Raw genomic sequence first — 72,089 nt, 5'->3', positions numbered from 1 at the left:
AGGCTCAAGCTCAACAACAACATAAGTCCAAGCCAAAGCCAAAGAGATGTTTTGAGTGTGGACAAGAAGGCCACTTTGCTCATGAGTGCCAAACTCCACCACCACAACACTTGCCCAAGCATGCTAGACCTTTTGCCTTCAATGCTCACTACATGCTTAGAAAGGATTCTAGTGGAAAGATGAAAGTGATGTTCTTAGGACCTCCCAACAAAAATAGGCCTAAGAAAATTTGGGTTGCAAAGTCACTTATTGAGAAGGTGAAGGGCCCTCAACAAGTTTGGGTTCCTAAAGCTTGATCTCTTGTGTGTAGGTGAACTACAAGACTGGTGGAAGTCATTGGGTTATTGATAGTGGTTGCACAAAACATATAACCAGTGATCCTAGTATGTTCACCTCACTAGATGAAGAAGTAGATGGACAAGAAAGAATCATATTTGGAGATAACTCAAAGGGCAAGGTCAAAGGATTGGGCAAAGTGGCTATATCAAATTATCATTCCATCTCCAATGTGCTATATGTTGCTTCATTGAGTTTCAACTTGCTATCCGTTGGACAATTGTGTGATCTTGGCTTCCAATGCTTGTTTACCGAGAAGGAGATTGTTGTATCCAAGAAGGATGATGATCATGTGATATTTAAAGGATTTAGATACAACAACCTATATCTAGTGGACTTCACCTCCGAAGATGTAAACTTGAAGACATGCCTATTCACCAAAACAACACTTGGGTGGCTATGGCATAGAAGACTTGCTCATGTTGGGATGAGCTCACTCAAGAAGCTAATGAAGAATGATTTGGTGAGAGAGTTGAAGGATGTGAAGTTTGAGAAGGACAAGCTTTGTAGTGCATGTCAAGCCGGCAAGCAAGTTGCAAATACCCATCCAACAAAAGCTTTCATGTCAACCGCAAGAGTGCTAAAACTCCTTCATATGGATTTATTTGGACCAACAACATACAAGAGTTTGGGAGAAAATCTTTATTGTCTTGTGATTGTTGATGACTATTCAAGGTATACATGGGTATTCTTCCTTCATGACAAATCCGAAGTTGCATCTTGTTTTAAGAAGTTTGCCAAGAGAGCACAAAATGAATTTGAAGTGAAGCTTAAGAAGATAAGAAGTGATAATGGGAAGGAATTTGACAACACAAACATAGAAGCCTATTGTGATGAAGTTGGGATCAAGCATGAGGTCTCCGCAACATATACTCCTCAACAAAATGGTGTAGTTGAGAGGAAGAACCGGACATTGATCACTCTTGCAAGAGCAATGCTTGATGAGTACAACACCCCCAAAGCTCTATGGGCAGAAGCTATCAACACCGCTTGCTATGCATCAAACCACCTATTCCCTCAAAAGTTCCTTGGCAAGACACCTTATGAGTTGCTCAATGGGAAGAAGCCGGACGTCTCCTTCTTTAGGGTGTTTGGTTGCAAATGCTACATCTACAAGAAGTGGCAACACCTAGGGAAGTTTCAAAGACATTGTGATATTGGTTTTCTTGTTGGTTACTCATCAAAGTCCAAAGCATATTGAAATGACCTGATTTCCGCGATGGGAAATCCATAGAGCCAAAGTGTAATAAGACCGTTGTAGATCATATTACCCATATTTCTAGTTGAATACCACATCCATACAACGATAATTTCAGAGTACAAATAGTGCGGAATTACATAATTTATTACATGGCCGCATTGGCGGGATCAAAAGTAGCATTCATTCAGAACAGCTTGAAGATAAGATCGCCAAACTCGAGCGTAGGCATGAACCCCTCAACCGTCAAACTCCTCGGAGCTATACTCCTCAGCAGAACCTGTGTGCCAAAATTTATCAGCACAATTTGTACTGGCCACTCCCACCCTATGAGCATTGCTTTGTGGAAATTGGATGCAAGTTGGATATAATCAAAAGGAACCTATAAGGCTGGAGTTTCCTATGTTTTAGCATATCAAGTATATAATAATAGTTGGTCAAGTTTTAACACCATTCCCACACACATTCCACCCCATTCCCTTTCTAGAGCTATGTTTCAATCCTGGGATTGATATACCACCATCCACACCAATCACCATACCATCGCTCAGTCAACAGGCCAACTCCCTCTTGGCACTGTCTCAAGGCCCATAGCCCCTGGCTATGACCGTCACTCTCTCACAGGGGAAAGAAGAGAAGGCCTCCTCTCATTATCTAGTTTAAGCGAAACCTAGAAAAGGTCCATAGCCAACAAGTCGGCACATGTATCGATCGATCAACCATACACTCTGCAAAGGTTTTACATAACCACAAGATCCGCCTTCCTCACTGACCGTCGTCAACTGGGCTGATTCCAGCCGCTTGCTAGCCTAGGATAATGCCACTCTACCATTCAGCCCTGGTACACCCCAAGTCTAGTCTGGGGTGGCTGAAACTGTGAGTCATGAGCCGGGTCCACAAGGTCTCCATGAAGTCTCGGAAGGGTGTGGGGAAAATCCTCTGCGCCCCGTACCTCCCTACACTGTCTGCTATCAACCTAGCAGTAGTGGCAATATCCTACCAAGTAGTCCGGCCATCCCGCACCATATAGGGCGAGTGGTATGTAAGGCTTCCCGGTGAATCTGAGTACTAGTAAGTCCTTAGGGATGACCAAACCATAATGCCTTCATCAGGGTTTCCATTTACCGTGCCACCATAGCACCTCCACCTCGGGCTCCTCCCATCATAGGTTCACACCTAGGACCACCTTATATACCATTTACCCACCATAGGTATCCATTCCAGGGGTGCCCAGGTAGCACCCCATGGCAAGACTTGCCCCAGGCTCATCGTATACTCCAACTTAGTCGACACAACCCTCACCCTCCACACACCCAAGTCACACACGCAACACTCTCCCCATAGTCCAGATAACACCAGTTTCCACCACACATTTAGTGCAGTATAAGTAATGTAATATAGCAGTAAGTGTGTGTCTAGCCTAATAGCAGGGTATGCAGGGGTAAGGTTGCGTCAAGGTAAAGGCCATCAAGTAAGCATACTACCATGCAAGTCCTATCATAATATGATTATAGCAGTAAAGTAAAGCAATAACAGTTCCATGCGTAATAGGTGCTACGAGATTGGGTGGGATGTGGCACCTTTAGTGAAGTCATCTCAGTACTCCTCACGGTACTCTCGGTCCTCGTCTGTCAGGTTCTCCTCCGAGTCTGCAAACGATCACATTATAGTCGCGTTAGCGACATCTATAGAATAGCACAAAAAACAATGAAAATTCAAAAGAGCCAAATGCATTCATACATGGGTTCATTGCGTAGAGCTTGATTTTAGATGAATTTTGGTCCTGATCTTGTATTTTTCTGAGTTCGTATGAATTAGTTATGAATTTCTGAAGTTCCAATCATTTCTAAAAATGGAAAAGGATGAATTAATCCTGGGCTGACACATGTCACACTATGACTGGTCCACGTGGCATGCTGACGCAAGCATGACATTAGCATGGCGTCATCATCTCGGATCTAAGCTGACTGGTGGGGTCCCGCATGGCGGTGTCACTGGCATGTGGCCCCGGTCAACGGGCAACGTGACCGGTCAACGGTCAATACAGGCCGGGCCCAAACTGGGCCAGTTGGGCCTAGATATGGGCTGGGCTTTGGCCTGCCACATGGTTGATCGATCGGTGAAGCTGCTCGGGACATGGTCGGTGTGGTCGTGGTCGGCGCTGCTCGACGGAGCTGCTCGGGATGTGGTCGGTGTGGTCATGGTTGGCGAGGGGGAAAATCCCCATCTCTTCCCTGACGGGGCTCCTACCCGGCGGTGAGGTCACTGGCAAGCCCCTGTGGCGGTGCTAGCGTCCGATTAGAGTAGGCAATAGCTTCCCCATGCCATGGCGACTGTGTCGGTGGGGTCGGGGTGACGGCTAGGGCTGCCTAGGGTTCTAGCCACGGTGAACGGCGGCATGGGTTCATCGGCGTGCATGGACAGGGCTGCAGTGGTAGCGAGAGCCCAGTTGGAGGAGCGTGTGAACTCCTCGGTGCTTCTACAGCCATGGTGGGCGTGTTGAAGGAGCTCCTGGTGCTCCTAGTGGTTCCAGCCACGGTGGTAGGGGCAAAACAGAGGCGGTGGTGCTCCGACGAGGTGCGGTGCGGCTACGCAGGGCTCCTGTGGGCTTCTACCTCGGCTAAGGTGAGCGCGGTGTGACTCTCGTCATGGCGGAACCAATTGAGGTGTCAACGCCACCTTTACTGCAACGTAAAAGATGTGGTGGTCTCGCCATGGTTGTGCTCTCGGCCATGGTGAGCATGTCCGTGCATGTGCGCTCCTGCTCTGACATACAACGTCATGGCTGGGGTCCTCCTTTTGGCTGTTGGCAGCACGCACGGTGCGTCCTGGGTCTTGGCAAGTGTGGCCATGGCGGTCTCCCAAACTAACTAGTTGGGCTAGGCCGGAGCTCGAGGTTTCATCAAGGTTTCGATCATGGCGGTGCATGTTCCATTTGGCTAAGGAGGTGGTCTCAGCAAGATGGCTCACCGTAGGGTTCATGGTGGTAGAATGGCGGTGTAGTGGCGAGGCGAGGCCGTGATGAGGCGATGCAGTGCCATGCCGAGCAGCTACGTCGCTGTAGCTGATCGGGGCGTCGCTCCTAGGTCTCGGCAAGGTCCTCCCCGCAGCGGCTTCCTTCTCCTCCTTGCTTCTCCCTCCTCCCTCTCTCTCGGCTTGACGCTATGTGGTGATGTGCCACCAGTGGCGGCGGCGAACGGGCTGAGGGTTAGGGCTCACAAACATTGGCTTTTATAGCCAAGCTCCAAGGGCTCCAATGGCGGATGGTGATCGGGCGGTGGTGATACGTGCGGCACATCCGACGGCTCGCATGCGATAGCATAAGCGTAACACAAGGGGGAACAAGGTCATGCAATTTGCGTGACCCTAGGCCCGCACTTGCTCCACGGTCGGCTCCAGGTCGCGTAGTGGAGGGAGCGTGGGGAAGACAACAACGCTATAGCTGGGTGGCTAACAGAGGGGTCAGGTCGTCAGGCGCTTGTCGTGATGTGGCTATGTGCGGCGCGTGTTAGCTGACGAGTGGGCTCGGCTTGTCAGCGGCTGTGCGCGTGCGGGCGGCGATGCTGGGCCAGCTTCGTGGGCTACGCGCGTGAAAGGGTAGGCGAGGCTAGTTCGCAAGGCTGAGCAGGCCTGGGCTGCTGCTGCTCCCTCTTCTCTCCTTTCTCTTTTATTTGTTGCCAATTTGGTTAGGGTTTATCATAAATATTAAGTAAGTTAGTTAAACATCACATAAGGCAAAAGAATCCAAATCACCAGTGGGATTAAGGATGCATGATTTATTTATTTAGGAATTTAATTACACATGTGGCATAAAACCAAACTATGCTTATGATTTTAACCTAGTTGGGTCACATCCAATCCAAAACTAGGGTTGGGCTTCTACATGTGTCACTCAACATCACATAGGGCTAGAACAAAAATTTTGTAGTTGTGATTTTTGGTGTGTCGAGTTTTGGGTTGTTACAGTCCTACCCCCTTAACAGAATCTCATCCCCGAGATTAAAGCGTAATGTACTCTTCGAAGAGGTAAGGGTATCGTAGCTGGAGGTCAGACTCTTTCTCCCATGTTGCTTCTCTCTCAGTGTGGTTGCTCCATTGGATCTTGCACATAGGAATAGTTTTGCTTCGGGTCTCCTTGGTGTCTCTCCCCAGAATTCTGATAGGATGTTCTTTATACTCGAGTGTGTCTTGAATGTCAAGTGTATCTATTGGAACTACTTCTTCGGGCATTCTCAAACACTTGCGTAGCTGTGAGACATGGAATACGGGATGTACACCCACCAATTCCTCAGGTAGCTCAAGTTTGTAAGCGAGTTTTCCAATCCTCTTGCAAATCTTGTATGGGCCAACAAATCTAGGGGCAAGCTTTCCTTTCACATGGAATCTGACAGTTCCACGTAGCGGGGATACCTTGAGATAGACAAAATCTCCCACATTGAACTCAAGTTCTCTTCTTCTTTTGTTAGCGTAGCTCTTGTATCGACCTTGGGCAATTCTCAAATTCTCCTTCACTTGAGCAACTCCTTCTTCGGCATCTTGAATCTTAGCGGAGTCAAAGAATGATCTTTCTCCTGGTTGGGACCACATCAAAGGTGTCTTACAAGGTCTGCCATACAAAGCTTCAAATGGCGACATCTTGATACTGGCTTGGTAGCTGTTGTTGTAAGAGAACTCCGCATAGGGTAGGCATTTCTCCCAATCAGAGCCATAATTCAGCACACTAGCGCGAAGCATGTCTTCTAAAATCTGATTTACTCATTTAGTTTGTCCATCTATCTGTGGGTGATAAGTGGTACTGAAATCAAGTTTGGTCCTAATAGACTTGTGTAGGGCTTCCTAGAATTGGGACACAAACTGAGGACCACGATCAGATACAATACTAGAGGGAGCTCCATGCAGTCTGAGAATATGCTCAACATATAGATCTGCTAATTTTTTGGCATTGGTCTTGGTCTTAACTGGTACAAAGTGAGCAATCTTGGTCAAACGATCAACAATCACCCAGATGGAATCATTGCCTTTCTGTGATCGGGGCAATCCAACTATGAAATCCATGGATATGCTCTCCCATTTCCACTCAAGAACGTCAAGAGGCTTTAGCAAACCTGTAGGCCTTTGATGTTCAGCCTTGACTCTATTACAAGTGTCACATCATGCCACATGTCCCGCAATGTCTGTCTTCATGCCTTTCCACCAAAAGTGTTTCTTCAAGTCTTGATACATCTTTGAACCTCCAGGGTGAATACAGTACTTAGAATCATGGGCTTTGGATAGAATTTCCTCTCGTAGTGCTGGATCGGAAGGGACACATATTCTATCCTTGAACCAGATGGTTCCTTGTTCATCTTCTTGGTGGTTGGTCTTGTAGCCTAGTTTCATCAGACCATGGAGATATTCGATCTCTTCACAACTTTTCTGAGCTTGATGGATACGATCTGTGAGATCATACTGTATGTGGAGCTCATTCAACAAGTCATGCGGTAGTATCTCAAGTTGGAAATCATCAATCTCTTCCTTGAGCTCAGGTGGTACGGATTTAGTGATCAAAGTGTGACAGTAACTCTTGCGACTGAGAGCATCTGTGACTACATTAGCTTTTCCCGGATGATAGTGAATTTCCATGTCATAGTCCTTGATCAACTCTAGCCATCGGTGTTGCCTCATATTTAGATCTTCCTGAGTGAAAAAGTACTTCAAGCTCTTGTGATCCGTATAGATATCACACTTGTTGCCTATCAAGTAGTGTCTCCAGATCTTCAAGGCATGCACAACTGCTGCTAACTCAAGATCATGAGTTGGGTAATGGTTCTCGTGTTCTTTCAACTATCGGGAAGCATATGCAATCACTCTTCCACCTTGCATCAATACACAACCAAGTCCTTGACGGGATGCATCACAATAGACCACGAAATCTTTGCTGATATCAGGCAATGCTAGCATAGGAGTTGTGGTAAGTTTCTGTTTCAATTCTAGGAAGCTTTGTTCGCACTCGGGCGTCTATTCAAACTCCTTAGTCTTCTTCAGAAGGTTGGTCATTGGACGGGCTATCTTGGAGAAGTTATCGATGAATCGGCGATAATATCCGACCAATCCCAAGAAACTTCTAATTTCTGTCACATTACGGGGTTGATCCCACTCTTTCACAGCTTCAATCTTGGCTGGGTCAACTACAACACCTTCAGCTGATAGTACATGGCCTAGGAAGGCAACTTCCTATAGCCAAAATTCGCATTTGCTAAACTTTGCGTAGAGCTGATGTTGTGCTAATTTCTCAAGCACAGTTCTCAGATGATGTTCATGTTCTTCGGCGGTGGGTGAATAAAAAAGAATGTCATCAATGAATACTACCACGAACTTATCCAGATCATCCATGAAAACCTTATTCACCATGTTCATGAAGTATGCGTGAGCATTCGTGAGTCCAAAGGACACCACGGTGAACTCAAACTGCCCATACCTAGTCACGAAAGTTGTCTTCGGGATGTCACTCTCTCAAATCTTCATCTGATGATAGCTAGATCTGAGATCAATCTTGGAAAAATACTTGGCACCTCAAAGCTGATCAAGCAGATCATCGATTCTTGGCAGAGGGTACTTGTTATTGATGGTGACTGCGTTCAAGTTCCGGTAATCAATGCACATTCTCATTGAGCCATCCTTCTTTTTAACAAACAGGACAGGGGATCCCCAGGGTGAAGCACTGGGTCTGATATACCCTTTTGATATGAGCTCATCAAGCTATTTCTTGAGCTCGGCCAGTTCATCAACTAACATGTGATAGGGTCTCTTGGCAATGGGTCCTATTCTCGGCAAAAGATCAATGATGAACTCTACATCACGATCTGGTGGCATACCCGGTAATTCTTCAGGGAATACATTGGGATAGTCTCTGACCACAGGCACATCATGAACTATCTTCTCCTCTTTCTGTGATTCTGAACTGGCTTTAAGGGCACACAGGATAGAAGTAGACTTTTTGGACTGAGGTTCACATCTAATAACTTGGCCTGATGGGTGGGTCACTTGGACGTATCTAGGTGAACATGATATGATACCTCGGTGAATGGTTAGCCAATCCATACCTAAGATGGCATCTAGGTTTGTGGAAGGTAATAGGGTTAGGTCTGCTTTAAAGATAAGACCTTCAATGGTAAGACTCACTCTCTTACAGATGTGGGTGCATTTTAGGTCTCCTAAAGGTGAGCTGGTGATGATAGGCTTTCCACGTGGGGTTACAGGCATGTCATGCTCTCGTGCAAATTTGGATGATATGTATGAATAGGTTGCTCCAGAGTCAAATAGAACTGATGCAATATTGCCATTAACTAGAAACATACCGTACACAACGTCAGGGGCAGCTTGTGCTTCCTCGGCGTCCAGATGATTGAGACATCCTTGGGTAGTAGATCCTTTGATCTGAGACTTCTTAGCAGCTGAGTTCTATGGGCACTCAGCGGCTTTGTGACCTGGTTGGCCACAAGCGAAGCAGGTGAAAGGCGTACCGCCTGTAGGGGTTGGCGCGGGTGCCTTCCAGTTTCCAGTGCTTGGTGCAGAGCGGTTCTGTGCTGGGCGTTCATTCGCTGAGTGGGGACGATTGAAACGGTCCTGAGTGTTGCGGTCCTAAGCATAACGGTCCCAGGTGCAACGATCCTGAGCAGGGCAGGAGTATTTGGTGGTGTAGCCTCCACTACCCCTACTCGATCCAGGGTTGTCATCCTTGTTGTGGCGAGAGCGTTCCCTGGGTGGTGCATCTCTGCGGAACCTCTTGAGATCATGTCCACGGAAGGACTCCTCAGGCTTACGCTTCCTCTCCCTGTACTCCTCTCTAGCTCCAGCACGGTCTTTCTCAATCTGGATGCAGCGATCCACCAGAGCACGCAACATGTTACTCTCAATACCGCCAAACTTTAGCTTGATGTGCGGGTGAAGTCCCTTGCGGTAATAGTACAGCTTCTCCTTCTCTGAGTTCACAACATAAGAAGGTGCATAGCACAGAAGGTTGGTGAAATGAGTAGTGTACTCAATCACCCTGTCCTTTCCCATCTTGATGTTGCAGAACTCCTCAGCTTTGGCCTCCATGATACCCTTGGGAATGTGATACTTAGTGAATGCTTCAGCGAACTCATCCCATGAGATGTTGGCAGGGTCCTCATGGGAGTCACTAAAACTGTCCCACCAGGCGTGTGCTACACCTATGAGCTGGTGTGTGGCAGCTCCAACAAACTCATTGTTGGTGAAGGTAGTGAGGTCAAGCTTCTTCTCCATCTCCTTGAGCCAGTCATCGGCTACAAGCAGGTCAGGGTCGGTGCCATCATAGGTAGGTGGCCTTAGCTTCAGAAATCCCTCCAACTTCCTTTGGAAGTCATTCTGTTGACCTCCCTGGCGACGGTTTGCTCCGTTAACCAGAGCTGCAAGAAGCTGAGTCTGTTGTGCCATCACTTCTACCAGGTTCGGTGGTGGTGGTGGCGGAAGGTTCTCCTCAGGCGGCGGGGTATTCTCTAGGTTGAAGGGTATCCCTCCACATCCATGGCCATGGCCATGGCCACGGTTGTTGCCACCACGCCCTCCATTTGGTTCGACTGGTTCGGGGGTGGGCGCACATCCACGGTTCATTAGGCGATCAGATCGGCGATTCGGCATCTACAACACGGATCATGGGAATTTTAGTGTTTGTGCCATAAGTGCTTATAATTTAGTATGATTACATGCTTTTGATGATTTAAAGAAAATCATTTATACTATCCAACACTCATTACAAGGAAGCAATAAGATCCATAAGATGCAATAAGATCCAAAACATTCATTACATGGGTTTTATTACATAACATCATCTCTAGTGGCTACACTTGGAGACTCACGAAGATCGTACTACGCATAGTGTATCATATTACATCTCATAAGGGGTACATCATGGGGTACAACTTATGGAAGCCACTGACATGACTCATGACCACGCAGGGTCATCTACTCTAACTCATACACCGCAGCTGGGATACGACTGTTCTTGATCTCGATCTCCTCGTCAGACTTGTGAAGTCGGGACACGTACTTTAAGGCCTCGGCGAGCTCCTCAGTAGGCTTGGCTCCAGGTAGGGTAGGGCAGGCGTCTAGGTTGAGGCGAGTCGGGGCTAACTCAAACTCCTCTATCCTAGGCTTCGTCTTGCTGCGAATCTCCTTGGGTAGCTGATCCCACATACCCTTCATCTCCCTGAGGCGCTTCTTGTCAGACTTCTGCCAAGCCTGCCATGTCCTCTCACACTTGTCCTTTAGGTACTCGTTCTGCCAGAGTGCCTCGATCAGGTGACCCTGGTTGTGAATGGCCTTCTTCCTGAACTCCTCTAGATCCTGAGTCATGGTCTTGTTCCAAGATTGGATTTTCATCATATCAATCCCCTTGGACCTCTCTCTATCTCCTCTACGGTTGAACTCGGTCTTCTTGTCGTCCAAATCTCTTTGCAACTCCAAGACCTTGCTGTCGAGGTAGCAGTTCCTGTTGCCTAGGTCGGCGGCTTTGTCCTGTAAGTCTGCGACCTTGGTTCTGTGGACTTCTTCACGATGGTTGAGCTCGTCCTGTAGCTTGGCAACTGTCTCTAGTAGACTAGCTCGCTCCTGTGCTCCCTGCGAGTCTTGCTCCTGGTACTCCCACTGAAGGGCCTGGTCCTGACGTCTCCTCTGCTCCAGCTGGGTCATGTACCTGTCCTGCTCCAGTAGGTGGATAGCTGAGACGCGAAGGCATCTATTCTCCTCGGCAAGGATAACTCTGTCAACTGCGAAACTCTGCTCACTAGGGGTAAGGCTGAGGTCGAGGGCCTGGGGAAGTAGACAGAACTCTATCATCTTCAGGTGCTCGTAGTGGTCCCTCATCACTCTGCGAAGTGCCTTGTGTGAGATAGCTTGCAGTCCCTCCTCAACTGTGTCCTCTATAGTCAACTAGGTGAAAGCTGGGACAGAAGGTAAGGTAGTGCTAGCTAGAAACTCGACTAAGGTGACAATCGGTCCTTCGATTCCTCCTTCTTGAGCTGGCTTCCTGGTGCAGGTGACCTTGACAAGCTCGTCGGGGACTTCTAACATGACGAGAACTCGGCAGAGGGTCTGTGAAAACCCCCCGAGCTCACGTAGGTCGAAGTTAAGCTTGGCGTGGTCTAGAGGTAGTGGTCCTAGAGGTGGCCAGTCGACGTTTGTTGCCATCTGCATGTTTTAAGGAATAGGTGTTAGCAGGTCAATAATAGATAAGCCTTGCATAAAAGTAAATGCAGGGTCGGTATATAACCGAAAGAAGGGCTGTTCACGTCCTATTCTATCGTCCATTTCTAAGGGTTTCGTCCTATGGTCAAGTATGGCTCTGATACCAACTAAAACGACCTAATTTCCGCGATGGGAAATCCACAGAGCCAAAGTGTAATAAGACCATTGTAGATCATATTACCCATATTTCCAGTTGAATACCACATCCATACAACGATAATTTCAGAGCACAAATAGTGCGGAATTACATAATTTATTACATCGCCGCATTGGCGGGATCAAAAGTAGCATTCATTCAGAACAGCTTGAAGATAAGATCGCCAAACTCGAGCGTAGGCACGAACCCCTCAACCGTCAAACTCCTCGGAGCTATACTCCTCAGCAGAATCTGTGTGCCAAAATTTATCAGTACGATTTGTACTGGCCACTCCCACCCTATGAGCATTGCTTTGTGGAAATTGGATGCAAGTTGGATATAATCAAAATGAACCTATAAGGCTAGATTTTCCTATGTTTTAGCATATCAAGTGTATAATAATAGTTGGTCAAGTTTTAACACCATTCCCACACACATTCCACCCCATTCCCTTTCTAGAGCTAGGTTTTGATCTTGGGATCGATATACCACCATCCACACCAATCACCATACCAGCGCTTAGTCGACAGGCCAACTCCCTCTCGGCACTGTCTCAAGGCCCGTAGCCCCTGGCTACGACCATCACTCTCTCACGAGGGAAAGAAGAGAAGGTCTCCTCTCATTATCTAGTTTAAGCGAAACCCAGGAAAGGTCCATAGCCGACAAGTCGGCACATGTATCGATCAATCAACCATACACTCTGCAGAGGTTTTACATAACCACAAGATTCGCCTTCCTCGCTGACCATCGTCAACTAGGCTGATTCCGGCCGCTTGCTAGCCTAGGATAATGCCACTCTACCATTTAGCCCTGGTACACCCCAAGTCTAGTCTGGGGTGGCTAAAACTATGAGTCATGAGCTGGGTCCACAAGGTCTCCATGAAGTCTCAGAAGGGTGTGGGGAAAATCCTCTACGCCCCGTACCTCCCTACACTGTCCGCTATCAACCTAGCAGTAGTGGCAATATCCTACCAAGTAGTCCGGCCGTCCCGCACCATATAGGGCGAGTGGTACGTAAGGCTTCCCGGTGAATTTGAGTACTAGTAAGTCCTTAGGGATGACCAAGCCAGAATGCCTTCATCAGGGTTTCCATTTACCGTGCCACCATAGCACCTCCACCCTGGGCTCCTCCCATCACAGGTTCACACCCAGGACTAACTTATATACCATTTACCTAAAATAGGTATCCATTCCAGGGGTGCCCAGGTAGCACCCCATGGCAAGACTTGCCCCAGGCTCATCGTATACTCCAACTTGATCGACACAACCCTCACCCTCCACACACCCAAGTCACACACACAACACTCTCTCCATAGTCTAGATAACACCAGTTTCCACCACGCATTTAGTGCAGTATAAGCAATGTAATATAGCAGTATGCATGTGTCTAGCCTAATAGCAGGGTATGCAGGGGTAAGGTTGCGTCAAGGTAAAGGCCATCAAGTAAGCATACTACCATGCAAGTCCTATCATAATATGATTATAGCAGTAAAGTAATGCAATAGCAGTTCCATGCGTAATAGGTGCTACGAGATTGGGTGGGATGTGGCACCTTCAGTGAAGTCATCTCCGTACTCCTCATGGTACTCTCAGTCCTCGTCTGTCAGGTTCTCCTCTGAGTCTGCAAACGATTGCATTATAGTCGCGTTAGCGACGTCTATAGAATAGCACAAAAAGCAATAAAAATTCAAAAGTGCCAAATGCACTCATGCATGGGTTCATTGCGTACAGCTTGATTTTAGATGAATTTTGGTCCTAGTCTTGTATTTTTCTGAGTTCGTATGAATTAGTTATGAATTTCCGAAGTTTCAATCATTTCTAAAAATGGAAAAGGCTGAATTAATCCTGGGCTGACACGTGTCACACTATGACTGGTCCATGTGGCATGCTGATGCCAGCATGACATCAGCATGGCGTCATCATCTCAGTTCCGAGCTGACTGGTGGGGTCCCGCATGGCGGTGTCACTGGCATGTGGCCCCGGTCAACGGGCAACGTGACCGATCAATGGTCAATACAGGCTGGGCCCAAATTGGGCCAGTTGGGCCTGGATACGGGCTGGGCTTTGGCCCGCCACATGGCGTGCGCTGGTGCAGCCACGTTGTCTTATTGGGCCACTAACGGGCCGTGGTCCATGGGCATAGGTGAGGCGCGGTTCATGGTGAACCCGCCTGCATTGGTCCATAGACCGCAGAGCCGGTCTATGAAGGACTTAGTCCACTTACTCCTTCCTAGGGTTTGGTTCACGTGCATGACGTGGTCGTGGTCGGAGCTGCTCGGTGGAGCTGCTCGGGACGTGGTCGGCATGGTCGTGGTCGACGAGGTCGTGGTCGGAGCTGCTCGGCGAAGCTGCTCGGGACGTGGTCTGCGTGGTCGTGGTCGGCGAGGTCGTGGTCGGAGCTGCTCAGCAAAGCTGCTCAGGACGTGGTCGGTGTGGTCATGGTCGGCGTTGCTCGGCGGAGCTGCTCGGGACATGGTCGGTGTGGTCGTGGTTGGTGAGGGGGAAAATCCCCATCTCTTCCCCGACGGGGCTCCTGCCCGGCGGTGAGGTCACCGGCAAGCCCCCGCGGTGGTGCTAGCGTCCGATTAGAGTAGGCAATAGCTTCCCCATGCCATGGTGACTGTGCCAGTGGGGTCGGGGCGACGACTAGGGCTGCCTAGGGTTCTGGCCACGGTGAACGGTGGCATGGGTTCATCGGTGTGCATGGACAGGGCTGCAGTGGTAGTGAGAGCCTAGTTGGAGGAGCGTGTGAACTCCTCGGTGCTTCTACGGCCATGGTGGGCATGTTGAAGGAGCTCCTAGTGCTCCCAGTGGTTCCAGCCACAGTGGTAAGGGCAAAACAGAGGCGGTGGTGCTCCGACGAGGTGCGGTGCGGCTACATAGGGCTCCTGTGGGCTTCTACCTCAGCTAAGGTGAGCGCGGTGTGACTCTCGTCATGGTGGAACCAATCGAGGTGTCAACGTCACCTTTACCACAACGTAAAAGATGTGGTGGTCTCGCCATGGTTGTGCTCTCGGCCATGGTGAGTGTGTCCGTGCATGTGCGCTCCTGCTCTGACGTACAACGTCATGGCTGGGGTCCTCCTTTTGGCTATTGGCAGCGCGCACGGCGTGTCCTGGGTCTCAGCAAGCGTGGCCATAGCGGTCTCCCTAACTAACCAGTTGGGCTAGGCCAGAGCTCGAGGCTTTAGCAAGGTTTCGATCATGGCGGTGCATGTTCCATTTGGCTAAGGAGGTGGTCTTAGCAAGATGGCTCACCGTAGGGTTTGTGGCGGTAGAATGGCGGTGCAATGGCGAGGCGAGGCCGTGATGAGGCGATGCAGTGCCGTGACGAGCAGCTATGTTGCTGTAGCTGATCGGGGCGGTGCTCCTATGTCTCAGCGAGGTCCTCCCCGCAGTGGCTTCCTTCTCCTTGCTTCTCCCTCCTCCCTCTCTCTTGGCTTGACGCTGTGTTGTGCTGTGCCACCAGTGGTGGTGGCGAACGGGTTGAGGGTTAGGGCTCATGGACGTTGGCTTTTATAGCCGAGCTCCAAGGGCTCCAATGGCGGATGGTGACCGGGCGGTGGTGATACGTGCGGCGCATCCAACGGCTCGCATGCGGTAGCGTAAGCATAGCGCAAGGGGGAACAAGGTCATGCGATTTGCGTGACCCTGTGCCTGCACCTGCTCCGCGGTCGGCTCCCGGTCGCGTAGTGGAGGGAGCGTGGGGAAGACGACGACGCTGTAGCTGGGTGGCTGACAGAGGGGTCAGGTCGTCAGGCGCTTGGTGCGATGTGGCTGTGTGCGGCGCATGTTAGCTAACGAGTGGGCTCGGCTTGTCAGCGGCTGTGCGTGTGCGGGCGGCGATGCTGGGCCGGCTTCATGGGCTACACGCGTGAAAGGGTAGGCGAGGCTGGTTCGCAAGGCCGAGCAGGCCTGGGCTGCTGCTGCTCCCTCTTCTCTCCTTTCTCTTTTATTTGTTGCCAATTTGGTTAGGGTTTATCATAAATATTAAGTAAGTTAGTTAAACATCACATAAGGCAAAAGAATCCAAATCACTAGTGGGATTAAGGATGCATGATTTATTTATTTAGGAATTTAATTACACATGTGGCATAAAACCAAACTATGCTTATGATTTTAACCTAGTTGGGTCACATCCAATCCAAAACTAGTGTTGGGCTTCTACATGTGTCACTCAACATCACATAGGGCTAGAACAAAAATTTTGTAGTTGTGATTTTTGGTGTGTGGATTTTTGGGTTGTTACACATATAGAGTATTTAATCATGCCACTGGCTTGGTTGAAGAAACATATGATGTGGAATTTGATGAATCTAATGGCTCCCAAGGAGCACATGAGAATCTTGATGATGTAGGTGATGAACCATTGAGGGAGGCTATGAAGAACATTCTGGTTAGAGACATCAAGCCCAAAGATGATGTACAAGTGATTGATCCACCTTCTTCATCTAGTGTGCCACAAGATGGTGATAAAGATGGGAGAGTGGAAAATGAAGACACTCATGTCTCCCATGATCAAATGGTGGTACAAGCACAAGATGTTGATGCTCCACAACCTCCTCCTCAAGTGGTCAATATAAGAAATACACCTCTACTACAAGATCATCCAGAAGATCTCATCATAGGGAGTCCATCAAAGGGTGTAATGACTCGCTCACAAAAACTTGCTTCATTTTTTGCTCATCACTCTTTTGTCTCTTGCTTTGAGCCTACTAAGGTAGAAGAAGCTCTTCAAAATCTAGATTGGATAAATGCAATGCATAAAGAGTTGAACAACTTCACCCGCAATGAAGTTTGGACTCTTGAAGAGCGGCCAAAAGGTGCAAGAGTCATTGGAACAAAGTGGGTGTTCTGAAACAAGCAAGATGATCAAGGCGTTGTAGTGAGGAACAAGGCAAGACTAGTGGCAAAGGGGTTCTCTCAAGTTGAAGGTTTGGATTTTGGAGAGACCTTTGCACCGGTTGCAAGATTAGAGGCCATCCGTATCCTCCTTGCATATGCATCACATCATGAAATAAAACTTTATCAAATGGATGTGAAAAGTGCATTTTTAAATGGCTTTATTAATGAACTAGTCTATGTTGATCAACCTCCCGGGTTTGAAGACCCTAGATATCCTAATCATGTTTATAGGTTGTCCAAGGCATTATATGGGCTTAAGCAGGCCCCAAGAACTTGGTATGAGCACCTTCGGGACTTCCTCATTGAGAAGGGTTTCACCATTGGGAAGGTCGACACCACACTATTCACCAAGAAGCTTGATGGGCATATCTTCATTTGTCAAGTATATGTTGATGATATCATCTTTGGATCATCAAATGAAGATTCTTGCAAAGAGTTTGGTGAATTGATATCGAAGGAGTTCGAGATGTCAATGATTGGAGAGCTTACATTCTTTCTTGGTTTTCGAGTCAAGCAAATGAGAGAAGAGATTTTCATCTCTCAAGAGAAATATACAAATGATCTTCTCAAGAGATTCAAGATGGATGAATGTAAGCCAATCAAGACACCAATGCCAACAAATGGATATCTCGACCTAGATGAGGGAGGTAACCTGGTTGATCAAACTCTCTATCGCTCTATGATTAGTAGTTTGTTATATTTAACTGCATCTAGGCCCGACATTATGTTTAGTGTGTGTATGTGTGCTAGATTTCAAGCTAATCCTAAGAAAACTCATTTAATTGCCGTAAAAAGAATCCTTAGGTATCTTAAGCACATACCAAGCATTGGCCTTTGGTATCCCAAAGGAGCAATATTTGAGTTAGTTGGCTATTCCGATTTGGATTATGCCGGTTGCAAAGTTGATAAAAAAAGCACATCCGAAGGGTGCCATTTGCTTAGTAGATCACTTGTGTCTTGGTCCTCCAAGAAGCAAAATAGTGTGGCCTTGTCCACCGCTGAAGCGGAATACATTGCCGTGGGTGCTTGTTGTGCACAAATACTTTATATGAAACAAACTTTGCTAAACTATGGTGTAGTTCTAGAAAAAGTACCTCTTTTGTGCAACAATGAAAGTGCGGTAAAACTTGCAAATAATCTGGTTCAACACTCTCACACCAAGCACATAGATATCCGTCATCACTTTCTTAGAGATCATGTTGCTAAAAATGATATATCACTAGAAGGTGTAAGGACCGAGAATCAATTGGTGGATATCTTCACTAAACCGCTAGATGAGACAACATTTTGTAGATTGCGGAATGAGCTCAATGTGCTTGACTTTAGTAACTTCACTAAAAAATGAGCTTGTGTTGTCCCTTGCATTGCATTGTAATATACAACATGTTTAATGTTTTGTAATGCATATAGGGCTTGTCTAACATGGTTAAGATAACCGTTGAAAAGCGTGTGAAGAAGCTTAACCTTGGATCAAATTTGACAAGCAACTAAATTTACTTACAAGTATTGCATTGCATATGCATGAATGTTGTTTTGTCGTTTGTCTTCAAATTGTCCTCTTATTGCCTATTTTCTTAAAAAGAATTATAGCCTAAGGCAAAATATTTTTGAAAAAATTGAGGGTTTGAGAGAGGTCACTCACATCAGTCCCAATTGGTGTTTATTTGGATCTTATTCAAGTTGGGACTTGATTGGGAACAGGCAGCACAAAGAACTTTGACGATTTGCTGGAAAAAGAGTGACCGGACGCTGCACCAGACTCTGGAGTCCAGCGTCCGGTCAATTCACAGGAGGTGAACTCGCTGCGAAGGAGTGACCGTACTCTGTGTTTCAGCGTCCGGTCAGTTGGAGGTTCAGCGTTCGGTCGAGCATGAAGGCGTTCAAGGCAAGGTGACCGGACTCTGGCTACATCCGGTCGGTGTCCACCGGACGCGTCCGGTCGTGATTCCAAGAGATTTGGACCTCTCTAGAATCGACCAGATGCTGGGTGGCAGCGTCCAGTCGCTGCCACCAAAGCGTCCGGTCAATAGGAGTTGTGTGGTTTTCGATCTCTTCTCCCTTTCCTAATCTATTATGTTCAGGAATCACCATATAACGCTGTCGCCCATGACCTATTTCTCATCTCAGACGCGCCATCATCGCCGCCGCTGCTCCGCACACCGCCCACAGCTCCTCCACGCTCCAACGCACGCCGCTGCTTCCCATGCCGCCAGTAGCTCCCCGCGCCGCCGTAGTCGCGCCCGTGTGCCATGCTTCACCGCTCGCCGCTGCTCCCGCACCACCACCAGCTCCCTGCACCGCCATAGTCATGCCCATGCACTGCCTCCGCCAGCTCCCGTGCCTGAGCGCTGCCGTTCCCGCTACATAGCAACGCCCTGCGCCGCCGTGCCCTAGTGCCTCCGAGCCCTCTCAGTAGAAGCACCACTTCACCAGCACCGTGCCCTAGGGTTTGCCTCTGCTCCACGCACTTGAGCCGCATTGCTCACTGCCCACGCCACCAGCTCCATCCAGTGCCAAGTAGCGACGTTGGAACCCTAACCCTAGGATTCCCGGTGGTTTCCCCCACGTATCGTTCCTCTGCTTCTCGGGTCGCCGGTTTGTTAGGTAGCAAGCCTCTGTTTCAATTTCATACCTAATTGCTTGCTTTCTTAGGGTTTCACATCTCTAGATTTAGTGTTATTATTTATAAATCCTATCTATTCAATCGTGCAGCGAGTCGGTGCCGTTGAGGTCTTAGTGGCAGTTGTCAGTCAACTCGAGGCCAAGCTCATGAGTACGAATCGAGGCCAAGCCTCGGAAGTGACAGTTGATCTTTGTCAGCGGCAGTTGTTCTCTTTAGATCCTCCAGATGGCTCGTGTGAATAATGCCGGAGGTGGTCCAGGTGATGAGGATCCGAGGCGTCCACCTCGCTTGCCTATAGATCCAAAAGGCAAGGCGACGAAGAAGACTGCAACAAAGAAGCACAAGTACCCAGATGCAGAGACAGCTAGAGCAGCCATAGTTGCAGAGGCTATAGAGCGTGCTGAGAGAGGAGGTGCTCGTAGTGGAGTCCGGATCGCAGATCAGCTTTCACCAGAAGTGAGGGCTACACTTGAGTAGGTTGAGCGCCTTCATGGTGGTCTAGCTGGGACTCTCATGATTGGAGGTCGGCGTGTTGCCATTGATGAGGGTCAGCCTCAGGGGGAGTCATAGCAGCAGGCACTGTCAGCAGAGCAGACTTAGGAGGGACAGCAGGCCGAGGAGACAAAGCAGGCACCTCAGCCACAACTTCACCGCTCTAGTCGTACCCGTGCTCTATGCCGAGGGTAGATACACAGCGGAGGGGTTCTCATCCATCGCCCAGACCATAGGGTCCACCTCCTATGACACACTTGGACTTGAGGGCCACCATGTCCAAGTAGGTGTAGCAGCTCAGGTTTGTGGAGTTTGAGCAGTGGTTTCCACCGAGGAGGGATAATAGAGCATCAGAGGACTTCTACACACCACTCCAGGAGGATTTCTACAATGCATATCTTAACAGTGGAGCTGTATTCAGACCTCAGAGGGTGTGCAACATTGAGTCTATAGTTGCAGCATCTAGAGAGCACATTCGCCCCTACCTTACATATCTGCCAGGGCTGACATACTTGATTGGACGGAAAGGATTATATGTTCCATCTTGGGTCCGTCAATTCTATGCTACACTATGGATTGACCCGCAGCACAGATACATTCACTTTACATTCAGAGGTAGAGATTACAAGCTGATGAGTACTAGGGTCAGGGAGATACTCAGGCTTCAAGAGCAGTCCATCAGGTTACATGATGTTTGCTATGGACAGACAGCGCCTCCCAGACACCCTCATGGCGGTATGGTGCCTCCCACAGATTTGGTTCACCACTGCTTCAAGGAGCCTTTTGGCGAGGCATCGAGCAGGACTCCTAGTGATCTCACTCCTACAACTAGAGTGCTGGATGCCATTATGAGGAGGACCTTGATTCCGAGGATGGGGTATCACGAGGGCTTGACTCGCTTACAGCTATGGCTTCTCAACTCTCTGATGCAGCAGACAGTGTTTGACATTTGGGATCTCCTTCTTTCAGAGATAGAGGATACTATTGCTAAGGGGTTTAGAGGTCATTGATAGTTGCCCTATGCCCATTGGATCACATTTTCTTATTCATAGGACAGTTATAGTGAGGCCGCCTGAGATGCTAGCTGAGTATAATGGTGCTACTATAGAGTTCCCTACATACAACCTGACTCAGATGATCCGCCATAGTACACCACAGACACCTAGTCAGACGCACCGTCATCCAGATGTACCAGAGACTGTAGCCCAGTAGGATGCTATTATCAGGGGTATTGCAGCTACTCAGGAGGAGCAGCTTGCTCAGCAGGAGGGGATGGTCAAGAGTGACCCTAGTGACAGCTCAGACAAGGACTATCGGGGTATTCCTCAAATGCCTGCACATTGACATGATCATGAGGCCGACAGCTCTAGTTCAGCTCCACCTACACCACAGACAGACCCCGCTCTCCTTGCTATACTTGAGCGGATGAGGCAGGATCAGGCACGCTAGGCTTAGGAGATCGCTGCCAATTTTGCATAGTTCTATACTTGGTAGGACGAGTTTCAGAGACAGCAGCTGGCTATTCAGCAGCAAATGCAGGCTCTACAATAGTAGCAGGCCATGCATCAGTAGCAGATCCTCATGCAGCAGTAGCTACTTGGATTTATGCAGCATGTTGTGACAGCTATTGGGGCTCCACCGCCATAGCCTTTGCCCCAGCTTGGTCAGACTACCACTACTTCTATGACTCCAGCGTTACAACCTAGTGGGCTTCAGAGTCAGGGACAACCACTAGCATAGTTTGCTTCACCTATAGAGCAGGTGTCCTAGTATTTTGCTTCGCTAGTGATAGCCCCACAGTTCACACCTCTTTAGACGGGCTTCACACCGGCTAAGACATCCTCGCTGCTAGTGCCAGAGACTACAGTGTCCAGAAGCCTTGGTGCATCCTTCAGTGAGTTGACAGGGCAGCCTACTCCTCCATATCTACATGTCCTAGGTCCTTCTACAGTTGCACCTATTACTAGGACTATAGAGATGCTCCCTTCCTTAGTGGCATCATTAGAGCCAGCTGCTACCATTATTCCTACAGAGTCTACAGCAGCTCCAGTCCCTGATCCGACCCAGATTGCTTTAGCTTCACTACCAGCTATAGAGGGTCAGACTGCTCAGAGCTCAGGGTCCGATGATGATGGTGCCCAGTTCTAGCTAGCTCCTCGTACCTCAGCGCCCGGCTCGTCTACTGCAGCCCTGCCAACCGACCCTTAGGTTTTGGTGTTTGATGCTAAAGGGGGAGAGGGTTCGAGTATGATAGTCTTAGGGGGAGCGACTATTTAGGGGGAGCTTAGCTTACTTAGTAGCTTATTATCTAGTACAGTTGGAGTTTTATGTGTGATACACTTTTATGCATTCGTCGTGTGTTTACTTCTATGCATTAAACTATATCTATGTGATAGTGATATCTACGTGATCATGATATATGACATGTGTGCTCTCTACTTTGAATTATTTATGTCATATCACTTGTGCTATGCTCGTTTGCTTTGCTTCCACATTTTACTCCAATGCGAATGAGCTTTATTACTTGTACTCATGCTTATTTCATATCTTTTGAGTATATCATGTTGGCTTGGGTCATATAAGCTTGCCTAACACTTTTGTTCTTATTGCCAAAAGCTTATATGAACCAAGCATGTTAAAAACCTCATCTCTTTCACATACTCGAGGTGGTATTGTCATCAATCACCAAAAAGGGGGAGATTGAAAGCATCTAGGTCCCTAGTTGGGTTTTGGTGATTAATGACAATACATGATTACTGTGACTAACGTGTGTTTTACAGAGGCAATTAAGTTAGGTCACGGTAATGTAGATCGATTGGGCTATCATGGTGGTCATGCCCCTACGATGGAAATCATTTCGGTTTTCAAAGGATGGACAACAAGGTTAAGGATGGACTAGTTCTAAGTGTCGATTGGATTTAGAGTGACACTTAGAGTAGTTTAGAACTTTGTTTTTCCTTTGGCCATACTATTAAGGGGGGGTATGAACGGGTAGTTGACCTAGGTGAGTCTAGTGGGTTAGGTGTGGTGCACACTTGCTAAAAATAGCACTAGGTAGCTCCAAAATAGTCCTTAGATCCAACGGAGCAAACTTCATTCATGTACGTTTGAAGGTTGGAAGTGAATGGAGGGTCAAATACTAACCGGACGCTGGCTCCAGTGTGACCAGACACTAGCTCAGGGTCTGGTCAGTTCATTTGACCGAGGTGTTTTCGTCTGGTACGACCGGACGCTGAGAGGTCAAGTGACCGGACGCTAAAGGCCAGTGTCCGGTCGACATCAGTAAGGTTCCAGTAAGGGAAAATTGTGATCGGACGCGTTCGATCACACTATAAACACTAGAGTTCGGGGTAAACTAATCGACGCGTTCGGTCAACATGACCGGAGCGTCCGGTCACCCCGCAGAGGCACATAATGGTTCATTTTTCAGCCCATGTTATAAGTACCACCTTCATTCGTGTGTGGGGGTACTTTTGCTCATTAAAACAGCTGAGGAACACCTTAGAGAGTGCCAAGAAGAGCAAGGTCCTAGTGAGGTGATTGAGATTTGAGAATCCCAAAGAGAGCCCTCATTAGTGAGATCAAGAGTAGCAAAGTGTGCATCCATCCTTCTCATTAGGCTTGTCGTGGTCAAGTGAGAGTCCGTGCTTGTTACTCTTGGTGATCGCCATCACCTAGATGGCTTGGTGGTGATTGGGAGCTTGGTGATCATCCGGAGAGCTTATGGATGACCCAACTCAAGTTGTGAGCAGTTGTGGGTGATTCACCACGACGGAGTGTTAAAGAATCAACCCGTAGAGAGCACTTGATCCTTGTGTGGATCAAGGGGGAGCTACACCCTTGCGCGGGTGCTCCAACGAGGACTAGTGGAGAGTGGTGAGGATCGTCGAGCGGAGGAATGTGATTGTCTCCGGCTCTAATCGTGGTGATTGTGAGGGGTTCTTGACCTTTCCCCAGCGGAGAGCCAAAAGGTACTCTAGTGGATTGCTCGTAGCTTGTGGATCCCCATCTTGTGTTGGTTGTGTGGCACCCGATTGCGGGTTAGGCGTGTGATGCCTATTAGCACATGAACCTCCAAGTGGGTAAATCGCTACAACGAGGACGTAGCTTGCCGGCAAGAAGTGAACCTTAGGGATAAATCATTGTGTGATCATTGTCTCTAGGATTCTCATTGTGATTGATTGTATATCTCTTGCCACGGCAATATAAACCTCACTACCTATCTTGTATTTACTTTCTTAGTGTAGCTAAGCTCTTTAGTGTAAGTAGTTTTGAGAGCTAGCTTGTGTCTCGTTAGTTTGGTTAGTGAAGCTCTTTAGTTAGTCTTTGAGAGCTCACTAACTTAGAGAGTAGTGACTTAGCCTTTATGTGAAATAGAGATCATAGCAACTAGAATTATGGATAGGAGGCTTGCATTTTTAGTAGGCTAGCGCAACACTCGCTTTGCCACTTAATTGTCTAACCACTTGGCTTAAAGTGTTGTTGTAGATTTTTTTTAATAGGCTATTTACCCCCCATTAGCCATTAGGACTTTTCAACTCTTTATATCAATCTGGGGCTCCATGTCTCTTCGAAGGTGTGCCAAATTTCGGTGAGGCACGCTCTCTGCAATTGACATTTTTTCTTTTGATAAGAACACATCTATATTAAAATATATAGCAGCCAAATTACATACCGGTCCTAAAGAGGACCAAATTACATTAGGACCCCTAACGGCTTGGTGGACATGTACCCAGCTACCACACATCATGATGGAGGACATGCGTTCATCAATAGGCAAGAGAAGAACAGATAGCACATCGCCGAGAAGGTCGGCGGCGAGGGTTCCTAGAGGCACCATGGGTGCATAGAAACTAGGTGCAAGGACCCCGCAAAGCGTAAGTCTAAAGAGGATGGGGAATCCATCAATGGTCGCCAACTCCGCCAATGATTGCTTGTGGGTGATTTCAATCTCGGAGAACAGAAACAAACTTGCAGGTGACCATACTTAGATGTACCTTTTCAATGAGGCCATTAGTTCTCTTAGTTTAATTGAGCTGCCTTTGAAGGGGAGAAGGTTTACTTGGACCAACAAACAATTTTCACCTCTATTAGAATATTTAGATTGGTTAGTTAAAAAAATGTTTAGATTGGTTTTCACCTTAATAAGTTGGACCCTCTCCTACCCTGCTACTTTTGCTTCCCCTTTGATTATGGAGACCTCTGATCATGTACCATGTGTGGTTGCAATATCAACCTCAATACTGTAACACCCTCGGTGTTACCCCGTTAATCATATACTAAAACATGTCATGAGCATCATACTTGTGTGTTAATGCATGTGGTGAAGTGTGTAGATCAATTTCTATAACTCAAAATGATCAATAAAAATGCTAAACGAAAGTTGGTTCGATGGTTCATGCATATCAAGTAGGGTTTAAAACCAATTTTTATTAAGCAAAAATACTATAGAACAGGTGTGTGATACTTAAATAAAGTTTGAAATACAAACTTTATAGATGACAATGAAATATTTGCTTTTGAAAAATAATATTGCTTTGTAATATTTTCAATAGCCTAGAAATCATAAATTGAAATCAAGTTCAGTTCAAAACTTAGAAAATTTCCAAGTCTGTTAATAGCTAGACGCCGCTATGTTTAGCAATTTATTTGGAGAGATTGGGTTAAGGAGTGGTGTAGTGCTCTGATTTGATTTAGTAGTTGTATATGCCATCTTGAGTGTTGTGAAGCCAGGTTAGGTTTAGGAGCAACGGTTTGGTCGTGATCAATGCTTTAAAATTCGTGCATGTACTTGTCTCGGGTTGGTTGGCGCCGGGTGCGCGGTCACCTTACGGCCTCCCCACGCCACGCACATGGACGTGTCTTGCGCGGTCACCCTGCGCCGCCACGTCAGGTCGGTCGGGCCACCTAGGCTTGGCCAAGGCCGGCCGTAGCGAGCTGTTGGCCCCGTGCCCTGCTGTCCTGCCTCACGCTCCCACCATTGGTGCCGCCGCAGCTGCGCTGCCACTGCCATCGTGTCCGTCCACTGCTGCCTCATGTCTGCTCACTGCATCGCGCTGCCCCCTCCCTAGTCTGGTTGGGTGCCATCCGCACGTGGCCGTGTACGCCGTCGTCACGCTATTAATGGCGCTGCGGTGTGCGGGCCATGGCCGGTCGTGGATGCTTGTGCGCATCCCCTCGTTCTTGGACGTAGGTCCCTCGGCCACAACCGCTCGCATCTCACCAAGGTGAGGACGAACCGAGCCCACCTGTCGCACCCCTTTTTTCTCTTTCTCCCTCTGCTTTCTGCCGCCGTGGAGTCGCGGTCACGGTGAGCCAGAGAGCGATCACCTATCATCAATTCCTCTTGCCTGCGTCTCTGCCTTTATGTCCTCTTGCCAACTGCCCCCACCCTGACTTGATTATGGCCATGCTGAGCTCTAATTTTGGAGCTTTGCTCCCACCGCCGCGCCATTAAGGCCTAGCCCGCCTCATCGTGGCCAGCTCCAACCTCGCCATCTCGCGTCGAATTGACCGCACTACTAGCCCCGCCTAGAATCCCTCTTTGTCATGCGCACACTAGTCATAGTTCTAGTGCCACCTCCCCACTACTGACGCGGTAGTGCCTTTGCGGTCCGCCATTCACCTCGTAGCGCGCACGTGTCCAACCTCGCTCGGGTCATCTCCGGCCGTGCTGGCACCTTGGTTAGGTCACTGGTGAGTCATCGTTGCTCACCCACTACCCCTACTGCCTTATTGTTGCTGCAGCTCACCTGAACGTTGTTGCCATTACCGCAGGGCATCCGTCATCGTGGAGAGGTCCTTCTACGACGTCCCAGCTCATGCAACCGCCGCCCTTCGCCTCGCGTCGACCTCTTGGTAAGATTCGGCCTCTTAGCTAGGTTAGTATGGGTTTGGGGTGGCTGGCGCTATCGCTAGTGCCACCGCTCACCATGCCGGAGTGCGCGGGGGAGGCCAGGGACCATGCCGTTGTAAAGAGGAGAGAGTACAAGGGCCTTTGTACATAAATGTTGTCTTTAGGAATAGTAGCATGGACCGTGAGTTGTTTGTCCAAAAGCCAAGGGCTTTTCTATAAAAGCGTAAGTGCGCCTGTGGGCTCCCCGCGTGGGCCGTCTTCGCATGCGGGCCAAGCCCAAGTTGGGCCACGTTGGGCCGTTTTGGTCTTTTTCTTTTTCTAGCCAAATTAGTAAGCTTTTCTATTTTAATTTTGAGTTAGATTTGTATATTTAATATAAATTCGTATGAATGTCCAAAAATCATGAAACCAATTTGTTAGGTTTCTAAAAATATGATGTATCTGTTGGTGTGATTAGTTTATGTCTATCTGTGATGATGCTGAGATATATTAAATCAATTGAAAGCATTTAAAATTATTATGATAATATTTGTAGGAATTGTTGTGGCAAATCCGTGATAACTTTAACTCTGATTTTTTTGTAGTAGCTTCATTTCATTATTAGGTGCTTGCTGTAATTTTTGTAGACCTAAAATAGACTATTTAATATGGTAGCTAAATACCCATTAAGGTCAAATGAATAATGGCATGATATTGGTTTATAAAAATTAAGCACTTGTAGGGTGTGCTTGGAATCTATTTGGTAGAGATAATGATTAGCTTAGTATCTTAGTAATTAGAGCTAGCTTAGTAGCTTAGCATGTGTACTCTTATTTTAAGAGTTGCTGTTGCCAAAATACTAAGAGCTACATCATCATTGCATGCATGTAGAGAACGAGTTGGTGGAGTTCGTGACCGTCGGAGAGCAGGAGTACGAGGAGTATGAGGAGGAGGTCCTGGAGCCATCACTGACTGACTTAGCCGACACCTCGCCTGTCCAAGGCAAGCCCCGGTGCATAACCCTTATTTTGAATGATCACTGGATATATATATATATATATATATATATATATATATATATATATATATATATATATATATATATATATATATATATATATATGTGTGTGTGTGTGTGTGTGTGCGTGTGTGTGTGTTTGTGTGTGTGTGATGTGCATTTACGTTGCAAGATTTATATTGAAACCACATGCATAGATAACCTACCTATGAGTTCTACTAGCATAGGTCGAGTAACTGCTATGCTTGGACTATCGGTAGCATGAGTAACTTGCCGCTACTGACAATATGTGATTATTATTATTACTCTCATGATAAAAAAGTGAAAGAAAATGGAGATCGGGCAAGGATATGGTACGAGCATTGGTGGGTGTAATAGGTTGTGTCCCACGGCCAATGGAGCATAGCTTGATTACTCTGTTTACCCTGTCCATGTCGGTTAAGGACCGTCCATTGGTGTGGATTCTAGTCAGGTCATAGACTTATTATCCTGAACACATACTTGCTTATGGAAGTAGGAAGGCTCGTTGTTCTCTTGTCATGGATTCTAGCTCTTTCCGGACCGACTGATTGGAGGTGGGGATGGTGGAGGTCTAAGCACCACACTGAGTCCAGGACTCAGGAGTGGGGGCTTGGAGTCCAAGTTTGGACGGAGACCTAGACCCCTTGATAGGAGAGTGGTGGGTTGGTTTTGCTTGTGCCTGGGGTACAAGCGGGGCATGTGTTTCGAGGTACCCAGCTAGGATACATTGGTTCGCGAATCATCGTGTGATATGGTACGATTTGGCTATGATCTAGCACCGTAGTAAGAACTAGAAGATGAAAGGGGATAAATGGATCTGATTGCTCAACTCTTGCTTGAAACTAGAACAGGTGCTTATATAGAATGGTTAGCTAATGAACTAATCATGACTGCTAATAAAATACATACATAAGGATTCACTAATAGTAATGCTTTTCGCAAAAAAGGAAATCCAGCAAACCATAAAACTTATCATATCCTTTAGAGTCGGGAAATTATTCCCACTAGTCGGGTAAGTCTTGTGAGTACATTATGTACTCAGGGTTTATTTACCCCTGTTGTAGGTGCAGCTTGAGGAGTGACTGTTGTGTGAAGGATTCTTTTGGTGGCCACAGACGGATCCTTGTATCTTATCGTTAGTTGTTTATTTCAATTCCACTATTTAAATTCCACACTCTGAACATGGTATTATAATAATGTATTTCCAAGAACTCTTGTTATATGGAATGGACTAAGTATTGTAAACTCGTACGCATTATTGGATCCTAGGTGAAAAACATGGATTGTTCGAGTTCTCCTTGGGGTGTACTCAACGGAATTATCCGATGTAGCTAACTTTCGGGGTGCTTAGTGTCTAGTGGAAGACGAGCACCTCTGAAAGCGTGTTATTTTGGATGGTTCTGTCACAGGTGGTATCAGAGCCAGTAATGAGTTACGAGTTTCATAACTCTTTTCAAAACCTAAAATTTGACTAACAAAAGTTTTGCAAAAAATAGGATGCGATAAAATTACGTAAATAAGTATAAGCCCTAGCAATATGGTCTATCTAGGATAGCGGCACTGGTTTTATCTAATCAATTTTCTACAGGTACACTAACTTATGCTGCATAAGAATTGTTTAGCAAGCGGAAAGTGAGTGTGCGATGTGCCGAAAATTTTTGCGAATGCCGCTATATTCCGGCTTGAGAGAACGGGTAGGCCGATGCATGCATCATGAAAAGAGAATCTTGCTTAAGCTAAACTTCCCCCACACGTATAATTTGGATTAGTGAATTGATAGGATAACCTAAAAGAATGCTTTAATAAAAGCCTTATCATTTCTCTAAGTCTCTTGTTCCTAATCTAGAGGGTTGTCCCTAATGGTTGGTTCTTATTTGTTTATAGATGAACCTGAGGTCTGGTCGGGAGAGTACTAGCACTGGGGCAGACCAGGGTGATAACGGTCGTAGTGAGGACAATAGCAACACCAATGGGGATAGCCATGAGGCCCCACTTCTAGCTCGTCCTCCTCTGCCACCTCCACCTCCGATGACCCATGCAGAGATGCTGGCTGCTCGGCACGAGTCAGCCCGTACCTTGGAAATGCTTGCCTAGGCTATTGGTGGCTTCGCCCATGGAGGCCCTGATGCCAATGGCGAGAACGGGGGTGGTGCCCATGGTCTTGAGGGGCCCTGTTCCTACCAGGACTTCTTGAAGACACACCCGCCCACGTTCATGCCAACTGCTGAGCCTCTAGATGCGAAGCATTGGCTTCGTATTCTAGAGCAGAAGTTTTAGCTACTCACTGTGACTGAAGAGCAGAAGGTGCGCTTTGCCGCACAGCAACTTCTAGGTTCTACCAGTGCGTGGTGGGATACTTTCAATGCCATGCAGCCGATAGACCACCGTGTGACTTGGCAGGAGTTTACCACTGCTTTATGTGAATACTATATTCCCGCTGGTTTGCTGAATAGGAAGTTGACTGAGTTCCTAGATCTGAAGCATGGGAGTATAACTATGGTGGATTATGTGAACAAGTTCAACCATCTTGCACAGTATGATAGGATCCATGTAGACACTGATGAGAAGAAGAGGGACTATTTCTACCGTGGCCTCTCCTGCATCTTGCAAAAGGAGCTATACACTGGGGAATATTAGACTTTTGGTGCTTTGATGAATGCAGCCATTGCTATGGAGGGACTTTGGTGAAGTGGAAGCGCAAGTGGGTGATTACTGGATCTTCTAGTCACCCACAGGCTCAGAAGGTGTAGGTTGTTAGGAGGATGTCCTATCACTCTCTGGGTGGACAGCCGTCTCGCTAGACTCAGCAAACTCACCAGGCACCTCCCACTTAGTACCATGCACCTACTCTATAGGTGCAACAACAACCTCAGGGACAACAAGTTCTGCCTCTTCAGGGATAGGGGAACAAGTCTGGTGCTTGTTTCAAGTGTGGCAAGGAGGGCCACTATGCTCGGGAGTGTCCATAGAACTAGCCTACACAATCTTCCTAGCCTTCAGCCAACTCCCGTCTGGTCAAGAGGATGATTATCAAGAAGAATGTGTCCGTAAGCCACTCTCGGTAAGTCAACTTCACTGAGGCTAAGGAGATTTTGTAGAATGAACCTATGATGGCTGGTATGTTTACCATTGACTCCCACCCAGCATAGGTGTTGTTTGATTCTGGTGCATCACATTCATTCATAAGCATGGGGTCTGCATAGAGGCACAATACATCTCTTATGTCTATTCCTATTGCCTATAGAATCAATACTCCGGGTGCGCAGTTGTGAGTTAATACTTGGACGGACACAGTCAGATTAGTGCTAGCCACTCACACTTACCGCCTCCAGTTCATGGTGTTTCCTGGGCAAGACATAGATGTAATTCTGGGCATGAACTGGTTGCGAGTTTATGGGATAGTCTTGAACCTTAAGCAGAGAGTTGTTGAGTTACGGCTTCCTTCTTCTGATGATAGGATGTCTCTCCTTATGCCCTCAGATCCAGCCTTACTAGTTGTTGCTCATGTTGAAGCTTCTCTTGATCTTTCTTTTATTCCTGTGGTCTGTGAGTTTCCAGATGTCTTTCCTAAAGATCTACCTAGATTGCCACCGGATAGGGACATGGAGTTTACTATTGAGTTAGAACCTAGCACTGCTCCTATCTCACGATGTCCGTACTGCATGGCTCCTAAAGAACTAGCAGAAATGAAGAAGCAGTTAGAGGAATTATTGGAGAAGGGCTTTATCCGTCCTAGCTCTTCACCATGGGGTTGCCCAGCTATTTTTGTGAAAAAGAAGGATGGTACTCTACGGATGTGTGTGGATTATTGCCCTCTCAATGCGGTAACCATTAAGAACAAGTATCCTTTACCTCGTATTGATACTTTGTTCGATCAGTTGGCTAGTGCCAAGGTGTTTTCAAAGATTGATCTTCGTTCTGGGTATCACCAAATTAAGATCCGGCCACAAGATATATCAAAGACAACTTTCTCTACTAGGTATGGTCTATATGAATACCTAGTCATGTCCTTTGGTCTCACCAATGCTCCTGCATTCTTCATGTATCTCATGAATTCAGTCTTCATGCCGGAGTTGGATAAGTTTCTAGTGGTGTTCATTGATGATATTTTGATATACTCCAATAACAATAAAGAGCATGCACAACACCTTTGGATAGTACTGACTTGATTAAGGGAACATAAGTTGTATGCCAAATTCAGCAAGTGTGAGTTTTGGTTAGATCGAGTACAGTTTTTAGGACATGTCCTGACACCTGAGGGTATCTATGTGGACCCAAGCAAGGTGCAAGATGTTTTAAATTGGAAATCTCCAAAGTTGGTGCACTAGATCCATCAGTTCCTTAGTCTTACTGGTTATTATAGGCTCTTCATTCCTGACTTCTCCAAAATAGCCCAACCAATGATCAAGTTGCTCTAGAAAGATGTCAAGTTTGTATGGAGTCCGGCTTGTGATGAAGCTTTCCAAGCCCTGAAGAAGTTTCTTACCTTTGCTCCTGTTCTTGCCTAACCAAATATTGACAAGTCATTTGATGTGTATTGTGATGCCTCAAGGACTGGGTTGGGATGCGTGCTTATGCAGGATGGAAGTGTGCTAGCTTATGCTTCGCGCCAGCTAAAAAAACACAAGGTGAATTATCCCACCCATGATTTAGAGCTAGCTGCTGTGATGCACGCTCTAAAAATTTGGAAGCATTATTTGTTGAGAAATAAAGTGCATATTTATACGGATCACAAGAGCCTCAAATATATTTCCACTCAGTCCGAGTTGAATATGAGGCAACGAAGATGGCTGGAGCTAATCAAGGATTATAATTTGGAGGTTCATTACCATCCTGGAAAAGCTAATGTGGTAGCTGATGCCTTAAGTCAGAAGTCGCATCAAGTTGAAGAAGAATCCTTGTCTCTCAACCATGCTGAGGTGCTAGCTCACATTGCTCTAGTCTCGGATCTACATGAGCAAATTATTGTAGAGCAAAGGCAAGATATTTTGGAAATTCCGCATATCAAGAAGTTAATTGCCGAAGGGCAGGGTCCTCATTTCAGTGTTGATGACCAAGGTGTGGTGAAGTTCAAGAACCGATTGGTGGTTCCCTCAAGTGATGAGCTTAGGAGAAAAATTTTGGACGAAGCTCACAACTCCAAGTTATTCATTCATCCAGGAAGTAACAAGATGTATCATGATTTGCGTCACTTGTATTAGTGGCCAAATATGAAATAGGATATTACCAAATACATCTCAGAATGTAATATTTGTGGAAGGGTTAAGGCAGACCATATGCGTACGTCTGGATTTCTACAACCTTTGTCTATCCCTGTTTGGAAATGAGAGGATATTTCCATAGACTTTGTTGTGGGTTTGCCCCGCACGACAAAGGGGTATGACTCTATTTGGGTCATTGTGGATCACCTTACCAAGTCTGCTCATTTTCTCCCGGTGGATACCAGATATTCATCCAAGAAGTATGCCAAGTTGTATTTTGACTGGATTGTGACCCTGCATGGTGTTCCTCTTACTATCGTCTCTAATAGAGGGTCAGTCTTTGTCTCTCATTTTTGGGAGCAACTTCAGCAATGTCTTGGTACTAGTCTCCTCAGAAGTTCAGCTTATCATCCGCAAACTGACGGTCAGACAGAAAGGGTAAATCAGGTACTTGAGGATATGTTGAGAGCTTGTGCCATTTCCTTTCCTGAGAAGTGGGATGAATGCTTGAACTTAGCTGAGTTTTCTTACAACAATAGCTATCAAGAAAGCATTCATATGGCACCCTTTGAAGCTCTGTATGGAAAGAAATGTAGGACACCACTTAACTGGGTTGAAGTGGGATGAAAGCATCTAGGCCCCTAGTTGGGTTTCGGTGATTAATGACAATACGAGATTACTATGACTAACATGTGTTTTGCAGAGGCAATTAAGTTAGGTCATGGTAATAGCAATTGATTGGGCAATCATGGTTGTCATGCCCCTACGATGGAAATCGTTTCGGTTTTCAAAGGATGAACGACAAGGTTAAGGATGGACTAGTTCCAAGTGTCGTTTGGTGTTGAAGAAACACTTAGATAAGGATTCACTAGTAGTAATGCTTTTCGCAAAAAGGAAACCCAGCAAACCATAAAGCTTATCATATCCTTTGGAGTTGGAAAATTATTCTCACTAATCGGGTAAGTCGTGCGAGTACATTGTGTACTCAGGGTTTATTTACCCCTGTTACAGGTGCAGCTTGAGGAGTGACTGTTGTGTGAATGATTCTTCTGGTGGGTACAGACGGATCCTTATATCTTATCGTTAGATGTTTATTTCAATTCCGTTGTTTAAATTCCACACTCCGAACTTGGTATTGTAATAATGTATTTCCGAGAACTCTTGTTTTATGGAATGGATTAAGTATTGTAAACTTGTACTCATTATTGGATTCTGGGTGAAAACGTGGATTATTCGAGTTCTCCCTTGGGGTGTGCTTGACAGAATTGTCCGATATAGCTAACTTTCGGGGTGCTTAGTGTCTAGTGGAAGACGAGCGCATCCGAAAACGTAATATTTCGAATGGTTCTACCATAAATACCTAAGAGAAGCACTTTTCAGGTTTGAGAACCACTGGATGGAACACCAGGACATCATGCCTTTAGTCCATCATGGCTGGACCGCACCAGCTCAGACTACTGATGTAGCCAAGATCATTACCGCCAAGTTTTATAATTTGAGGAAAGTGCTAAGAGAATGGCAAAGCAACTTATCTTGCCTCAAAGTGGCCATAGCAAATGTCAAGTTGACCCTGTCCTTTCTTCTATATCTGGAAGAATTCAGAGACCTATCTGTTCGTGAATGGAACTTCAAAAAGCTCGTGGAACAGAAGCTAACCTCACTCCTCCATCAACAGCACATTTACTGGAGACAGAGAGGCTCCATCAAATGGGCTACCTTGGGAGATACTAGTACAAAATTCCTTCATGCTAATACTAAATTAAATTCAAGAGAAAGCTTATCGCCATCTTGGAAGATTCAGATGGCCAAATTGTAACAGCTCACCAGGCCAAGGCTGAACTTATTTGGTCTTAATTCTAGGAAAGGTTAGGTGTCTCTTCCTATCAGGGGCTTACCTTCAATCTGCCTCACTTTGTTTAGGATGCCCAAGAGTTGTCCTTCACTGGTGGACCCTTTTCTTAAGGACGAGATTGACATAGTAATTAAACACTTACCTTCAGACAAAGCTCCAGGGTCTGATGGCTTTAATACTGATTTCTTCAAGAAGTGTTGACCCATCATTTGCAATGATTTCTATAACCTTTGTCAGGCCTTCTATAATGGCAATGTCTGCCTTTAGAGTCTGAATGGTTCTCACATCACCTTACGCCCTGTTCGTTTGGGCTGGTTTGGCTTATAAGTCATGACTAAAAGTACTGTTGGCTGGTTTGGTGTGAGAGAAAAATAATATTCGTTGGCTGATAAGCCATGGCTTATAAGCCAAATACGATCGAGCGAACATGCTGCGAGTCCTTAAGCATGATAATGTTGTGCACGTGTCCGACTTCAGGCTATTCTCAACTCCTTTGCTGAATCCACAAGCCTTATGCAAAGTCAATGATGGTGCCAATTAATGTCAGTGATGAGCATTTTAATATTGTGGCAAATATTTTTGGTTGCTCAAAGGTGTCCCCACCTTTCACATATCTTGGCCTCCCCTGAGTATGATAAAGCTAACAGTGGCAGATTTTTGCCCTCTAGTTTCAAAATGTGAGAGAAGGCTGGTTACATGATGTGTTGAGTTGGTTCTACAGCTGAGCATAGGTCGGCGCAGTTGTGCGGGGAACCGAAAAGGAGTAAAGGATGCAATTCCATTCTCGCTTTCGAAACACAATTTCTAAACCAGGTGCGCACAGATTTCTAATGCACCTTGCCATAACAACACTGCAGTCAGTACCCCGGTGCTACTACCCAGAAAGGTTTATTCAGCATCGTTATTTAGGATATTCTGCTCTCAAACAACATTTGACACACCACTGCGCGGTGCGTAGTGCGTACTGCACCGGGATCCAGCCTGCCTCGGAATTTCCATCCGCGTCCGGCGTATGTAACCAGCCCACTCTGACACCTGCCGGGCTGCTTGTTGTTTCTGCGCGGCCATGCGGCAACCAACGACACACTCCGTCAGCGTCAGGGGCACGTCGCGGAGGCGGCCGGAGTGACAGCTACGACGCGTCTCGTATCTTGCCGTTGTCCCGTTCGTCGCGCCAAATAGGCGCCTCGCCGCCTGCTTATATAAAGCTAGCCGTCGCGAGCTGAGCACTGGTGGATTCCTCGCTCCCTTCCTGCCTCGTGCCAAGCCCCCAAGCCTCAAGCTTGCGAGTGCGAGGCAGCGGGCGGGCGGCGGCAATAATGGCGCTGGAGAAGCTGCAGGTGCTGCACGCGCTGGACGTCGCGGAGACGCAGCGGTACCACGTCCGCGCGGTGGTCATCGCCGGCACGGGCTTCTTCGCCGACGCGTACGACCTCTTCTGCATCACCCTGGTGACCAAGCTCCTGGGCCGCATCTACTACCACGTCCCGGGGCGCGGGGAGCCCGGGAGGCTCCCGCCCAGGCTGGAGGCCGCCATCAGCGGCGTCACCTTCTGCGGCATGATCGTGGGGCAGCTCCTCTTCGGCTGGCTCGGCGACAAGGTCGGCCGCAAGAAGTTCTACGGCAAGACCATCATGCTCATGATCATGGGCTCCTTCCTGTCCGGCCTCTCCTTCGGCAACAGCGCCGGCGGCGTCATGGCCACGCTCTGCTTCTTCCGCTTCTGGCTCGGCGTCGGCATCGGCGGCGACTACCCGCTCTCCGCCACCATCATGTCCGAGTACGCCAACAAGCGCACCAGGGGCAGCTTCGTCGCTGCCGTCTTCGCCATGGAAGGCCTCGGCGTCCTCGCCGGCTGCATTGTCACGCTCGTCTTCTCGGCCACGTTCCAGGCGCGCTTCGGCGTACCGGCGTACGAGGACGACCCCGCGGCCTCCACCCCGCCGCAGGCCGACTACGCGTGGCGGATCATCCTCATGGTCGGCGCCATCCCGGCCTGCTTCACCTATCACTGGCGGATGCGCTTGCCGGAGACGGCGCGCTACACGGCGCTGGTGGCCCGCGACGCCGACAAGGCCGCGCGCGACATGTCCAGGGTGCTGGAGGTGGACATCACGGGCGAGCCGGACAAGGTGGAGAGCATCACCAGGGACAGGGGAGACTACGGCGTCTTCTCCCGCCGCTTCGCGCGCCGCCACGGCGCGCACCTCGCCGGCGCCGTCGCCTGCTGGTTCGTGCTGGACGTCGTCTTCTACTCCCAGAATATCCTGCAGGAGAAGATCTTCAGCGACGTGAAGTGGGTCCCCAGGGCGCGCACCATGAGCACCCTCGAGGAAACCTACCGCGTCGGCCGCGCGCACGCCATCATCGCGCTCTGCGGCACGCTGCCTGGCTACTGGTTCGCCATCGCCTTCGTCGACGTCGTCGGCCGCAAGGCCATCCAGTTCATGGGCTTCGCCATGATGATGGGCTTCATGCTCGTCATCGCCGCCTTCTACGACAGCCTCATCAGCCCCGGGCGCCGGATATGGCTCGTGCTCATGTACACCTTCACCTTCTTCTTCGCCAACTTCGGGCCCAACAGCACCACCTTCATCCTGCCGGCGGAGATCTTCCCGGCGCACCTGCGCACGACGTGCCACGGGATATCGGCCGCGGCCGGGAAAGTCGGCGCTATCGTTGGGACGTTCGGGTTCATGTACGCCGGGCAGAAGGCGGACGGCAGCGAGGCGACGGAGACAGGGTACCCGTCGGGCATCGGCGTGCGCGCCTCCCTGTTCGTGCTCGCCGCGTCCAATGTGCTGGGAATACTCTTCACCTGCTTCCTACCGGAGCCGAAGGGGCGGTCGCTGGAGGAGGTGTCCGGCGAAGGCGGCGAGTCCACCAATAGAGATGATGCTGATGACGTGGGAGACTCCCAGAATCTCCCGCTATAGATGTTCATCTTCGTTACCGGCGCTCGTGGCTGAGGGGGCAATAGATTTAATTTGTGCTCATTATTTTGGGCGAAATCTAAACAACAATATGTCTCCGACATCCATCAGATCATGGATGTGCCTGGGCTGTTGATTTCCGTCGTATCCAGGCAGTAGCGCAATGCCGCCATGGCCCGGACGGCTGGAATGGCCTATCACATTCTCGTGTGAGTCAGCGAGGTGTGAGACACTTTTTTTTTCATAAAGCCTTTCCGAGTGGAATGATCAATGAGGACGATGAAGTGCACTAAGGATCTGGAACACTTATGATGAGCGACTTTTTACAGCTCCAACTTCTACTCTAAAAGAAAATAACTTTTCTTTTTAAAACGTCTAGTACAGCTCCTCCATAGAAATTGTTACCGTAGCCGGAGCCCAAGCCATGCCAAAAAAACCCTAAAGCCGCATTTGGCACAACTCTACTTCACCGGTAAAGCCATTTTTTTAAACGGCTTCACAAATAACTCTAGCGACGGAGCTAGAGCTGATTTTACAAAGTGTTTGGCAAAACAACTCCTCACAATTGACAAAAAAAGAATGAAAAGATAAAGTACCCATTATCTTCTTGTTCACTATCTTCTTCCCACCGGGTGAGCGACCACCGGCTTCCACCCACGATTGGCCCACATGCCCCTTTCCAGTGGCCACATGCCCCTACCCGACGTTCACGCCATCCCTCCCGGTGGCTGCACGCACCTCCCGGCGACCGCGCGCCTCCCTAGAGGCCGCGCCGCCCTTCCCTACGGCCGAGCGCCCCTCCTGACGGCCACGCCGCTCCTCTCGGCGACCGAACACACCTCCTCAGTGGGCGTGCCCCCTTGGCTAGGGAAAATCTATCATCCTCGCACGATGGGGACCATAGGTGTCCACTGAAGTCGGGTGAAGCCAATATTTTAAGCTCGATTCCACCCTAAACTCATGAGAGCAAGTTTCAAGGAGCTCCCTAGGTGAAGTTGTTTTCGGTTTTACCTCGTTTGTCACAAAATAGCTCCAAACAGCTCCTGAGCCAGCGGAGAAGCTGCGCCAAATAGGGCCTAAATATAACATATATTGCTTATTGAAATTCAGAAATGCTCTGGGTAGGGCGTCCGTTTCATCCAGACGCGCGTTGGTGGGCCTCGACGCTTGCCTGAGTGGCCGAACAGGCAACACTGCCATCCGCATGGACACATCATCTCGTGTTGCTCAACATAAAAAATCTCCGCTCTCACCTTCCTCTCGAGTCGCTGCTGCGCCCTCATCCATTGTTGAACGCACTCTCCGCGCCCGCATCGCCGCGGCGTGCTCAACCACGACCGCGCTGTCGGGCCCGCACCGCCACAGCATGTTGCACCACGCCCAAGCGTCGCTGCCTGCCTTCCTGTCTCCCCACCGCCACTCACCGCCGAGTTCTTCGAGCCGACACGCGGTGTGGTCTAGGGTGACGGCTCCGACACGATGTTCTTCACCGCGCCCAGCCGCTTGCCTGCCACCATCCTCCCTCTCTATTGCACCTGAGCGCCGCTTGCTGGCTTCCGCAGTTGCCCACCAGATAGGCCATGGCTGCCGGTGACGCCATGTTTCAAGTGTTTTAGGTGGAAGTTGTTTTTAAGTATTTCATCTGGATGTTGCGTATGTTGTAATAGCTATATACACATGTTGCGAGTATATGTTTCTAATGTTTCAATTGTTCCAAATGTATGTTTCAAGTGATTCATCTGGATGCTGCAGAGGTATATCTGGATGTTGCATAACATGCATGTTGCAAGCATATGTTTCAAGTGTTTCATACATATTGTCGGTGCGAAAAGTGACCAACTAGTAAATATTTGTCGTTTTGCCGTATGTTGTGATCGGATGTGGCCTAGCACTAAATGACAAAGGGTTTATACTGGTTCAGGCAACGTGCCCTACGTCTAGTTTGAGTCTGTCGGTGACTTTAATCCTGAGCCCAGGTGCTCGAAGTTTGTTGTGGGGTTACAAACGAGTGTGAATAAGATGGGGGGGGGGGGGGGGTATCAGAGGTCCGGTTGGACTCTGGACCGAAGGGCCGAGAGTGACGGGAGCTCCTATGTGTGCTAAGTATTTAAACGTATGCTCTGTGTAGCTTTAGAATGTCTAAAGCTAGCAGAGAGTGAGTCGGAATGATCCGTGTGTTGTCTGTTGTTCGTCGAATCGATCCCCTTTTTTGGGAGAGGGAGCATCCCCTTTTATAGATGAAGGGGACAGCCTTACAAGAGAGAGAGAGAGAGAGAGAGAGAGAGAGAGAGTGCTACCTAGTATTGTTGCCCACGCTATCGGGTATGAGATGGTTTGTCGGTGCTTACAATATTGTTGACACCCTGATGCATGTGGTTGGTTCCATCGTGTTCTTCTGGTATGGCAAACGTCGACGCCTACCATACTGTAGGACAAATGTTGGTGCCCACAACACTGTTCATGTCCGGCCAGGTGTGTAGGGTACCCTTCTAACATGGCCTAATAGTACTGTCCTGCAGGTGTGCAGGGTACGGTCCTCGGTATTACGGTTTGACTTGTGCGCCTTACCTTATCTGCTCCGCCTGATTTCTCGGGTCCTCACCGAGTGGGCGTCCCCATTCGGTCATTCCCAGTTGGTTCCAACCGTGTCGATCGGAGAAGAGCCGCAGATAGAGGTTTGCTGTGTTCCCGGTTGGAGACGTGGGTCGGAGTCGAAAGCGAGCGTCGCCCTTCCTTGACCAGGCCTCCTGGTTGGAGAGGCAGGTCGGAGTCAGAAGTGAGCGTCGCCCTTTCTTGGCTAGGCCTCCCAGTCAGAGAGGTGGGTCAGAGTCAGAAGCGAGTGTCGCCCCTCTTTGGCTAGGACTTCCGATCGGAGAGGTGGGTTGGAGTCGGAAGCGTTCTGGTCGGAGACTGGATCACTCTTTCGGCTTATCGTCAGGTATCTGGGTTGGCCTAGGAGTTGCGCGTCATCCGCATCATCGTCTGCTAGGTCGAGCTTTTTGCTGGGAAGCAGTCCCATTAGGGACCTCGAGTTTATGAACTCGACACGTATGTTGCAACTATTTTATCTGGATGTTGCAAAACTGGATCTGGATGTTGTATGCGTTTGCAATGGGTTTCAAGTGTTTTCAGGTGTTTTGCAAGTGTTTTAGAAGTATGTTGCAAGTGTTTCAACTATTTTGGACATATAGTGCAAGTGTTTCAATTGGATGTTGCAAAAGTAGATCTAGTGTTGCACATGTTGCACTGGGACCACCTGCCACAACCGCCTGCTGCAGCTGCTGGGCATTGGAAAGCGTACAAGGCATGAGCGATCCCCTCTTGCAAGCGCATGGAAAGCATACGAGGCATGAGCATCGAGCGGTCTCCACATGTTGTCAGTCGGGCAGAGGTGTGTGCGGTCCGAGTGGTGCGGGCCCCCATGTGGGCGCATCGAGGTGCAGGTGGGGGAAACAAGGTACAAACATCGATGTCTGAACGTGGGTGTTTGTCTAGATGTCCATACACTAGCACTTAGCTCTATGAATGTGTGCAAAACCTACCCCTATGAGCGCCTCTAGGCAACTGAGTTGATCTGGCAAATCTTGAGGACTGACAAAGTCACCACAGGTGCCTTGTTGTCGATGGGCACATCGCCTACCACTGAAAGAATAGCGCCGTTAAATCCTAAAATAAATCTAGGAAAATACGAACACATGTGTCAACTGTAAAGTCAGGTACTTGAATCCAGCCTCGAGGTAGAGTAGTGTCTGTGTTTCGAACCACCGGCTAGTAAATTTGTATCTGCACATCTGGCACAGATGGTGTGCTCGGAGGATACAAGGATTTACATTAGTTCAGGCGGAATGTCCCTACGTCTAGTCTGCTGTTGCTCATGTTACCGGCACTAGTTTGTAGTAGGGGTTATAAACGGGCGAGAGAGGGAGAAAGTCCCAAGTCTCTGGTGAAAAGATCAAATGGAGTTGAGTCTTGTTGAGCTCGTTCAGCCGTGTGCTTGTGCCTCTCCCCCCATGGGGCGTCCTGCTTCCCCTTTTATAGATGAAGGGGAAGGCGCATGTTATAGAGAGAAAGAGAGAGAAAAGGAGAAAAGCGAGGGAGAAGAAGGCCTCAAGGGTCGCGACATCCTTCATCTCCTTTATGTGGGTCCCACCGGTCCTATAGATGAGACGGGGATGGCTCCACATCGCGGCCCTGTTCATCACTAGCGCTATACGTAGGCGTCATCAAATGATCGTGGTGCTCTACTCTGTTTCAGTGGGCAGAGTGGTCAATAGGTACTCCTGTCAGAAGCCGTACGGGGATTAGGCAGCACAACGCCAGCACGCCCGACACTGTTGGCGATGTGAGCCCCTAGGTATGGTCTGTCGTGGCCATGGGTCACATCGAGACATGCCAACTTCCCTCCTAGTGTGGTAGAACCTCCTAAATTATAGGACCCACATGAACTTGTCACTGTCCAACGACCATTGACAACTATGCATATGTTCCTAGTAACTTAAGAAGTCTGTCAGGTGTCCTCGAAGAACCCCGAATCATCCATGATTTCCAAGAAGGATTACATTACAGAGTCATTGCAGTATTACAACAGTTTATTCAAATAGATACACCAGAGTAAAAATAGCGGAAGACTTACAATAACATAGTTTACAAACCATTTGTTTCAAACCATACAACTAAGTTCGGTTAATATTACAAAACGTAGTAGTAGAGTGGTATTATAACATATTACTGATCACACAAAAAGTTGCCCTGCCCAAGGGCCACGCATTTACTTCTCATCGTCAGATCGAACAATAGTCATGCAGCACGATCCAAAATAGATCTGCTCATGAGGCTCACATGCAACACGGGTCAATGAACCCTGAGTACAAAAGTACTCAACAAGGCTTAACCGAAATAAGAATTAATAGAACGCAGGAATGCAGGCTCAAGGATTCAAGGTATGGCTTTAGCAAAAATCAAAGTTATTTTGCATAAAAGCTCTTTAACAAAATTCTTTAATTTGACATTTAAAACTTCATAACATCATATACAAAGATGACATGATCTGTATTGAGATCATGAAACTTCGTATCCAACATCCTCTCAATTTCAGTTATTAAACTACGATGATGAACAGTGAGTTGAGTCTCCATAACCGAGGAGCAACGACGATTCGAACCGATTAAACCCAGCTGGGAATTCCAGACCACACGACATATGCAGGTCCCCGACCTACATATATCAACCTGCACTCAGATCCTCCAAAACAAGAACGGGTCCGCGCCACCCGAGAATACAGTACTCCACTATTCTAGCCCATGGCCATGTGGGTACACGCTACTCTCGCCATCTCTCCACTTCTAGTGCGCGAGTAGCCATTCTCATAATAGAATAGCCAAGTTAAGGCTTATCGAAGTATGTGGTTAGTACTACAAAATCTCACCTCATGCAATTCAACAACAGACGGACCTTAATCGACACAGGCGGAAAGAAGCCGCTCACAAGACCTCCATGTCTTGTGGCTCTCACACACAGAGTCCGCTCGGTCTAGATTTATTACTCCACATGCTCATATTTCATGAGAACATAAGTAACCAAAGATCCATTTAAAACTCACAGGTGACAGGTAATCACCCGACTTTTAATTGTCTAAGCATGGCTAACCATAACTAGGCATTTACGAATTTAAACTGGTAACAAGGTAGGTATGGAAAAACAAGGTTGGTAATGCACCAATTTGGTTTCCACTTGACTCCTAATCACTTAATGCAGTATATAAAAGCAAAAGCGATAGAAATTTATAAAACACAAGGTAGGTTTAAATGCATCCTGGGCTTGCCTTCGTTGATGGAAAGGTTAGGTTCCTACGACGTTCCATAAGTATTCGATCCGACCTCAACAGGCAGATTAACCTCCTCCGCAACTTGATTAACTACCACGTGTTCACCTTCGTTCACTACACGTAGTAATAATGCCATGTTTAACATGATGCGGAATACGAAACATGATGCTCGATGATGGATTCAAAAGTTAATAGCTGGAATACAACTTTCCTTCACGGTACAGTTACAAGTCAAACTAACTAAACCTTTTCGTAATACCTAATTCAATTGCCAAGGATCATTATCAACTAATGACCCAAGGACATCACTCAATCAAAAATTCAAACAAAACCTAAATCAATAAAGGTTACTATTTGGTTTTATGAATTAATTAATTAATTAAGAATTATGAAATAAATCAACTTATTCTAATTGAGCTGAAAATTTTAGTAAAGGTTCATCACATGATAAGTAAGTGGCAAAACAAATTTCATAATTTTTGGATAATTAAATAAGCCTAGAAAAATCATGGAAATCTATTTATTAATAAATTAAGCAATTTTCATTACATTCAAAAATTACTGTAAATCAATATTTAATATTTTTCCTAAATAATATTCATCACAGAGAGGTCACACAAAAATTTTCATAATTTTTGGAGCTCTAAATAAATCTACACAAAAATAAGAAAAATAGACACTATTCATTCAAATCTGAAAAACAGAAATTCATTTTGAACTGCACAGTCACTGACATACGGGTCCCACCTATAATCCCTAACCTCGCGCATTTGACCACGCCGGCGACTGCGCTGACCGACGTAAACTCACCGACGATGAGTCCAACGGCGACGGCCAAGGTACCAAAACGATCACCATGACTAGGCGCATCGTTTGACGTCCCTATCTGTACTGATTACGGCCCTATACTAGCTCGACGTCGGCCATGGCGGATGCGGCGTCTCGGTGACACTACGCCGGCGAAACAAGGCCGGTAACAGTCAAACTAAGCGCTTAGAAAGGATTAGCATCTCACCCCGAACGTGTAGAAGCAAAGAACGAGGTCGGAGAAGCTACGGTGACGCAGGTCGATGGTGACAGCGGTCACGGCGGAGCAGACTTCGTCGACGACGGTGTTCCGGTGACTGCAGTGGGTAAAATGACCAAGCAAGAATGGATTAAGCACCACAGCATCAAGACAAAGCTGTAGGGACAACAAGCAAGGGCAACGGCTCACCGAATGACGCTGGCCGCGGTGATACGGAATCGCGGGTGAGGTCGCCGGCCGCGAGGAAGAATGATTGCTAGCGGCGGTTCCTGGCAGAATCAGACAACCGCAGTAGGATGGCTAGGCGCGCAAGGAGCAGGCAAAACAAATGGATGCTTTGCTGTGACGGCAGAGGCACTGGTTCGACGACGAGGGCTCGCTGGAGATGAGCAAGAGCGATGGAAAAAACAGAGTAGCGAAGGGAAGGTCGACGACGGCGTCTCGGTATTTATAACGCGGCTCAGAAGCTCAAGGAAGCCACGACAGAGCCCTTCCCCGCACCAGTGTGACGCCATAGACGGCCACGACACGCCTAGAACGCCGAAGAAGATCGCTGGCCATGTAGCTTAGGCGGTGAACACTGTTCACAGAATTTATAGAATTGCCACACGTTTTCAAATTCAAATTACTCCCAAATTTGTATAACAACTCAAAAATCTCCAAAAATAAAAGTTGTTCAAAATTCAAAGTTCTACAACTTTGCTTTTATAACCAACCATTAATTTGTTCTATATTTTGAAATGAACTTTTGAATTCAAATAGGGGATATTTAACGAATTACGTCTTTTCGAATTACTTCAAATTTTTCATAACAACTTTGAAAACTCCAAAAACAAACTTTGTATAACTTGACAAGCTCTACACTTTTGCTTTTGGGCTCAACCCCAAAATATGCTTAGATTTTGAAATGAGTTTTCAGGGTAGGATTTAAATGCTGAAAATCAGGGTTTTCTCGAAAATTCAAATCCAAACCAAATTTTGAACTTGATTCAAACAATTCAATTCAACACTTATAACATAAATGTAAACTTGTTTTAGTGAATGCATATCAAAGTTTGCAATATGACCAATGCCTTGCAATGCATATGATGACATGTCCTATTTTTAATATTTAAACACCCGGGGTGTTACAATCCTTCCCCCTAAAAGAAATCTCGCCCCGAGATTCAAAGCCATAGGGTAAGTAATGGAAAAGAAAATATGTCGCGAGAACACATACACAATCTATCCATAAAACAGCGGAGGTCCCTTTACAAAACACAACTGGTAACAACCGAGCTCAACTAACGGTACTCTATATTGACGCAAGAAACTCTGGAAAATTTTCTAATAAGTAATCTTCTGATTCCCAAGTAGCTTCTTCTTCTGAATGTTGATTCCATTGTATCTTATAGAACTTGATTGTCCTTCTTCGAGTAACACGATCTTTCTGATCCAAAACTCGGATACGATATTCGGAATAAGTCAAATCTGGTTCAAGTTCCACTCCTTCAACCTCAACATTCTGCTCAGGCACTCGGAGACACTTCTTCAATTGAGAAACATGGAACACATCATGCACAGCTACGAGTTGTTCTGGTAATTTCAAGCGATATGCCACTTTTCCATACCTCTCCAAAATTTGAAATGGTCCAATATATCGAGGTGCCAACTTGCCTTTAACACCAAAACGGGTAACCCCCTTCATTGGTGATACTTTCAGATACACAAAATCCCCCTTGTTAAATGTCAATGGTCTACGTCATTTATCCGCATAACTCTTTTGTTGGGACTGTGCTATCTTCAAATTACTTTGTATTTGCCTAACCTTGTCTTCTGTTTCTTTCACAAGATCAACCCCAAAGAATCTTCTTTCTCCAGGTTCAGACCAACTCAGCGATGTTCTGCATCTATGACCATAGAGTGCTTCAAATGGAGCCATTCTAATGCTTTCCTGATAACTATTGTTGTAAGAGAATTCAGCCAAAGGCAGACATTCATCCCACTTTTTGGAATAGTTAAGAACACAACATCTTAACATATCTTCAAGTACTTGATTGACCCTTTCAGTCTGACCATCAGTCTGGGGATGATAAGCTGTACTATACAGAAGTTTGGTTCCTAACGAAGCATGTAAGTGTTTCCAAAAGCTAGAGACAAACTGTGTACCCCTATCTGACACTATGGTCTTTGGTACTCCATGTAAGCTCATGATTCTTGCTAAATACATCTTGGCATATTGGATCGTAGGATATATAGTCTTGACAGGAAGAAAATGTGCTGACTTAGTGAGTTGATCTACAATAACCCATACTGAGTCAAATCCTTTTGATGTCTTGGGTAGACCAATAATAAAATCCATACTTATATCCTCCCACTTCCAAGATGGAATAGGTAATGGTTGTAATTCACCAGCAGACCTCAAATGTATAGCTTTCACCTTTTGACAAGTATCACACTTTGCTATATATCTAGCAATCTCTATTTTCATTTTAGTCCACCAGAATCTTTGCTTCAAGTCATGGTACATCTTGTTGCTTCCTGGATGGATAGATAACCTAGTAGCATGTGCCTCTTCTAGAATTGACTGTCGCAACTCACGAACCTTTGGTACCACCAGGCGATCCTTGAACCATAGCACACCTTCATTATCTATGCTAAAGCATTCTGCTTTTCTATTCTTGACCCTTTCTTTGATATGGGCTATACCCTTGTTTTCTTTCTGAGTAACAATAACTTGGTCTCGAATAGTGGCTTCAACAATTATGTTGGTCAAACTACCTTGTTGAATTACTTCTACATTCAACTTCTCCATTTCTTGACATAAAGTCAAACCCATTGTTCTCACTGCTAGACAATTGCAATAACTTTTGCGACTGAGGGCATCTGCAACCACATTTGCTTTGCCGGGGTGATAATGTACTTCCAAGTCATAATCTTTAATCAGTTCTAACCATCTTCTTTGTCGCATATTCAACTCTGACTGAGTAAAGATATACTTTAAGCTCTTGTGGTCTGTATAAATATGGCACGTATTACCAAGTAGGTAATGCTGCCAAATCTTCAGAGCATGGACCACAGCTGCTAACTCCAGATCATAAGTTGGATAGTGTTCTTCATGTTGCTTAAGTTGCCTGGATGCGTTGGCAATGACTCGGCCTTCTTGCATCAACACACATCCAATACCAATACCTGAAGCATCACAATAAACATCAAATGGCTTCTCGATATCAGGTTGGGCTAATACTGGTGCAGTGGTCAATAGTCTCTTCAAGGTCTGGAAAGCCTCTTCACAATCAGATGACCAGACAAACTTGACTTGGTTCTTCAACAATTCAGTTATGGACTTTGATACTTTAGAGAAATCTAGAATAAACCGATGGTAATACCCCGCCAATCCCAGAAAACTCCGAACTTGATGAACTGTGGTTGGCGGTTTCCAATCAAGCACATCCTTCACTTTTCTTGGATCAACTACAACACCTTCAGCTGACAAGACATGTCCAAGAAATTATACTTCCTTAAGCCAAAAATCACACTTGCTGAACTTAGCATAAAGTTGATGTTCTCTCAAGCGGGTCAGAACAATTCTGAGATGTTCTGCATGTTCTTTCTTATTATTGGAATATACTAGAATGTCATCAATAAACACCACTACAAACTTGTCTAGCTCAGGCATGAACACTGAATTCATCAAATACATGAAATGAGCTGGGGCATTTGTCAAACCAAAATACATTACCAAGTATTCATATAATCCATATCTTGTGGTAAATGCCGTTTTAGGAATATCTTTTGGCTTTATCTTGATTTGGTGATATCCTAACCTCAAATCTATCTTGGAGAAAACTTTGGCTCTGGCCAATTGATCAAAAAGCAAATCTATCCGAGGTAAGGGATACTTATTCTTGATGGTCACTTCATTCAATGGATGATAGTCGACACATAACCTCAGGGTCTCATCTTTCTTTTTCACAAAAATTGCTGGACATCCCTAAGGTGATGAACTAGGTTGGATAAACCCCTTCTCAATCAATTCTTGTAACTAAGTCTTTAACTCGGCCAATTCCTTAGGTGGCATCCAATAAGCTCTCCGAGAAATTGGAGCTATTCTAGGTTGCAACTCTATGTTAAACTGGACATCCCTATCAGGTGGTAGACCAGGTAAATCTTCAGGAAACACATCCAGAAATTCACACACTACCGGGATATCTCTAATCTCTTTGACAGCAGTTGCACAAACCTTGCCCACTGATCTTCTTAAGGTTGGAAGTTGGATGAGAAATTGAGAATTACTATCAGGCAAACTCACCCTTAATGTCCTATTCAAAGCATCTATAATAGCCTTATGCTGATACATCCAATTTATTCCCAAGATTACATCTATATCCTGATCCTTAAGGATAATCATGGTAGTGGGAAAAATATGCCCACCTAGGTTTATGGGTACCTGGTATACCATTTCCTTAGTACACAGACATCCGCCGGGCGACTGTATAAAGAAATTTTCCTTTGTTGCCCCAATTGAAATTTCATGCTTTACCACAAATGTTCTATTGATGAATGAATGAGATTCACTCGAATCAAAAAGTATAACTATAGGGTGATTGGCAACAGGAAACATACCCATCATCACTGGCTCCCCTTCCAGAATTTCTCCAGCTTGAATATAGAACATCCGTCCGGTCTTCCTCTCTTCTTTGCCCTTCTGAGCATTCTGATTAGGGTTCTTGTTTGGTGCCTGGCCCTGTTGTTGATTGGCAGGGGCCTTCTGATAATTTTGATTAGCCTGTCTGGGATACGAACATTCCCTGGAGAAATGACTGGTCCTTCCACAATTGTAACATGGATAATTGTGACCTTGGGACGTTGGAGCATTGTCACCAGGAGCATTGGTCTACTATGAATTCGGTTGGGTTATAGCAGAATGGACATTTGACTGTTGCTCGGCTTGGAACTGTGGCGGACGATAAGGACGATTATGATTTACTGGATGATAAATCACCCTCTGCCTCTTTTGATTTCCCCCAAAAGATCCAGATGACATACTCTTTTTCTTTTTGAGATCCTTATGCTGCCGATACTTTGCCTCTGAAGCAATTGCAATATTTACAGCCTCATGATAAGTAACATTAGTACAAGTTGTCATCATTGTCTGCAGCTTGGTATTCAGGCCTCTCATAAACCACCTCTTCTTCTTGGCATCAGTATTGACATGTTCAGGTGCATATTGTGACAGGTGATTGAATCTTCCCACATACTGCATCATAGTTTGATCCCCTTGCTTCAAAGCAAGGAATTCATCCAGCTTCATAGCCATCACTCCTTTCAGAATATAGTGGGCTCTGAAGGCAGTACGGAACTCAGCCCAAGTTATTGGAATGCCAGCTGGTTGCATAGCCACTAAGTTTGCCCACCAAGCACTCGCTACTCCTCGAAGTTGTTGGGTGACAAACGTAGGTTTCTGATACTTCATGCATGGAATAAGATCAAATTTCTACTCCATGGTTCAAAGCCAATCATCAGCCTCCAATGGTTCATCTGCCTTGGTGAACACTGGTGGTCTTGTGTCTGTAAAATCAACATATGTAGCCTCCTGTCTGTTATAGTGGCGACCACGGTTTCCTTGCATCTGATTCTAATTACTCTGAGCCATCTCATGAAGCAAACGAGAATTTTTGACCATCACATTGACAAGTGCAGCTATAGCATCAGCCAGATTTGTTGGAACTGGTGATAGATCTAGAATACCACTCTCATCTTGTGAAGTTCCCAGAATATACGAACCCCGCATACGACGCATCTGCTCATAACAAACCAAACTTTATTCACAAGTCTTTATTGAATTGCACAAAAGCTTACTCTAGACACATTACATAGAGTTTACTAATATAAACACCAACCCGCATGAACCTAAACAAAACTACTTAACTTAACTAGAACTAATTATTATACGACTCTACTCCTTTCCTCAATTACTTCAAACTTCAGGCTCGGTATCCATTCCGGAAATATTACCGCCTTCATTATCACTTTCATCGATCATTACTAATTCTTCAGGATCTTCTTCTTCTTCTTCTTCTAATTCACTACCATCAGCAAGGATAACACCTAGGTCCATGGCATCAGCTTGGGGTTCATGATTTGGATCTAGGAGATTGCTTAGCCTATGAACTTCCTCATGCAGATAAGTATTATGTTCTTCTAAATCTTCTACATAGAATTCTAGCTCATGAGTTCTAGCTCTAGCTACATTTCCCTATGCCAAGCTTCATTCCTTCCTTCCACCATACGAACTAACATATGTTCGCAGTTCCTGTGCACTGTGGTGAGATGCCTCAATTGATTCTATAATTCTCCTACCTGTATGGCATCCAAAGCCCTATCTCTAGTAGCTTGTGCTAACTCTGCAGAAATCCTCTGTATCTCTGCCTAGGGATCAGGCCTAGAGCTGCTACTGCTAGCACCATCATTCCTAGGGGCAAGTTGGTGACGAGGATCTCCTTTGGGTCCAGTGGACTTACGGGGTGTTATCTTGGTACGAGCCATACTGTAGGAAGCCAATTTAATCCAAGTAAGACCACTTGATCAAAGTCTAAAGAGCAGGTAGAATAGATTACATTACTCAAACCAGACTCACTACTCAACTCTAGACTTAGAGGTGAAGGAAGTAATGAGTGAATTAATCATGATGCATGAATCATTCTTACGAACCAAAATCATCAATGCTTATAATGCACATAAACAACATTTGTTTTTATATAGGGCATAGTAAGATTACTACTCCACCACACAAAACCTTTTTAATCAAATAAGGAATGGTGAGAAAGAAATAAGATAAGTTAGAAGCAATTTGGACCAAATTAATAAGTTAAGTTTAGTCATCCCAAATCGTTTTGAAGTTTTTGTAAACCAATACGACAAAGACTTTGTAACGATTGCTCTGATACCATTCTATGGCAGAACCTCCTAAATTATAGGACCCACATGCACTTGTCACTATCCAACGACCATTGACAACTATGCATATGTTCCTGGTAACTTAAGAAGTCTGTCGGGTGTCCTCGGGGAACCCTGAATCATCCATGATTTCTGAGCAGGATTACATTACAGAGTCATTGCAGTATCACAACAGTTTATTCAAATAGATACACCAGAGTAAAAACAACGGAAGACTTACAATAACATAGTTTACAAACCATTTGTTTCAAACCATACAACTAAGTTCGGTTAATATTACAAAACGTAATAGTAGAGTGATATTATAACATATTACTGATCACACAAAAAGTTGCCCTGCCCAAGGGCCATGCATTTACTTCTCATCATCAGATCGAACAATAGTCATGTAGCACGATCCAAAATAGATCTGCTCATGAGGCTCACCTGCAACAAGGGTCAACGAACCCTGAGTACAAAAGTACTCAACAAGGCTTAACCAAAATAAGAATTAATAGAACGCAGGAATGTAGGCTCAAGGATTCAAGGTATGGCTTTAGCAAAAATCAAAGTTATTTTGTGTAAAAGCTCTTTAACAAAATTCTTTAATTCGACATTTAAAACTTCATAGCATCATATACAAAGATGACACGATCTGTATTGAGATCATGAAACTTTGTATCCAACATCTTCTCAATTTCAGTTATTAAACTACGATGATGAACAGTGAGTTGAGTCTCCATAACCGAGGAGCAACGACGATTCGAACCGATTAAACCCAGCTAGGAATTCCAGACCACATGACTATGTAGGTCCCCGACCTACATATATCAACCTGCACTTAGATCCTCCAAAACAAGAACGGGTCCGCGCCACTCGAGAATACAGTACTCCACCATTCCAGCCCATGGCCACGTGGGTACATGCTACTCTCACCATCTCTCCACTCCCAGTGCGCGAGTAGCCATTCTCATAATAGAATAGCAGAGTTAAGGCTTACCGGAGTATGTGGTTAGTACTACAAAGTCTCACCTCATGCAATTCAACAATGGATGGACCTTAATCGACACAGGTGGAAAGAAGCCGCTCACAAGACCTCCATATCTTATGGCTCTCACACACCAAGTCCGCCCGGTCTAGATTTATTACTCCACATGCTCATATTTCATGAGAACATAAGTAACCAAAGATCCATTTAAAACTCGCAGGTGACAGGTAATCACCCGACTTTTAACTGTCTAAGCATGGCTAAGCATAACTAGGCATTTACGAATTTAAACTAGTAACAAGGTAGGTATGGAAAAACAAGGTTGGTAATGCACCAATTAGGTTTCCAATTGACTCCTAATCACTTAATGTAGTATATAAAAGCAAAAGCGATAGAAATTTATAAAACACAAGGTAGGTTTAAATGCATCTGGGGCTTGCCTTCATTGATGGAAAGGTTAGGTTCCTGCGACGTTCCACAAGTATTCGATCCGACCTCAATAGGCGGATTAACCTCCTCCGCAACTTGATTAACTACCACGTGTTCACCTTTGTTCACTACACGTAGTAACAATACCATGTTTAACATGTTGCGCGAAACATGATGCTCGATGATGGATGCAAAAGTTAACAGCTGGAATACAACTTTCCTTCGCGGTACAGTTACAAGTCAAACTAACTAAACCTTTTCATAATACCTAATTCAATTGCCAAGGATCATTATCAACTAATGACCCAAGGACATCACTCAATCAAAAATTCAAACAAAACCTAAATCAATAAAGGTTACTATTTGCTTTTATGAATTAATTAATTAATTAAGAATTATGAAATAAATCAACTTATTCTAATTGAGCTCAAAATTTTAGTAAAGGTTCATCACATGATAAGTAAGTGGCAAAACAAATTGTATAATTTTTGGATAATTAAATAAGCCTAGAAAAATCACGAAAATCTATTTATTAATAAATTCAGCAATTTTCATTACATTCAAAAAGTACTGTAAATCAATATTTCATATTTTTCCTAAATAATATTCACCACATAGAGGTCACGCAAAAATTTTCATAATTTTTAGAGCTCTCAATAAATCTACAAAAAAATAACAAAAATAGACACTATTCATTCAAATCTGAAAAACAGAAATTCATTTTGAACTACACAGTCACTGACATACGGGTCCCACCTGTCATCCCTAACCTCGCGTGTTTGACCACGCCGACGACTGCGCTGACCGACGTAAACTCACCGACGATGAGTCCAACGGCGATGGCCAAGGTACCAAAACGATCACCATGACTAGGCACATCGTTTGACGTCCCTATCTGTATTGATTTTGGCCCTATACTAGCTCGACGTCGGCCTTGGCGGATGCGGCGTCTCGGTGACACTACGTCGATGAAACAAGGCTGGTAACAGTCAAACTAAGCGCTTAGAAAGGATCAGCATCTCACCCCGAACGTGTAGAAGCAAAGAACGAGGTCGGAGAAGCTACGGTGACGCGGGTCGACGGTGACAGCGGTCACGGCGGAGCAGACTTTGTCGACGATGGTGTTCCGGTGACTACAGTGGGTAAAACGGCCAAGCAAGAATGGATTAAGCACCACAGCATCAAGATGTAGCTATAGGGATAACAAGCAAGGGCAACGGCTCACCGGATGACGCCGGCCGCGGTGAGACGGAATCACGGGTGAGGTCACCGGCCACGAGGAAGAAGGATTGCTAGCAGCGGTTCCCGGTGGAATCAGACAACCGCAGTAGGATGGCTAGGCATGCAAGGAGCAGGCAAAACAAATGGATGCTTTGCTGTGACAGCAGAGGCACTGGTTCAACGACGAGGGCTCGCCGGAGATGAGTAAGAGCGACGAGAAAAACAAAGCAGCGAAGGGAAGGTCGATGACGGCGTCTCGGTATTTATAACGCGGCTCAGAAGCTCAAGGAAGCCACGATGGAGCCCTTCCCCGTGCCAGTGCGATGCCACAGAAGGCCACAACATGCCTAGAACGCCGAAGAAGATCACCGGCCATGTAGCTTAGGCGGTGAACACTGTTCACAGAATTTACAGAATTGCCATGCGTTTTCAAATTCAAATTACTCCCAAATTTGTATAACAACTCAAAAATCTCCAAAAATAAAAGTTGTTCAAAACTCAAAGTTCTACAACTTTGCTTTTATAACCAACCCCTAATTCGGTCTACATTTTGAAATGAACTTTTGAATTCAAATAGGGGATATTTAACGAATTACGCCTTTTCGAATTACTTCAAATTTTTCATAACAACTTTGAAAACTCCAAAAACAAACTTTGTATAACTTGACAAGCTCTACACTTTTGATTTTGGGCTAAACCCCAAAATATGCTTAGATTTTGAAATGAGTTTTCAGGGTAGGATTTAAATGCTGAAAATCAGGGTTTTCTCGAAAATTCAAATCCAAACCAAATTTTGAACTTGATTCAAACAATTCAATTCAACACTCTTAACATAAATGTAAACTTGTTTTAGTGAATGCATATCAAAGTTTGCAATATGACCAATGCCTTGCAATGCATATGATGATATGTCCTGTTTTTAATATTTAAACACCCGGGGTGTTACACCTGGTGTAAGAAGTTTGATCCTGGGGTCGTACTCTTAGACTCGTAGTGGTTGGAGGCGGTATGGAACCCCATCGGGAGAGACAGAGGCCGTGCCCGTGGGGTCTGGCGAGATAGATCCCGCGCCCTCAGGGTCGGGCGAGACAAAGCCTGTGCCATAGGGGTCTGGCGAGATAGAGCTCACGCCCTCGGGGTCAGGGGAGACGGAGCTCGCACCCAAGGGATCTAGCGAGATGGGGCCTACACCAAGGGGTCTGTTGAGATGGGGCCCGTGCCCTCGAGGTCAGGCAAGATGAAGCCCATGCCCTTGAGGTCGGGCGAGACCTTAACTATGTCTTGGACCATCCGGGCAAATTAACTTTCATGACCGTTAACTTCCTTTCTCTGGGTATCCCTAATATCGATACCCGACAGTAGCTCCTGAGCCTGCGGAGGAGTAGAGTACTCCTTTAGAGGCTTTTTTCAGGTGGGTCTCCCTTTATGGCCCACCGGGTGTCTTCATAGGGTAACGATTCCCTTCTGTTGCAATGGGACTCCTTGGGAACATGTAGCTGTGGGATTCAGGGGGGCGAAAAAGATTTCTCTTGATTCCGATCGCTACCTAGGATTCGATCAATCTGCCATCGTTAGACAACCGCGTATTTGGTCTCCTTACGAGTCTAACTTCCCTCAAGCCCTTGCACGTAGTAGGGGTCTAGTTGAAGGGTCAGCTCGTCTTATGATCGTTCTCCCTTAAGTGTTTTTTTCTATAAAATAGAGGGACTGAGCCATGCCATGTTTTCCTCGATGGACAAATCATGGTGCTCAGTGAGCTGTTAACAGGCTAGTGCGAGCGGGGTCCTAGATTCCCATTTATGGGGGTCTGGCATGGGTTAGCTGGTGACTGACTCTAGATTCTTGGCGGCCAATCCATATAGTCCTTGGGTCTGTTCGACCGGTCCCAAAGGCTCGCTGCCTTTCTTCAAGGAAAACCCATGGACTATGAACTGACCAACACTCAAACGTGGGCTAGGATGCTACGACGCTCGTGCACCTAGGTACTAGCCATTAGTGGGCCCATCCCTTTCCACCCCTCACTCTAAAGGCGCCCCAGAGCGGTTGTGAGCCTGTCGGTGGGCCAACCTTCGAACTCCTGGGCCTGAATGGGCCGTGGGAGCATTTTTAGCTCTATATCCCTCCTTACCTATGGTGGTTCTCGACCCATCGAAGCCTAACCACAGCCTCGCCTTCTCTGCTTCTCCACCACCAGCGTTTAGATCTATTGCCTTCGCTCTTCCTCCACCAGTGTAGCTCTTATTCTTTCGCCCTTGCCTCCCATGGAGTCGTGGTATCACTCTGACGCCACCCACATGCGCATAAAGGGCCTCATCAAGCATGGTCTTCTCCGTAGGAGGATCAACGTGGTGGAGTGGGTCATGCCTGATCACAAGGAGGCACTACCGCCACCCAAGGGCTATGTCGTGTCCATTGTGCCCTTCCACGAGGGCGGACTCGCAATTCCTCCCCATTCGTTCTTTCGGGGACTGCTGCACCACTACCAGATTGAGCTGTAGCATCTGAACCCCAATGAGATCCAGCACATTGCGACCTTCATCACGCTGTGCGAGGGGTACTTGGGGATCGAACCCTACTTCGAACTGTGGAGGTACTTCTTCTCTGTTTCCCTACTTAAGAAGAGTGATAGAGCTGGGGACTTGCCGGTGTCGATGGGCTATGTGGGTATCCACCTTCGAGGGTAGCAGTCTGTGGGGGATATACCCCTAGGTAACACAAGATGGTACATGGGCTGCACCATCCGAGGTGGCCCGGCCCGTAAGATCAAGGCATACACATCAAGATTACAAGTTGTACTAGATATTGTAATAGTACCAAATTGGATACTTTACTTGTAACCTTGTCTCTTTGGAGTATATAAGGAGAGACAAGGGTCCCCTAGAGGACAGGTTAATCTGTATACATCTCAATACAATACACCAAAGACACAGGACGTAGGGTATTACGTCGACCAGACGGCCCGAACCTGTCTAAATCGCTGTCTCTGCGCCTTGTGTCACCATCTGGTTCCAGATCACATGCATCCTACCGATAATCTACCACCACGGGCACCCCCCTCGGTGGACTGTCGACCATATTTCGTCGACAGTGGCGCGCTAGGTAGGGGCCCCCTTTAGGGGTTGTGTGTGGTGATACACAGTGAACCAGATGGGATCTCAAAGTCAGCATCACGTTCTCGGCGGGATCGTTCTTTGATTATGTACGAGAATTTCTTCATTGTTGTCATCTACGGGGATTCAGTTCCTCGCACACGCCGACCTGCAGATCACCAACTCAAGGTTTAGTCTGATTCTGTGGGCAATCTGCCTCAATCAAGTTCGATCCTAGCATCTAGTCTCCGCCGACTCCAAGGCTGATCGAGTACGACTCCAAGTAGGCAAGCAAGACCATGTCTGAATCCTCAACTAATGAGCAAATAAGGAAGGAGCCGAACGACAACAAGCCAAGCCAATTAATCTCCTAGAACACGTCCCACAAAAGAGTCCTACTCCGATTCGATCTGCATGATGATTAATTGCCATCATGTGCCCCAACACACAGCAGCAAGAGCACATCGATCGAAGGACAATGCAAGATAAACGTGTGATCTACAGAGCCGTGCAAAGATAATTAAAGTAATCAAGAGCCGATCCGCATGCAAGCACGAACAATTACCTGGCCAAGCAAGCAAACAAAGCAAGGCGTATCAAGCTACAACTCCATGCAAGATATGACGTCAAGTACTAGTTATGCACAACCATACAAGAGAACGAAGCCAGCATCCATGCTGCCGGAGGGTGACCTCCCTATTCCAGACGAACAAAAGAAGCAAGCTTTTCAAGTTCAACCGAAATTCATCCACGAGAACTAAGTGCTCCGATGGCATCAAGCCAAGCGAGCCGCCGAGCGAGTAGCTCCGCCGAGCTCCGACCACGTCGACCACCAGACCATGTCGACCACGTCCCGAGCAGCTCCGCCGAGCTTCGACCACGGACCACGTCGACCATGTCCCGAGCAGCTCTGCTGAGCTCCGACCATGACCACGTCGACCATGTCCCGAGCAGCCCCGCCGAGCTCTGACCACGTCGACCACCAGACCATGACGACCACGTCCCGAGCGGCTCCACAGAGCTCCGACCACCAGACCACGTCGCAAATGATGATCGCCGTGAAGAACGATGCTATGACAACCGCGACCACCGTCAGAACAGGCCGAAAAGCTCGAGGACCGGACAACTTCATCGCCACCGATCAGATTTCTATCCAAAGATAAGTACACTTCTAATATTTATATTTAATATAATTTTCATTATGACGTTTCTCCACAACGTCCTTATCATAATTATTCTTCAAATAATGTTTGTCCATGTATACTATCTTAAATATAACATACAGCTATACTTAATACAAATCCTCGACCAGTCATGTTGACGCTCGATGCCTCCAGAGACAGCCCTATCTCCAGCTCCTCCCTACACGTGCATGAGCATCTGCCCTCTGTGTTATGGGTGGTCGGCAGCGGCTCCTTAGCGACACTTTGTTCTTCCTACACGTGCATGGGCTCCGCGCCCCGCGTTATGGTTAATGGGCTAGCTAGGGCTGGAGACTCAGCTACATACTAACTGGTTGGGCAGTTTATATTAAGTATAAACACAAACTTCGCATTAACACTGATGTTTACAAAGCACCAACTGCTTTATCACATCATGCTCATTTGCAAATGACTGCTGAGCGTCATACGCTATTTCTTCACCGCTGATTTTTTCTCCATAATTTATTATTTTATACATCATGTACTACTATTCTACATATTTATATTGCAGGAATTTCGAGCTATGCTCGGGGACTTCGTCGCTCGCTCCTCGACCTGTGCTCAGGGACTGCCTCGACCACTCTCCGACCATGGCTCGAGGACTTCGTCGCTCGCTCCTCGACCTGTGCTCGGGGACTGCCTGCCTCGATCACTCTTCGACCATGGCTCGGGGACTTCGTCGCTCGCTCCTCGACCTATGCTCGGGGACTGCATCGACCACTCTCCGACCACGGCTCGGGGACTTCATCGCTAGCTCCTCGACTTGTGCTCGGGGACTGCCTGCCTCGATCACTCTCCGACCACAGCTCGGGGACTTCGTCGCTCGCTCCTCGACCTATGCTCGGGGACTACCTCGACCACTCTCCGACCATAGCTCGGGGACTTCGTCGCTCGCTCCTCGACCTATGCTCGGGGACTGCCCCAACCACTCTCCGACCATGGCTTGGGGACTTTGTGTCTCGCTCCTCGACCGTAGCTCGGGGACTGCCTCGACCACTCTCCGACCATGGCTCGGGCATTTTGCGTCTCGACTACATGTGACTGGCAACTCGCATACAGTTGGGATATTTTTTCTCACTTAGACCTTGCTACAAGGCTCATACCTCGCCTTCCAGCAAGCTCGGGGACTACATTGGTACGATGCACCTGTCGGTGCATCTCGTATCGCCTGTACGATGATTGGGTTCTCAATTTAACTGGGAATTCTTTTTAGACCCTGGCACCACGTTCCTAAGTCACCTACTACCAGGCTCGGGGACTAAGTGGGCACACTTCACCTTGCGGTGAATGTGCTTGTTTTTCGACCACTATGCCTCTGATGATCAAAGATGCTACGCTTCAAGACGCACTTACATTTCTTTTCAGAAATACAAGTGGGCACACTTCCTAGGACGGAAATCTTTTTCTTTCTTCTTAAGAGCACCATACATTCTTCGAACAACCTACTTCTCTAGCAACAATGGTGGTCAGAGATGTCAAGAACTCAAGCCTCACTATTCGGAGAAGGTTGAAACGGCGTGTCGCATCAGAATACATGGCGCTCGGGGACTAGCTGTGGGGGATATACCCCCAGGTACCACAAGATGGTACATGGGCCGCACCATCCGAGGTGGCCCGGCCCGTAAGATCAAGGCATACACATCAAGATTACAAGTTGTACTAGATATTGTAATAGTACCAATTGGATACTTTACTTGTAACCTTGTCTCTTCGGAGTATATAAGGAGAGACAAGGGTCCCCTAGAGGATAGGTTAATCTGTATACATCTCAATACAATACACCAAAGACACAGGACGTAGGGTATTACGTCGACCAGACGGCCCGAACCTGTCTAAATCGCTGTCTCTGCGCCTTGTGTCACCATCTGGTTCTAGATCACACGCATCCTACCGATAATCTACCACCACGGGCACCCCCCTCGGTGGACTGCCGACCATATTTTGTCGACACAGTTCGCCGAGTATATGCCCTGCCAGCTATCGAGGTCCAATAAGGGGTGGCACCGCCATCTTGTCGGACTTCACTGGATGCCTCATCGAAGAGGTGCCGCAGGTGTGGTCGTGGGGACCTCTCGAGAAGGAAAATAAGATGATGCACGATATCCTTGATGCCATCGTGTTCCTAAAGAGCCACGACCTTTGTGGGCCGGTGTCATCGGGGCATATCACATGAGGAGGGTGGCGCCACTAGTGGCGCGAGCCCTCCCACTATATGGGATGGTACTCGGCACGTAGCTTGATGGGACGGTGCTCGCCCAGGGGCCGCTCCATGATAGCGAGGTCTTGCAGCGCATCAAGGAGGCGATGGAGGAGTCTGATGCCATGTTCCTGATCCCAGGACCTCCCGCGATGCGGCCGAATGTGGGCTTCATCAAGCTACCGGTGGGGTTGGGCTTTTGGGCCTCCATCATGCCTTTGCCAGAGCATGCAGCCGTGAGGGCGGCGAACCGCACCACAAACGAGAATAGGAAGAAGGAGAGGACGATAAGAAGGTGAGGCGGCGGGCAAAGCAGCGGGCGAGGCTGAACCGAGGCAAGCGTCAGTAGGGTTTAGAGGAGGAAGTGGAAGAAGAAGAAGGCAATGGTTTCGGGTCGCCCATCCAATGGGATGAGCTGGGTAGCGGGGATGAGGTTCTGTCTCTACCATAGGCAGGGCCTTTGTCATCCATGCCCCAAGGTAGGAGGGGGAGGACGTGCCCCTGGAGCTGATGGAATCAAGCTACCCTGCTTCATCTAGGCCTTTCGTGATGCCCCTAGAGTCGATGGGAACCGGCCGCTCGGCTTCATTCGGGCCTTCCGTGGTGCCCCCAAAGTCAGTGGGTACCGGTCACTCCACTCCATCTACACCCTCCGAGTAGAGGGAGGGCTTGAAGCGGCAATGTACCGACAAAGAGCAGCCGGGGTTGGGTGGGCCGGCCCCAAAACATCATCGCCCGGTGGTGTCGAGGTGAGTTAAGAGTTTTTTGTCCTTTTGCTCTAACAAATTTTTGCTGTGATATGACCGTAGCACCTTCCACAGCGTTGGAAGACGCAGGACCCTCCTAAAGCTGGTGCCAAAAAAGATTCTTGCCCTTCGGCAGGCGCACTAGGACCCGTCTGGTGCCACGCCAGAAGCTAGCGGGAGCATCGCTGGGGCGACTGCGGGCTCCATCGGAGAGGCGCAGTCGACGGTCACATCTACGCAAGGGCACATTTTGGGCACCCATGGCGGGCATGGCTACGACATCACAGGTGGAGACGGTGTGGTCGGAGCCGTCGTTCGCGTAGACGGGTGCATCTATGGTGGGGCAGATGCGGGAGGCTACACCCGAGGCGTCCTCAGTGGATGTGGCGTGGCCGAGCGCAGCCACAACATCATCGGTGGAGACGACGCAGCTGGGGCCGTCGTTCGTGCAGATGGCCACACCCGTGGTGGGGTAGACAGAGGAGGCCACGCCTAGTGCATCCTTGGTGGGCGCGACGGTGGGACATGCTTCCTTGTCTACGTCACCCACCCCCTCATTGCTAGGGGCCCCATCACAGAGGAGTTGCTACTACGAGAGGGATTGGCACTGCCTAGGGTCAGTGCTGAGGCGCCCTAGTCTCTAGTCCGAGTCGGTGGCAACCTACACGCTAGGGGAGGACCCTAGATCTGGTTGGCCAACTGGTAGAACCTAAGGGTGACGCTCTTCGCCCTCGATGATGCCACAAAGGAGAGGGAATGGGGGCATGTTCACTCGGGGGTTAGGATCGCAGTCACGTCGGTCGGCCAGGTACATCATGTTCATGTCTCTGACCTTTGTCTCTCTCCTTTGCGTCCCTTAACTCGTGTCCTCTTCGTAGTCTCTGATGGACCATAGTCAGGAGAAGTCCATATTCCTTCATCATGAGAAGGATGTTTGGGACCGCCTTGTCGAAGAGAAGCGGCGGCATGAGGAACTGGAAGCACAGCTCACTGCCTCCCATCAGGAGGAGGCTGAGCTCGCCCCCATCTGCTAGGAGTTGGCTGATCTCCGAATCAAGGAAGCAGAGGCTCATGTTGATGCCTGAGAGGCTGGGGAGAAGGTCATGGCCCTGCTTGAGAGGACACGCGTGGATGAGGCGGAGACCAAGCGATAATGGAAGGAGCAGGACGACCTGCTCCAAACCATAGAGGGGTTCCACACGGAGCACGAACTGTCTCGTTAGGAGCATGCCGACGCCCAGCAGCAGATCTACCTCCTAGAGGGCAAGCTCTGGGTAGAAAAGGACCTGAAGGTTGCAGCAGAAGCGGTGACCGCTAGACTCACCATGGAGTCCGAAAGTAGATCTAGAACCTGGAGGCCGAGGTGACCCAGCGGCGTGATGAGGTGCAGAAGCTCTAGGTAGACGTGGATGGTAATCCTCTGGTTTGCCTTGTTGTCCTTTTATCTAGAACCCATGATGAGTCCCTTGATGTGGTTGTTGTGTGACTTGGACCGGACTTGACAGCAGGCTCATGGCGGAGGTGACGAAGAGTCACAACCTAGAGAAGGAGCTCGATCTTCTAAAGGAGAGCGAAGAGCACGATGCCCTGCGCGTCACTGTCCAGCTAGTCTATAGTGACCTCGAGCTGGCCTAGGCGTAGGAGATGAGCCCAGATCATGGATTGAGCGCACGATGTTGTGAGGGCATGCTCCGCTTTGGTATCAATCGGTAGTTCGCGATAGCTCGCTCTCAATATGAGAACATCGATCTGGCGATGATGAGCCAAGGCTTCACGCCCGGCTACTCTAATGCTAAGCTAGAGGACACTGAGAAGGAGGTAGCCCCTCTAGTATAGGATTTATCTTCCAAGATAGAGGATGAGATCATCCCTCTAAAAAAATTAGTTAGATAGATAAATGAAGTGGTGGTCTTGTAATAAATGAAGAAGTTTTAGTTCTTTTGTGTTTTAAAAAGGTTACTGCATTCCAATCCTTCTCTGTTGTTAAGGCTACAAAGCTTAAGGCATGGGCAAAAGAACCCTGATCACGCTGGTGAGCAAGAACACCATAGCCATGGGCTCATAGTTTCCTTACAGTCCGACCAACTTTACTCAGTGTTTGTTTCCACAGCTCTTGCTTTTAGATCTTAACATGAGAAGGGGTCAGGCACAATGATTGTTTCTGAATAGGTATACTCTTATCAGCCCTTGAGTGAGGCCTGGCCCCATGCCGTTGCTGGGGACAGGTGTCACTAAGGATCGAGGATGAGATAGCGAAAAAGAAAGCATTTTTATATTTTAGAAAAACACCATTCTTATTTTCATGGGTACATGCATATGCTAAGGGTAAAAATGATGTAACTGCTCGATGTTCCATGTGTTGACAAAGACCTTGCCATCGATGGTCTTGAGCTTGTAGGTGCCAAGTCGGAGCACTTCTATGACGACATATGGTCCCTCCCATGGCGGAGAGAGCTTGTGATGGTTTTTGTTGCTCTGGACGAGGCGGAGTACCAAGTCCCTGACGTTGAAGGCCTGACCCTGCACCCGACGGCTGTGGTACCAATGCAACGCCTACTAGTACTTAGCCAAGTGGAGGAGGCCAACGTCGCATGCCTCATTGAGCTAATCCATGGCATCCTCAAGGGATGCCTCGGCTCCCTGCTCATTGTACGCTCTGACCCTCGGTCCTCCATAGTTGAGGTCGGTCGAGAGGATAGCCTCGAAACTGTAGACCATGAAGAAGGGTGTGTAGCTGGTGTCCCGGTTGGGGGTCATCCTCAGGCTCCAGAGCACCGCGGGGAGCTCCATGACCCATCGTCCACCAAACTTGTTCAACCGATTGAAGATCCTAGGCTTGAGGACTTGTAAGACCATGTCGTTCATGTGCTCACCCTGCCCGTTTGTGCTAGGGTGCGCCACGGCGGCCCTATCGACACGAATATGGTATTCATCGCAGAATCTGAGGTACTTTCTCCCAGTGAACTTCGTGCCATTGTCCATGATAATGGAGTTCAGGACACCAAACCGATGGATGATATCAAGGAAGAATAGCACGGCTTGCTCGGACTTGATCACGGAGATCGATCGTGCCTCTATCCACTTTGAAAACTTGTTTACGACGACAAGCAAATGTGTGTAGCCCCCGGGCGCTCTCTTGAGAGGTCCAATCATATCGAGCCCCCAGACCATGAACGACCATATGATGGGGATCATTTGGAGTGCTTGGGTCGGCAGGTAGGTATGCTAAGCGTAGTATTGACACCCTTCGTAGGTGCATATAATCTGTTCAGCGTCGGCTACTTCGGTTGGCTAGTAGAAGCCCTATTGGAACACATTTCTGACCAGGGTCCTAGGTGCAACATGGTGCTCATAGACCCCACCATGGATATCTCTCAGTAACTACTTTCCTTGTTCGATGGGGATGTAGCGCTATAGGATCCCAGTGTGGCTTCACTTGTAGAGCTCCCCCTCAATAACGATGAAGGACTTGGCACAATGCGTGAACCGTCCATTTGGTCCATCGGTAGCACCTCATGGAGAAGGTAATCGAGGTAAGGCATCCTCCAGTCAGTAAGAGGGTCAGGCTCTACCACTGGGTCTACGTCAAGCTCTATGACCTCAAGATCAGGGGAGCTAAGGGATGGTTAGCCCTCAAGCCCAAGGTCAGCGGCCTATCACTAGTTCATTCTAGCTCCTCATAGCGGACCGAGGGCTTGTACTAGTCACTAGCGAAAATGCCTGTCAGCACCAGCTCTCTACCAGACGCCATCTTTGCCGGTGCGTCGACTGCTTCATTGAGCCGCCTCGGGATGTGATTGAGCTCGAGACCGTCAAACTTGTCCTCCAGCTGGCGGACCTCTCAACAATATGCAACCAACTTGGCATTGTGGCAGCTTGACTCCTTTATGACCTAGTTGATGACCAGCTTGGAGTCGCCCCAAACGTTGAGCCGTCGGATGCCTAGCTCAACAGCAATGCGTAGGCCATTAGTGAGTGCCTCATATTCGGCCACATTGTTGGAGGCAGGGAAGTGAATGCGGACCATGTACTTCATGCACACTCCATGGGGTGAAACGAAGACCAGCCCCACGTCAGGCCCCTTCTTCATTAGCGACCCATTGAAGTACATCGTCCAGTACTCCTGGTCCATGGCCGTTGGCGGCATTTAAATCTCGGTCCATTCTGCCATGAAGTCAGACAGGACTTGGGACTTGATGGCCATCCAAAGGGCGTATGAAATACCCTAACCCATCAACTCGAGTGCCCACTTCACAATCCTTCCTATGGTGTCCTGGTTTTGAGCAACATCACTGAGGGGGAAGGACATCATGACCGTCACCGGATGTGACTCGAAGTAATGATGTAACTTCCTCTTAGCGATAAGGACGGCATATAGGAGTTTTTGGATTTGGGGGTACCGAGTCTTGGAATCGGACAAGACCTCGCTAACGAACTACACGGGATGCTGTACTTTGAGGGCATGTCCCTCCTCTTCCCGCTCTACAACCTGGGCGGCGCTGACCACTTGTGTGGTGGCCGCAATGTAGAGAAGGAGTGGTTCCCCATCAGTCGGGGGGACTAGGATTAGGGACTTCATTAGGAGCTGCTTGACCTTGTCAAGTGCCTCCTAGGCCCCGAGCGTCCATTCAAAATGGGTAGCTTTCTTCAGAAGACCTGGTTTGCCAAGGCACGAGAAAAAATAGCTAAGCAAGGCAAGGCACCCTGTAACTCGTTGTACCCCCTTTATGTTCTGAATTGGGCCCATCCTCATTATGGCCGAGATCTTCTTTGGGTTTGCTTCGATGCCGTGCTTAGAGACAATAAAACCCAACAGCATACCCCTTGGGACCCCAAAAACGCATTTCTCGGGGTTGAGTTTGATGTCATTTTCTCGAAGTTTCGTGAAGGTCTGCTCTAGGTTGGCTATGAGCTAGCCAGCTCATTTGGATTTGACCATGATGTCATCTACGTAGGCCTCAATGGTTCACCTGATGAGGTCTCCGAAACACTTGAGCATATAATGCTGATACATAGCCCCCCCCCCCCGTGTTTTTTAGACCGGACGACATTGTGACGTAGCAGAATGATCCAAATGAGGTAATGAAAGACATCGCGAGCTGGTCAGACTCTTTCATCATGATTTGATGGTATCCGGAGTACACATCAAGGAAGTAAAGGGTTTCGCACCCTGAGGTCGAGTCGACTACTTGGTCTATGCGTGGCAATGGAAATAGATCCTTTGGACACGCTTTGTTGAGACCCGTGTAATCAACACACATTCTCCATTTCCCACTCTTTTTTCTTTCAAGAACAGGATTGGCTAACCACTTAGGGTGATACATTTCCATGATGAATCCGGCCACCAAAAGCTTCATAATCTCCTCACCGATGGCCCTATGCTTCTCCTCGTCAAAGCAATGCAGGCACTGCTTCACTGGCTTGGAGCCTAGCTTGATCTTCAAGGCGTGCTCATCGACTTCTCTTGAAATGCCTGGCATGTTCGAGGGTCTCCACGCAAAGATGTCTCTATTGGCGTGGAAGAAGTCGACGAGCGTGCTTTCCTATTTGGAGGAAAGCGTGGTGCCGATGCGCACCACTTTGCCCTCAGAGCTACTAGGCTCGGGGGCTACACCCAAATGGGAGTACTTTTTTTCTTCAAAAAGGTACACACCACGCGAAGATCTCACCAAGCACTACACGGTTTCGCTCAAGAAAGCACTCGGACGACGCTTGTTCCTACTTGACAAGACTGGAAGGAACAAGACGAGGCTTCCAGAGTTCAACCATGAAGTGCTCGGGGGCTTGTCGGTGCGGGACCTATGGGATACCATGCAAGGAAGGGAAAAGATCTAGTCTAACTAGGATTCCTCCCATATAATCTTAGTAGTAGTATTATTCTATAATCCTACTAGGATTCTCTCATTGTAAACCGACTAGGATCCTGACCTCCTGACTATATAAAGGAGGGCAGGGTTCCTAGAGACGGGACTTTAGAGATAACGCATCACAACACTTTACGATCAATCCAACGCAAAGGCTAACGCCGACTGGACGTAGGGCTATTACTCGATCACGGTCGAGGGCTCGAACCAGGATAAATTGACTGTCTCTTGTGTTAACCGTCGAGTTCTGCATACGCTGAAGCCCAAACATACTGCCCCGGGTACCCTCGTGGCAGGCTATCGGTGGTGAAACATCGATAGCTGGCGCGCTAGGTAGGGGCTTTCGGCAATTTTGCATTTGAGAGCTCGATGGACCTCAACAACATGATCTTCTCGATAGGATCAACCTTCATCTTTGGTTCATGGATCTGCGAGGCAGGTGACAATGGCAAGCTCCAAGGCTGTCTCCTCGAAAATTCGGATCACCATGAAGACCATTCTATTTCGATGACTACGATAGATCAACTTGCTGGAAGATTCGTGCAGCTCGCGATGTCCGATTCAACTCAGATTCTGCAGCTTCACGCATCCAATTCAAACTCAGGCTCCGCTTCCAAGACAGAGTCTTATCCGAGTTCTTTCGGAAAACTGAGTTCTTTTCCAATAAGGCTCCGGAACACGACATCAACCTATCAAGAATACAACTCGGAGTACACTCAGAGTACTCTAAAGAAGACGGGTCCTTTTCTGTTCGGTCTTGACAACATGGCAACATCTTACCGGGCATAGCTCGAAAGATCTCTTAATCCAGTGCTTAGAATGCCACTGATAGGAGCTTAGAAAGGTCTCATACTAACCGTAACATCTCAAGACTACATCATCCACTGGCTAGGTTCTGTTCCTGAGGATAGCAGTACCTGGCTAGTTGACACAACAATGACAATAGCTCTACCCTACCAAGAAGGAGACTTGATCTGTGACCCTGAAGCCTCTACTGAAGTTATCAACAACTCTGACAGTACGGAAACCAACGCTGATGATAGAACAACTCATGCTCGAGAAGTATTCATGATTCACCATCCTCGATCACCATTGGTCCCCCTAGAAGCACCCGACGTCAGGTCTTCAGATGAATCCGAATCCAACATATCACCATTTACCTAGGGGCACGATGGTGAGACTGAGAGTCAGAGGTAAGCCAGAGAGAGAAAGAACAAATTGAAACAAGGACGTCAACGTCATGCTAAGCAGCACAAGGAAGCTTAGATCAAATATGAGTTAGACCTAGCCGAGTACAATAGGAGAAAATTAGAGCGAGAGGTCGAAGAAGGATGAGCAGTGAATACACCCTACGATAAGATCTGAGAAGCACTAGAAGAACTCAGGGTGACTTCACATCCCAATGAAAAACAAGAACAGCTCTAGGACTTCCTCCGATCAACAGTCCTAAGGACGCACGACGAAAGGGCCCGCTCAAGACTACCTGACAGGTCAACATCTCATGAGCAGGAAGATCAAAATCAAAGGAAGTCCGCTTTCGAGAGACTTGGACCAAGTGGAAGTCACAACAGAGAAAGTAGAAGAAATCATAGTCAAAATGACCGAGTCGAACAACCAAGAAAGGCCAGAAGCAAAGCACCTACTCGGATAGCCACGCAAAACTACTCTCACCAAGACAACAGTTGGCAAGAAGGTGGCGCTGAATCAGAATACACAGAAGCCAGAATGCACGATAGATTCCCCTATTTTGCAAACAGACTTGCTTCAATATGACTGCCTCACAAGTTCAAGCCGTCCAACCACTCCAAGTATGATGGCAAGACCAAACCAAGGCAGTGGCTCAGGATTTACTCGTAATCGATTGAATTGGCCGAAGGAGACGATGACATCAAAACCTTGTTCTTTCCCATGGCCCTAGAAACCATGCCCCTTCAATGGATTGACAAATTGAATCCAGGATCTATCAAAAATTGGGAGGACTTGCAAAGAGCTTTCTGTGAAAATTTCGCAGGTATCATTACACACCCAATCACCCACGCAGAGTTAAAAGGACTTAAGCAGAAAGGAGGTGAAAGTCTCAGAAATTACTATCGACGATTTGGCGAACTACGAGCTCAAGTACATGACATCACACAACGAGAAGTAATCGAAGCTTCTCTCACGGAATCATGGCCAGGTGTCAATTTCAAGACTTCTGTAAAGAAAACCCAAGAAACAATGAAGAATTCAGATGAACAGTGGAAAAGATGATTACCGCAGAGGAAAAGACACGAGAAAGATTTCCAAATAGAAACAACCGAGACAACCCGAACAAGCAAAATCATCAAAACAATAGACATCAGGAAAGAAAACGTGGACTAGACAACACCGTAGTAGTGACTAACAAATCAAGGAAGTTTTCCAACCCCAAAAGGTATGACGACATTGAAAACATGCGTTGCATCTTGCACCCCAAAGGAAATCACACCATCGGAGATTGCTACACCTTCAAAGATCGATACACAAGGAAAGAGAGTAAGGAGAATACCAAAGAAGGCAATCAGAAAAAAGAAGAAGACAACCATGAAGACAAGGGATTCCAAAAATTCAGGAGGACAGTAGCAGTAATCTTTGCCGAGGTTCTAGATTCCAGAAGCAAACATCAAGAAAAGCTAGCGTTACGAACCATCATGGCAGCAGAACCGGCTACACCAAGATATCTCAATTGGTCACAGTATCCAATCCAATTTTCAAGAGAAGACTAATGGACTAGCGTGGGAAACACAGGCCATTACCCACTGGTTCTAGATCCAACTATTGCCGGTATGACTGCCACGAAAGTACTAATCGATGGGGGAGCCGGACTCAACATCATTTTTTCAAAAACTCTAAGGAAGATGGGACTACAACTCGCCGGGATGATTACACCAACAAGCACGCCTTTTTATGGCATAGTTCCCGGCAAGGCCGCAATGCCACTTGGACAAATCACTCTACTAGTTACTTTTGGGACTCCCTCGAACTACCGTACAGAGTTCATCAAGTTTGAAGTTGCGGATTTCGATTCATCATATCACGCAATCCTCGAGCGCCCAGCACTAGCAAAATTCATGGCAATACCGCATTATCCGTACCTGTTGCTTAAGATGACAGGGCCTAACGGTGTCCTTTCTCTTCGGAGTGATTTGAAGCACGCTTTTGACTGTGATGTTCAGGCAATCCAAATTACAGCAAAAGCACAGGCCGCCGATGGAAGAAAAGAAATAGCCACTGTCGCAGCAGAAATAAGCCCAGAAGAGTTAGTAATACCGGCTAAAAAATCCAGCATCCTAGCACCACCAAAAGAAGCCGACGTCAAGCAAATTGACCTGGGCACCGGTGATCCCTCCAAAACAGCAACCATCAGCGCCCACCTCTTGGAAAAATAGGAACTCACGTTCACCAACTTTCTTTGGGAAAACAAAAATATCTTCGCTTGGAAGCCAGCCGACATGCTAGGGGTCCCAAGAGAGTTGGCTAAGCACAGAATTGATATCAATGAAGGCTCCAAGCCGGTGAAGCAACGACTACAATGATTCTCACCCGACAAGAAGGCAGCAATTAAAAAAGAAATCACAAAACTAATAGCAGCTGGATTCATCAGAGAATTCCTCCATCCATATTGGCTAGCAAACCCAGTTCTAGTACAGAAAAAGAATATGGACGAGTGGCACATGTGTGTCGACTACACAGATATCAACAAACACTGCCCGAAAGATCCGTTCAGGCTACCACGCATTGATCAGATAGTTGATTCAATAGCAGGATCTGCCCTATTATCCTTCCTTGATTGCTATTCAGGATATCACCAGATCGCATTAAAGGAACAAGACCAGAGCAAGACATCTTTCATCACTCCATTCAGTGCCTACATGCTACAAAACCATGTCATTTGGACTCAAGAATGCTGGTGCCACTTACCAAAGAGCTATCCAAACGTGCCTTGGTGATTAGATCGGCAAAAACATAGAGGCATACGTGGATGACGTAGTAGTAAAGACAAAGAACCCGGATACACTAATTGAAGACTTAAAGCAAACCTTTGAAAACCTGAAAAGATGGAGGTGGAAATTGAACCCAAACAAGTGTGTATTCAGAGTTCCTTAGGACAACTACTCGGATTCTTGGTCAGTCATCGCGGAATCAAAGCAAGCGCCAAACAAATTCGAGCCATAACAGAGATGGGCCCTCCTCGAAGTGTCAAAGATGTGCAGAAACTAACAGGCTACATGGTGGCCCTCAATCGTTTCATATCAAGACTGGGCAAAAAAGGGTTACCTTTCTTTAAATTGCTAAAGAAGATAGACAAGTTAGAGTGGACAGAAGAAACCAACGAAGCTTTCAAGAAGCTCAAGGCATACCTCACCTCCTCACCCATTCTCACACCTCCAAAGAAACACGAAGACATGATGCTGTACATTGCGGTAACTTCTACTGTGATCAGCACAGCGATTGTCGTAGAAAGAGAAGAAGAAGGGCATGTATATAAAGTACAATGCCCCGTATACTATATCAGCGAAGTACTGTCAGAATAAAAAATCCGGTACCCACATGTGCAAAAATTACTCTACGCCCTCCTGATCACTTCACGCAAGCTTCGCCACTATTTTGAAAGCCACAAGATTACCGTGGTGATAGATTTCCCACTCGGAGACATCCTGCACAATAGAGACGCAACAGGGCGCATATCTAAGTGGGTAGTTGAACTTGGTGCTCTCAATATCGATTTCACCCCACAGAAGGCAATTAAATCTCAAGCCCTAGCCGATTTT

At 47.3% G+C, this 72,089-nt stretch overlaps 1 protein-coding gene across 1 annotated transcript; it reads left to right on the top strand.

Moving 5' to 3' along the window:
- The first annotated feature begins 36,180 nt into the window (after positions 1 to 36,180).
- Positions 36,181 to 37,797, top strand: LOC136545715 (probable inorganic phosphate transporter 1-4). The gene has a single exon (XM_066537703.1). It carries the CDS (start codon positions 36,181 to 36,183, stop codon positions 37,795 to 37,797), a length of 1,617 nt encoding a protein of 538 aa, XP_066393800.1.
- Positions 37,798 to 72,089: the final 34,292 nt, after the last annotated feature.

Source organism: Miscanthus floridulus, chromosome 3 (assembly GCF_019320115.1).
Source record: "Miscanthus floridulus cultivar M001 chromosome 3, ASM1932011v1, whole genome shotgun sequence".
In the NCBI taxonomy this organism is placed as follows: Eukaryota; Viridiplantae; Streptophyta; class Magnoliopsida; order Poales; family Poaceae; genus Miscanthus; species Miscanthus floridulus.
The sequence above is the reverse complement of the archived record's forward strand: the minus strand, read 5'-3'. Positions and strand labels throughout refer to the sequence as shown.

Bases quoted from the DNA above. Each gene is read 5' to 3' on its own strand.
- LOC136545715 (XM_066537703.1), top strand. From the start codon at position 36,181: ATGGCGCTGGAGAAGCTGCAGGTGCTGCACGCGCTGGACGTCGCGGAG.